This window comes from Cornus florida, unplaced genomic scaffold (assembly GCF_030987335.1).
Source record: "Cornus florida cultivar Cherokee Brave unplaced genomic scaffold, ASM3098733v1 CherokeeBrave_3.0.0_Hap2_Chr05, whole genome shotgun sequence".
Taxonomy (NCBI): Eukaryota; Viridiplantae; Streptophyta; class Magnoliopsida; order Cornales; family Cornaceae; genus Cornus; species Cornus florida.
Window position 1 is genome coordinate 74,792,967 of NW_026775575.1, and position 72,089 is coordinate 74,865,055.

The 72,089-nt window shown below is 35.5% G+C and overlaps 4 protein-coding genes across 9 annotated transcripts; 2 read left to right on the top strand and 2 right to left on the bottom strand.

The window, feature by feature from the left end:
• Window positions 1-3,401: 3,401 nt before the first annotated feature.
• LOC132306883 (ETO1-like protein 1) lies at window positions 3,402-19,137 on the bottom strand. Its single transcript, XM_059804464.1, has 5 exons — window positions 18,151-19,137; window positions 16,323-18,035; window positions 15,078-15,369; window positions 4,972-5,281; window positions 3,402-3,814 (listed from the first exon to the last, which is right to left on the bottom strand). The coding sequence occupies exons 1-5, from the start codon at window positions 18,273-18,275 to the stop codon at window positions 3,594-3,596; spliced, it is 2,661 nt and encodes an 886-aa protein (XP_059660447.1). The 5' UTR covers window positions 18,276-19,137; the 3' UTR covers window positions 3,402-3,593.
• A 6,043-nt stretch (window positions 19,138-25,180) lies between these two features.
• LOC132306884 (protein TIFY 4B-like) lies at window positions 25,181-38,604 on the bottom strand. Of its 6 annotated transcripts, none has more exons than XM_059804466.1 (9): window positions 38,260-38,604; window positions 38,000-38,139; window positions 37,695-37,843; window positions 28,891-28,981; window positions 28,639-28,801; window positions 28,176-28,241; window positions 26,823-26,883; window positions 26,500-26,718; window positions 25,181-25,688 (listed from the first exon to the last, which is right to left on the bottom strand). In XM_059804466.1, the coding sequence occupies exons 1-8, from the start codon at window positions 38,375-38,377 to the stop codon at window positions 26,544-26,546; spliced, it is 963 nt and encodes a 320-aa protein (XP_059660449.1). In that variant the 5' UTR covers window positions 38,378-38,604; the 3' UTR covers window positions 25,181-25,688; window positions 26,500-26,543. The 6 variants fall into 6 exon arrangements, with proteins under 6 accessions (XP_059660449.1, XP_059660448.1, XP_059660451.1 ...); XM_059804465.1 differs by having other exon boundaries at window positions 26,823-26,886; XM_059804468.1 differs by lacking the exon at window positions 26,500-26,718.
• Window positions 38,605-49,185: 10,581 nt separating this feature from the next.
• LOC132309487 (UDP-glucose flavonoid 3-O-glucosyltransferase 7-like) lies at window positions 49,186-49,750 on the top strand. The gene is made up of 2 exons (XM_059807792.1): window positions 49,186-49,471; window positions 49,605-49,750. The coding sequence occupies exons 1-2, from the start codon at window positions 49,186-49,188 to the stop codon at window positions 49,748-49,750; spliced, it is 432 nt and encodes a 143-aa protein (XP_059663775.1).
• A 3,501-nt stretch (window positions 49,751-53,251) lies between these two features.
• LOC132310228 (solanidine UDP-glucose glucosyltransferase 1-like) lies at window positions 53,252-55,655 on the top strand. The gene is made up of 2 exons (XM_059808427.1): window positions 53,252-53,850; window positions 54,531-55,655. The coding sequence occupies exons 1-2, from the start codon at window positions 53,252-53,254 to the stop codon at window positions 55,378-55,380; spliced, it is 1,449 nt and encodes a 482-aa protein (XP_059664410.1). The 3' UTR covers window positions 55,381-55,655.
• Window positions 55,656-72,089: the final 16,434 nt, after the last annotated feature.

A 72,089-nucleotide genomic window follows, 5' to 3' on the forward strand; every position in this document is an offset into this window, starting at 1 on the left:
TATTAATAAAATATTAAACAGTAAACAAAATAAAATATAGTGAATCGAGTTAAAAAATATTTACTAACAGGTGTCTCTAATCCATTTGAGAACTAATTAAAAAATATTAACTACCCCGACAATCAGATAAAATATATTTTAATTAGCAAATAACTAGGGAGGTGTCAACGTGGTCTGACGTGTCATGTTTCTTATCCAACGAAGCGACGCGTGGAATCTTAGATCTGCGCATCAAGCACCAGTTTAATTACTGATCAGATAAAGATCACAGAGAAAATAAAATAAAATATAATAAAATATAATTTAATTAGCAAATAACTAGGGAGGTGTCAACGTGGTGTTACGTGTCATGTTTCTTATCCAACGAAGCGACGCGTGGAAACTTAGATCTGCGAATCTTGCACCAGTTTAATTACTGATCAGATAAAGATCACAGAGAAAATATATATATATATATATATATATATATTTTAACATTATCTATATTTGTGCATCTTCAGTCATATTTATAATATAATAAAATGAAAGGCAAAAATATTATCCAAGGCCAATTCCAATTCAGTTCCAAAAAAACAATCGCTTTGCGGTAGGGGTGGCGCCAATGGGTTAGTTCAGGTCAAATCTAAGGTTTTAATATTTTAATTCGTGTCAAGTTCAAAATTTCAAATATTCATTATATTTTAACTCGTGTTATAGCATGAGTTTCACGAATTTTTTGAATTTCTTAAATCATTTTAAATTTTAAAAATTTATAAAAAATAAAAAATTAAATACTAAAGTATAAAGCGATATAAACTTGACACAAATAAAACTTCTCATATTATGCCCCAAAGACTATCAAATTATGTGCAATATGATGCTATAGAAATGATTTATAATTTCTAATAAAAGATGTATTAATCATTTCAAGTTTCAAGACAATTAACATGGTTTAAAAAGATCAAAGAGTCTTTGACCTAATGGTATAACTTCCTCATCTTCAAAAAAGAAGGGAGGGACATGGACAAAAAAATGTGTGTTTTTATTTTACCATCCAAAAAAAACACGGTTTAAAAAGTTCCCATAATAAAAACTTGGAAACAACTCAATAGTTGATATTCTTTAATATTTTGTTTCCTAAATTAAAATTCAATTATTATAAGTTTTTCCTTTATAAAAATAAACGTGTCACAGTAACAAAGTTAGGTGAATATCATGAATTTAACTTTATTTTACTTATAGTCTTATATAAAAATGGAGTATAAAATATCGTTGTATTTCGGGTTTCTTGAGTTATTAAGATTTTTGCCCAAAACCAGCCCAAAATAAATTCGGGCCCCAAAGTTTAAACTCAGTCCCATCCTATGGTCTCAAATGATCTTGCCCATTCCCGTATAACTTTGGGCGGGAGTCGGGTTACTCGGGTTAGACCCACCCGACTCCCATCCCTATTTTGCGGTAGTGGGGAACAGTTACAGAGCCATAATATTATTATAGAGGGGCTTTACTGGAAATTCAATAAGATATTATTAAAATTTTAGTGAAATTCTAGAAATTTAATTCAAATAAAAAGAATTTATGGGGGAAGAATACCATTCAATCCCACTAAGCCCATAGTTTAAAAATTTTAGTATAAAAAATGAAAAAATGAAAAAAAAAAAAAAATGAATAGGAATATGTTTAGGTATATGTATATATATATACATTTAGAAACTCTACCACACATATGCTAATTTTCATATCTCTTTGTATATATTCATTTCAATAATATAAAAGATTAATTAAGAAAGTACAGTGTTGTGGAGAGATTGATGATTTTCGAACATTGAAGAGTTTGTAAAAATTAATAGTGTAGAAAATTTTAGAAAATTTGTAAATATGTATATATTTAAGTGAAAAATTATTTAAGTGAAAAATTATGGTACTTAAATATTAACCATCCTACCCTTAAGGAGGAAGATGACTATATATATATATATATACACAAGTAGGGATGAGATTTGTGACAACTAACCTCCCAAAGATAAGAGTTACAAGTTATACCCAAAATAAGAGTAGAAGTTACAAGATTGAGTGAATGGAATAAGCAAAAGTTTAAAAAGAATAAAACACCCTGCCATTATATATCCAGAGAAAAATGAGATAAGAGACCACTCATTAACATGTCTGAATCATGGCTATATATAGTAACTACTGTAGTATATAGTATATTTATTATTTTCACTTTAAAGTATGAAGAGTTTTAACTTAAAGGTTGCGGTGATAGAGGATTATGTTGACTATGACATAATAAATCAATTAGGTTCCATATTTTCCAAAAACAAATTAGGTTCCATTCATAAATTCCTATATTTAACCTAACTATGTTAAACATAATTCATATCTCAAAAAACAATGATCGTTGATCACTTTAATGGTCCAACCATGTAGCATATAAGTGCAGAGTCTTTTACTATGAACCACATTGAAAGCAAAAATCTACCACCATGAAATTGGTTTAGCTGTTCCATGAGGTTAGGATCATTGTGGCCATATAATAAGAGAATGACTGGTGAAATCACTGGTCAAGTCGTGCGGGTCTATTTCTTAGTTCAAGATCCCTCTTACTAACTGGAATCAAAGAATTAGTAGATCCGTTCCGCCCAAAATGGGAATGGGCTAGGGTTATGAACTTATAATCATGGAATCGACTCGATCATCAGATTATAGATTATAAGTTCATTCCATACCGGACCAGACCGGAATATGAATTGGGTAAGTGAAAGATGGAGCTTGCCAAACCTATAATCCCCCACTCTCAATCTCATCAGACCGGAATATGAATTGGGTAAGTGAAAGATGGAGCTTGCCAAACCTATAATCCCCCACTCTCAATCTCATCTGATGTTCCGGTGTGGGAGTAGTAACCTTTCCGCTCGTGGTCTTATTGATCTGATCGATTTCCCGTCGGTCTAGCCACATTCAGAAGTTGCTGAATCCAATGTGTAAAATCAAACATCTGAAGTGAAAGCAACCATTTCGGTTGCAATAATGGTAGAAATGGTCGACTTGTGTTGATAAAGTGGGTGGGATCCAGTGAATAATGGTTGGAGTGGCGGACTTGTGTTAATAAAATAAAGTGAATGGGATTCACTGTTGATCTTATCCGGTTTATCAAATGGATAAAAATTTCTTCCCCTATTCTTTGATTTAAGAAATAAGTCTAAATAATATTCTCTCTTCTTTTACAAATGAAACTGTTATAAATGCAATGCATCGAATGGTTTTCAAAATAAATGAAACTGAGATGAGATGAGTCTCGCGTTGTGTTCACTGTGAATGTCTGAAATACAACTTCATTGTAATGATAGAGAAATATAACTCCAACATTGTTTCACCTCTCCCATCACATTGCAAGCAAAAGAAAACGAAAAGAAAAGATATGGGTAATTTGAAATAGATTAAATTATATAACCAAAAATTTCCAAACATTTTATAAAAATTAACAGAAAAAGAAAAATAAAATAAAATAAAAAGAGATTCAACATTAATGTTACATGCACATTGCTCACCAGTACATACCAGTGATACAACTTCAATATATTTCTTTCCATCTTTAGATTTCTTTCCTGGTTTTACGGCTCTTGGCTGTTTACACGGCTGTGAAGTTCCAGCATCTCTTGATGGTTGGGGTCAACTGAAAGGGCAGCTCGACAGTCTCGCAGAGCACCAAAAACGTCACCAATATGCTCGTGAAATGCAGCCCGCAAGTGTAGAAGGTGAAGGTCTGCTTTGAATGCGATTGCACTGGATAGTTCAGCTATGGCTTCCTTCTCCTTGTGGTTGTCCATCAGCACTGTCCAAACCAAAAGATCCAGTTTCAATAAGCTAATGTATACATAAAGGGATCCATAATAATTAGCTGAAGAAGAACCACTACAAAATATTTGAACACTCTTTAACTACATTAGCTACGTTATCTCTAAAGAACTTTTTCGTAGACATGATAAACAAAATTGATATGGCAGCCAGCTTCATGCACGTACTTAGTTAAAATAAAGGATGGTCTGATGACCTCGAATTTATATTATTCATGACTTGATTGTATCGCTAGCCAGGGATTTTTTTTTTCCCCCCTGAAGAAGTGGGAGGTGAAATTCTCCAATCAGAAGCTCCAGCATTATCTGATCTAGAATGAATACAAGTATATAGACAATATACTCAGCCTACTGTCTGGGACTTGGGAAGATGAAGACTTCAAATATCAATTTTACAATAATATCATAAAAACGCAGGGAGTCAGAAGCACATGAAATCTAACCAGAAATAGATTTCTTTTGTTTTCTTGTGTTTGTCTGTTTGTTAGGAAGATAATTGGGAGGGCGTGGGAATGAAAAAGAGGTCAACAGGGAAAACACTATATTTTAATAGGAATAAGCATATGATGTCACTCCAGAAGCGTTAAACCATTTGAAAATCCCAGGAATAGATGGAGAATTATTCACGCTACTTGTATATAGCTAAAAGTTTGCAAACTACAGATATAACTTATTACATACAACACACATAAGGTCATAGAGGTTTACTCTTTATTGCTGACTAAGAAAGAGAATAAATACTAGTAACTTGTATGCAAGTTTTTTTGTTGTCACTTTGATGAAAAAGTAAATTTTTTCTATTTTTACTACCAATTTCTTCCATTAGATTCATCTTTTCCTATAACTTATCGGCAATCATTAGAAGAATTGCCAAGAAGATGATTGAAGCTTGGGACACCTCATTAAATTCAGAGACAGGTCGCAGCGCTTCAAGCAAAACCATCAATAGGTGGGTTGTGCACTAGTGCAAAGGTGCTACGCAGTTGCATATCTCCAGAGTTCAAAGAACCCTCACTCCAGACCAACAGAAGTCCACTTTGCCGGAGACTAATGTCTCATGCATGCTTGACATCAGCATCATTTAGATAGCATAAAAGTTTACACAAGTAAGGGAAGTGAAGGAAAATTTTCTAACCTGCAGCTCGATATCTGTAAGGGTAAACACGGAGGGGATCCAAACAAGTGACCATCTCTAGATCTGCTTTTGTGCGTTCACGTTCACAGTACTCTGACCTCTTCTCATAGGCAGATGCATTGTTCTGAGCCTTTTGAATCAGTTTTGTCATTTCCTCGTAGGCAGCATTCTTATCATTTCTGAGAAAATGGACCCGGGCAAGGCCCTGATGGGCTCGGGTGTGCCGAATTTTAAGGGCATTGATGTAGCAATCAGCTGCCAAGTCTAGATTCCCACGGTCAACATGAACACTTCCAAGATTGTTCAAAGCCTGGCAAAAGAAAACAAGGATCAGAAGAAAGTTAGACAATGTTGGAAATCTAAGTTCTAATTACAATTATATATACATCATGTGAGAAGCTGATGGAAGTGAATATGTGATCACCATTCAACAATTTAACTATTTGACTGGCTAGCCACACATTGGTGAATTACTCTTAAATAATCACTTCTAGGACTACCAGTCAGTTAACTCTACGCAGTCCTTGTTTGTGTTTTTCCCCTTCAGCCTCACTATTCAATTTTAAATGTTGTCACTCTGCAATTACAGCATTTGGTAAGCTACATGTAGTTTAGATTATCACCTATATCTGAACAGTTGTGGTGGAAAGAATGTTCAGGATTGATGAACAAATAGATCACCAGGATCTTGTTCAATATTGTAGCTGAAATAGCAAATAAACACAGATTTTAGAATATAATTTCCTCGATAAAGAGGAATAATCAAATCACTTGCCATCACATGAGCCCAGGTTCATATCGATAGAAATTGAAATCATGATGACAGGACGCGGGTGACACCTGGACATACATATATCCCAGCATACCAAGTCATAGTTATGTCACAGAAACAGGCTTTCATAAAAAGACCCTTCGTGATTTTAAGCCATTTAAGAAATTGATGGCAATAATATTTCATAACTCAACCACAAAATTCTCTCCGTTCTATATTATTCAGACAGAGTTTCTCTTTTCAGATCAACAAATACAACATAAAAGAATCCCTTACTCTGATGCCACTGCGAGAAGGATACATTTGATATAATACATACAGGCCTTAACATCATAAAGTTAGGCCATAATAGGCATCTTTCGGTGGATAATTGGAGAGAGTCTAGATGCAAGGAGTTTCCCTACTTTACCCATTTTTCACATACTAAGAAGCATGGACACTACTATGGAGGTGCCATGTTCATGTCCGGTGCCGTGTCGGACACCGACACTCCATGGACACTCTTACACACGTGTCCGACACTTTGTTGTCGTGCCCATTATTTAAAAATAAATTTTATTATTTTTGACACTTGACCGGCACATCTCAGACACTTGGTCAACACATTCTAGACACTCAACCAACACATCCTACACTCTTTATCCAATATAAAATAAACGCACGGTAGTCCTGAAAATAACATTACAAACATATATCAAATGTTCAACCTCTAAAGGAAGAAAAATAAAACTATAATAAAGTTCAATGATTGTATCATTCAATAGATATAAATGAAATTTTATACTTATGTTAGCCGTGTCCATGCCATGTCTGTGTCCTACTGTTTTAGAATATTACGTGTTGACGTATCCATGTTGTATCGTGTCCGTGTCTGTATCCATGCTTCTTATATCACATATGAACTCCAAACAGAAAATCTGGTCTTCTTTTCTTTCTTCTTCCCTTTTCTTTTTCGATAGATAGAAAGGTTTTGACTTCTTAAAATTAGTTTGTATCATTTTTACTTATTAAAAAAAGAAAAATAAATATAAGAAGAAGAAACATCTTATACATTTTACAAGCAACATAAAATTGAAAACTGGGGCGCCTTTGACAGTCCACAAGGCGAATCCTACTGTCAGAATTACCTATCTCAATATTTAGTTTCATCAACAAGCACATAGAAGTGCTATGCCACTATCTGCACATGTGGTGACTTCTTAGAGTCAGTACTGGCAGATTGAAACAAAAAAACTCTCTCCATTTGAGGTATAGGGGAAGCAGTAGTTGACATCCTATTAAGACCAATAATAAAGACGTACATATTCAAGCTGATGAAGTGGCCAAAGTTATCATGTAATGAAGTTCAATATATCAGTTAACTACTTCAGTTTTACTTTTGAAATGCTCAACTTATATCAGCTAGTGTATGGTATTATACCGATAACACCCGAGGAAACTTCTTTTCAAAGTGAAAAACTAGGCCAACTAACCAACCAATGTGAATGGAAGGTGAACAATATGCAATGCTGAGACGACACCATGTAGACCCCACACGAATACATCTATTGGTCACTTTATTGTCGCATTGGTTGCCTGATTTACTTGTTTCAGCATGACCGACATTAACAGTAAATGTTGATGAACATGTCCCAAAAATCTCGTAAGGCAGTTAGTTTCTTCTGAACAATGTATGCTACTTTTATATACAAATGCCAACATCTACTTGGAAAGGAAGATCACATACAAGGATAAGATATGCCATATATTTCTTTAGCCATAAATAGGCTAATGAATGAACAGTCGGAACAACTTGGCCTTGGCTCGTCAAAGTCTCAGTTCGTGTTCATTCATAAAATAAACAAACTCCGCTCAAACAGCCTCTGAACTTGTTTTTGAACTAGAACAATGGTAGGCTTGGATCGTTTGGCTTATGAACACGTCTGATAGGGTTACATTCTAGTTTTAAAAAGTTCCATACCAGTTTATTGATCAAGAATGTAATAAAATATAAAATTATCTATGTTTCACGAGATCACGAGTTGAGCGGATAACAAGTCCAATTTGAGCTTAACCTAAGCCAAGAATTGAACAAACCAAGCTCAAAGAATCTTAAGCTTGGCTCAGTTGGTTCATTTTGCAGCTTTAGCCATAATACTATGTGGTAAAATGGTTTGCACTATAACTTCGATGATATCCGCCAAACATTATAGGATAAAATAAACTCAATTTCTAGCCCTTTCTTTTATCTTCCTCGCCCCCACCCTTTTGGGTGAGTTGGGGTTGTATGTAACTATCTAGTTTTGACCTTCATAATGATCATTTATTTAATGCTAAAATGTTTTAGCTCTGGGAAATAGGTTCTGAAATGTTCTCTGAGAACCTATTGGTTCCTTCATCCTTGAGGCCCTGGAAATGTTCAACCCTAAATACATTAGGCGGATTTCTTTATAATTTAATTGATTTCTTACTCTTTACTGCGCTGATGTTTGTGCACTTGATTTTCAACAAAATGTTGGTTGCCTAATGCTGTGACAAAATATTTTGTAGCTTGGATTTTGAACATAAAGGGTTCTCCTCAACTATCATCTCTCTAGCTTTTTGTTAGTAATAAAGTCAATTATCATGGGAATCAAAATCCTTTTTTTATTAATTTTGTTCCAGTAAAGCATAAGTTGAATTCTACCATTTTGTCGGTGTTTAGCTAGAGTTTCTGATAATAAAGGTATTACATGTAACATCTTAATAGATCTTGGGAGAAGGCTGAGGTGGGCTTGTACAGAGAGAGAGAGAGAGTACTGCTGATTGGGAGCAGTCGAGAATCCCCAAGGAGACCACTATGTTTTCTCAACCTGAGAGATGACAGGAGGGATTCTCCCTCTTTATAAGAGTCCAATAGTGTGAAAGGATGTTTGTGTTAGTTGGCTCATGTAGCAAAGCACTTGACAGGTGGAGATACAAGCAAGACACAGGAGAATATGTGTAGGCGAGGCAAAGAAAGAGCCGTATGACAAACATGTGTGGCAGAGAACATGGCGTCTTCCTCTAAAATTGGACAAGTTGCGACCCTGTGACTGGCATCACATTACACCTAAGAAAACCTTGAACCTCAACAGCCAAGCTATCAAACCCTTAATATCATCTTGGGGACTGTGATGCAACCCAGAGGTCACAAGACTCACAACACACCCTGTGCAGACCTTGATGAAGCGACCTCGGGCCCACTTCAAATTCAGGAACATATTGCATCCATTAGGGTGCATGAGCCCTGTAGATTACTTGGGTGGGCAAGATGTTGTAAAGTCAGAAGATGAAAATTCAATATGGAGATAGGTGCAACATAAAATAATTAAAATTAGGAGAGTGCATGGTTATGGAGATAACGTAAGCCAGATGCGAAACTCTGGGTGTTAGAGAAGTTTGCTCTCGTCACAATTGAGCAAGGGATCGCATGCCCTAACCTCCCAAGGGACCAACATGCCACACTTTGATGTGGTTCCCAAGCAAGGATATATATCACAAGTTCCAATTAAGTTGAATCACAGATTCATAGGATATATGCTCATAAAGAGATTAATTGATGGCAATCATTGACATTGTCAGAAAGGTGCCATGTGAAATGGTCATTATAGACACACCACTTGAGTGGCCGCATGCGTGATGTATTCCAGTACCCATAATCCCCTCTTTTTAATCAATAATAACCACTTAACGCATTTTTCTAAGAAGAACTTAGTTTGTTTCCGTATGTTGTTACAATGGAGGGGACACTAAATTTTATAATGGCTGGCTACATGTTGATTACCAGTTGTTGGATTAGCAGATAACTTCCCCTAATTCTGTAGTTGTGAGCAGTGATTTAACTCTTATTTTGATATTCCACTCGATCATGCATTACAGAAAATTGCATACGTTGGGAGTACTCCCCTTTTGAGCGCCTTTTATAAAATCTTACTTACCAAAAAATATATATATCTAAGTTTACCTTCCCTCCCCTATATCACCGTGTTCTGATTTAGCAGCTCCTCTATGCCTCTTGTGATTAGCAGTGCAACTCTGGTTGAGGGATCAACCAAGCTTAACCTAAGGTATAAAACCTTCAACCCAAGCAACCTAATCCGAGTTTCAACCCAAGCCCAACCCGCGCTCATTTTTTTTTTTTTACTCAGGTTAGAAAAATTGGGCCGAGAAATCAGGCTGACCTCGGGTTAGCTTTGAGTTGGGTTACTCCTATGCATAAAAATTCTAAACACTATATATAAATAGATAAAATTATAACCAAACTTTCAAGAAATTAGTTTATTCAGTTAAACACAAACCATAATCAGAATAACGGAAAAATAATTTTTATTTGTTGTACAAGACCCATTCACCTCCCCCCTTATAGGTCTAAATCAGTGGACCTTGTGCAACTTTGTATCAGATCCTCAGGTTCTGGTTCTTTATTGTTTCACGGACACACTTATCAAAATAAGGATCGGGTTAGACATAGGAAGGTCCAAAAATCACAGACTTACATACAAGCTTATATCATAAATATTATATATATATATATATAGCAATTGTAAATTACTACTCCTATTTCCACTAGAACTTGTATCAACTAAATCTAGTTGAATGTGGATCAACTAGAACTTGGAGCCAGTTCCAAACTAGAATATACTAGGTGGGTTACCAGAAGCAGGGCAGACCACAAGTTCTTTTCAAACAGACTCCAACTATTAAGGACTCAATGTGGAAAGTCTTAGGACAGAGTCAAGACTTGGCATCTAAGAAGCACGGACAAGGATACGGGACACGGATACGACACGACACGGACACGGCGACACGGCAAATCCAAAAAAATTAGGACACGGACACGGCGAATAGTATATATATATATCTATATATATATATCAGCATTAATAATTTAAAAAAAAAAACACTGATATGTTTAGGTTGGAATATATATATATATCACTGATATGTTAGTATATATATATATATCAGCATCTTTAGGACACGGACACGGCGAATTGTGGCATCTTTAGGTTAGTATATATATATATCGGCATCTTTAGGGTAGTACAAAACAAAAAATAGAACATATCAGCATTAAAAATTAAAAAAAAAAAAAAAAAAAAAAAAATCCAGAAAAGTGTATCCGAGCCGTATCTGAGCCGTGTCCGAGCTGTCTGAGCCGTGTCCGTGGCGTGTCCGAAAATTTAAAAAAATAAAAAAATTCCAGACACGTTTTTTGGCGTGTCCGACACGTGTCAGGGCGTGTCCGAAGCGTGTCGGACACGGATTCTTCGACCATTTTGGAGTGTCCGTGCTTCCTAGCTTGGCATGCTCAGTGATAAAAACTCACAAAGATCATAATCAAAACTGATAAAATTTGGTCATCAAATTGAGTCACAAACTTAGTTGTTCAAGATTGAAGAATTTGTGATTTGAAAGTGAAGGTGGATATGCAAAGTACTTCATCAAAATGAACTGCTTTTTCAAAGGACTGTATATTAGGGGTGGCAATTTATGCCAAACCGCGCTAACCTGCCCAAACCCGCCCGCTAATCAAAGAATTTTGGGTACCTTTTTTTTTTCACAACCAATCGTGACTTTTGTTGCTCTCTTTCACCACATCCCCATCCCGACAACTTATGTTACCTGGACTCGGGTATGTGTGTCGGACACGGGTATGTATCCACGCATCAAACGTGTTAAATCTCTAAACAAAAAGACACATGGACATTGCTAAATATTCATTTTACTTAATTATTTTATTTTGTTTGCTAGAGTAAAGTAATGTTTTATCTAATATAGTGTTCAATATAGGCATTTAACTCATTTTAAATTAATAATATAATATAATTGAATGATTGGATATGGTTCTAACTACATGTCCACCCAAAAGTGTCAGACACATATCCCATGCCCATGTCCGAACAATATGTGTCTGACATGGGTACTTCACTACTTTTGACGAATCCATGTAACATACTCGACAACCACGACCAGTCAACCACAAACCCCATCCGCACCCCCACAACCACTACCATCCTCACCCCCAAACCACCGCCACCATCTCCACCCCGATAGGCACCATTAAAAGGACCCATTACCCACAACCAAAATCCACAAAAAAGAAAAAAAAAAAGAAAAAAAAAAAAACAACCACCACCCATCCAACACCACCATCGACGCCGGCGATGTACTTTGCCCCGATCTATTTCACCAGAACTGTGTACTATATTGACCTTGTGATAACCTAGATTGGTGTCACTGGAAGCCTAACCTGGAGGATTGTCGCAGGTGATTCTTTAAGTTCATGGCGATGACTTGGCTGATCACGGCAAGGGTTGTCTGATTTATTCATCACAGCCGGAATGTGGTGGTGGTAGCAGAGACAGGAGCAAGTTGACAGAGTGTGTTGGTGGTGGCGATGCCGGTACACATCGGCTTAGTGATGGTGGTGGCGGTGACAAGTTATTTATGGCGGTGGCGGTGGCAGTGGCAGTGGTGGTGGCAGGTCGGTGTTTATAAAGGCAGTTTGAGAGAGATAGAGGACGTCAAGAGATAGAGAGAGAAAGAATAGGTGGGTGCTGGTAGTAGAGACAGGAGCAAGCTGACGGAGTGTGTTGGTGGTGGTGATGCCGGTACACGTCGGCTTAGTGATGGTGGTGTTGGTGGCGATGGTGGTGGCGGTAACGGCAGTTTGAGAGAGAGAGAGGACGTCAAGAGATAGAAAGAGAAAGAATAGGTGGGTGGGGTGATGAAAAGGTTTTGAAATTACAATGATGTCCATGATTTTTAATGAGCTGTCAAATTTTAATGGTTATTTCTGTCCAATAAAAATGGGGACTTCCCCCTGTATTTGTGTGTGTGTATATATATTTTGCAGGTGAATTGTATTTGTTAATTGATTAGGTGGATGATGTTTGTTATTATAGAATTGCATATGTTTGTTGTTGTAGAATTGTAAAGTCTGGTGGATGAACAAGAGAAAAAAGGGAGGGAAATCCTTAAAAAAAAAAAAAAAAAAAAAAAATTTTTTTTTTTTATGTTTTTTCTTTTATTTAATACAGATTTTCAAAGGTTAGTTAGATGAGATAAATGACACAAGGTTGAAGTTTTTATGTTTTAAAATCGGATTAGAATTTTTTGGTTGGATCCAGGTCGACCCAAATTCTGATCATTGGGGCAGGTATGAACACATCTGCTTGCTCAATAACTGAATAATTTGTGGCTAAAGAAAAGTTTGAGTCATCGGGTTGAATACGGGTTGACCAGCCCATTTAATACCCGACCCCATTTATGAACCGCTATAAATGGGTTGTTAGCGGGTTTAGGACCCGCCCATTTATAAGCCATCCAATTGCCACCCCTACTGTATGTGCACACTGGGTAAAGTAACTTAGAGAATTATGGCCTAGGTGACTGGTGACTTTATTATTTGGACCAAAGTATGACATCATTAACCCACTTAATAAATTGAGTAGGTACTGTTCTGGATCCAAATTTTACGAGAACCAATTTGATGTGATCAATAGCTACTCGATTGATTGAATTGAGAATCCAACTAATCAATACAGATTGATCAAACTAGCATTGTGAACCAAATGATTGATGATAAGAAGCCTATTGACTGATTGAGCTTTAATTTTCCCAACCAGTCAAGCATGGCAAGATTCTGGTAGGTACAAGATTTCATAACCAGACCAGTGTCTTATTTATTTTTATTTTTTTCCAAATTACACAAGCCTTTCCAAAAACTACAAAAAAAAAATGTAGTCTAGATTCTCGAAATAAAATGAAAATAAGGAGCAAAATGGCTTACAGAGGGAAGTAATATATGAGATTAATGAACATTTTGATTTTTAAATAGCCTGGGTTAAATTGTTACACCATTGTTGAACAAAGCCCTTTACATTTTCTTTTTCTTTCTTATGATCTTCTTTGTGATTTCGCCTCTTGACTTTTTCCTTAGATTCTTGAAGTTGTGTAATCAAGCCATTCAAAGCTTACAAGCATATATCAAAAGATTGTTCAACACCGCTCCGTTCACGGTAATGAGTGCATGGTTCGTGAGAAACCGACTATTAGCTAGCAATCACTGTCACTAGATGGCAGGTCATGCAGAGATATTGGGTTTGACATGGATAGAAACAACTAGACTTGCAGCAGTGAGCGTGATCAGGAATAAAATTGCATGTCCGAAGTAAGGCTTTAAGTCTAGGATGACACCATAAGTGGCAATAAAGTTGTACATCCTCTACTTCTTCAGTGTGAGACTGCAAATGTTTATGTGGGATCCCCTGATTTTTCCCCATTGGGTTTCCACCTAAAATCTTGTGTCCTTTATGCTCTGCCTGGCTGCTTTTAATGGTTGGTTGATTAATTGTTCACTAGGAGCTCAATCCATAAAGATGAAAGATTCCATTTTGTGGTCTCACTTTGTGTTGACCAGAAGCGATTTAGCCAAATTACAAAGTTTTTATTAAACGAGACCTTTTCCTTCGCGCCAAAGCGTGAGGCTCTTTGAGGACAGGAATTGAGGTTTTTGATGGACCACCCCCCTGCAACTATGAAATGGAGTATCAAACTATAACGCTTCTTCCTTTTAAACTCAAGGACTTCCCAAAGGAAGGCTAAGAGCAAGAATCTCCCATCCACTTGTGAAAAAGCAAGGCGTCAGCAGGCGTACTTGAACAAGAATATAGGGTTCCATAAGTAGAGGGCTTTTTGGCTTCACTAAACTAAAGGGGCGAAGGATTCCCACACGAAAAAGTCCAACATAGGAAGCTGCGAGATCAATTTCATTCCATGTTGCAGAACGAAAGTCAATCGCTCAACTTGTACAAACTCTGATTTTGAGCATAACATGGAGGAATTCCCTGACTAGAGGAGTTATTTGGTCAATCAATAGGATTAATTGAATTGTAATTTGAATTGGCCAGTAATTAAGCATAAATTGAGTTGGCCTATTCACCCTCCTGGGGTTAGCCTAGTACACGAGGCTCCCGCCACCGCAAGGTCTGAGGAGGGTTAGACGTTCGCAACCTTACCTCTGCATGCAGAGAGGCTGCTACCCGATTTGAACCCGTGACCTTTAGGTCACAATGGAGCAACCTTACCGTTCCGCCGAGGCCCGCCCCTCACCTATTTACTCTCCTCTGAGTGATATATGATTCCATAAATCCTATTGTCATTTACAACTTATTTTTTATCACTGACAATATGCAGTAACCTTCTATTGGATAGCACAAGAATACCAGTTTAATCTTAACACAAAACACCTTATGTTTTTCAGCATATTATGTTAGTTGTCTTTGAATGATGTAACCTTGGCAACTTTAGGGTGATTGAAAAACCATACCTGCCCTTTGCGAAGCAGATCAGAGGGGCACCTTAAGGCATCTTCAAGAAGTGATACAACGGTAGATGAACAAGATGAATCTTGAATAGAATCAGCCAATGCATATGCTTTAAGGAAAAAGGCCTCAAAAGATCTCTTAAGGTTAATAGACTCCTCTGCCTTCTGCAGGCCTTCCTCACAATGACCCGTATCATATAAAATCCATCCTTCATAAACCAAACGTTCATATTCACTTGATGCATGCTGGCGAGCCAACTGTAAACTACGCATGGCTGCTTCAGGACAATTCAATCTGATCAAAGCATAAACACGAGATTAAACTTATAAAAAAAAAAAGCATAAACATTAGATTAGATTTTGACTAATTATATAATTGGATTACTAATGTCTTTCTATTGTTGATGTTAATACATATATTTTTGGTTAAGGATAAACACGGCTTACATTCCAAAAGCAGAGGATGCAAGTGGTAACATACGAAGCCTAAGAAGCTGACGAGGATAATTTTAAAAACCATATAAGTTCTGGAAACCTTCTGCAACGTCTCTATATTTATTCTAAACATATGTTATTGATTAAAAAGAAAAATTAGGGGAAGGCAAGCATAGCAATGAATTCGGGTTACATGAATTACTTATCTCTAAAAGGTATATCTAGGAGTAAATATAAATTTTGAAAATTTGCATTAACTAGGAGTCTTGAAGCAACAATAAATGGATCATTTAACAATTTATGCTGCTCAAAATATAAACAATTAACAAGTCCATGAACACTGATAAAACATAAATAATAACTATGGAGAATGCAAATTTTTTTCAATCGGCTGGCAAGAATAAGGCATAGTGCATATGTTGTACCATCTTTTGAGTAGAAAAAGATTCCAAACTCAAAATCATTATTGAACTTACATGCATGGTTGTGACATCCAGTCATCAATAGTGAGAAGAGCCCCTTATATTATAGGAAAAAGAAATGTTGCTATTTTGGATTCAGACAAAATAACTTAGTAACTTGCCAATAATTACTTCAGAACTTCTCAAATGGCTGGGACATTCTTAATAACATTCGGGATATTCATACATGATGACTTATACCCTTTTATGCTGAGAAACATGAATAATTCACATGGTTTTAAATAGCAAGCCAAGGAAATGACTACATCCTGAAAATTTTAAAGATTCTGAAACCTTAGAAAAGATTTAAGCAATTCATATGTGCAAAAGAAGAAAGCAAACTGAGACTTACCTAAGAAGAAGCAAAGACTGCCTGAAATATAGAACTCCTTTCTCTGCATCAGATTCAAGCATCTGGTAAATTACAGAGAGAGATCCAATATCATCAACTGAAGACCATCGATCATACAATTGCAGCCAACAATCTGCTGTTTTCCAATTTGTGATGTGTTCACGCACGAGAGTACGAAGTTGGGATGCTGCAACCCGTCCCTCAAACATTCTGTAATCCGGAGAAAGTGTAAGAATTGCCTGAACATCACAAATGGCTGCTTCATAGTTCTCAATTGCTAGATAGAAACAAAACCGGAGTTCCAAGCATTCTAATGCAAGTTTGAACCCAAGAATCCGATTTATTTCAGAAAGGGAAGCTTGAACATTTTGTTTCCTCATCAAGGATGCAGCCCGATACATGTAGGGGTAAGGAAGTGTTGGGTCCAATTCAGTTGCTTTCTCAAGGTCATCCCACCTCTTATCAGCATCACAGTATAGTGACCTTTCCTGATACATCCATCCGAGTGGAGTAAAGGCGGAAATTACAGAGGTAAGTTTTTCATAAGACTGAAGTTTATCGCCCTTAATGTAAGCCAGTCTGGCCAAACCAACAACAGAGTAAACATGGCCTGCATTTAAAGCAGCATCAAAGAGCTGTTCGGCTGCATCATATTCTTTCCTCAAAAGCCTAACACATCCCAATTGATGGTATGCCACTAATCTCTGCTGGTTAGTTTCAGCAGACTCTACTAACCTTTCCAAGAAACAAGCTGTTTTGTCTGATCTATGATCCAGGTTCAAGGCTACTTCACTTAACAAACAGTAGAGTGAAAATGAGGCCGGTCCTATCATGATTGATCTTTGTTGCTTACTAGCAATGCTTAATAGCTCAACTACCCGATTGTCATTTAGACTGTCTGGAAGTTCATGTAGAAACACTTGCAAACATGATGTAGCAAGGACAGGGGAATTCTCTTCAAGAGCATATTCCAACAGTTCCACTGCATCATGTCTGGATGAAACCAAAGAAGCGAGGCTCCTGTCACAAGCATCCTTGAGACTTTCGCAGCAAAATTTGTTAGCAAATACCAATATTTCTAACAAAAGGTGTTGGGGGACTTCACTTAAATTGCCCGTTAGGCTGAATTCATTGATAGCTCTCATACCCGTTGGTGAAATATTATTTTCAGACAAATCTATGTCCTCAAGTAGTGATTCTGTGAAACAACCATTTAGCATAGCATGAAATGGTGCTGACAAGCCTGCAATCTTCTGCCTGTCACATGCTATTTTCTCATCTCCAATTCGGAAAGACACGGTTCTTGAAATTTGATTCCCATTCATCGCAACAGCTCCGGTGGAACTCACATTAAAAACTGTGGGAAATTCAGAGGCAATGTCTATCTGTCCAAACTCCATCGCCCATTTACCACAAGAGGTAAGCAAGTCAGAGATGAGCTCTTCACCTTGCTTCTCATACTTTAACCAGGCCCCGAAGACAAGTTTCTCATGAACGGTGCTTGCCTTCATCCAAGCAGAGCGAAGGCTTCTTCGCATCAGCTTGACTTCTCCAAGACCCTTAAAGACCTGAAACTGCAATAAATAGAGATTCGACCTCTCGCGCGGAGAGCATGACTCAAGTTCTTCATGAATTTGGGCTAAAACTTCTACATAATTGACAGGTTTATAGAATGGAAGAATTTGTGGTTCAGGCACCTTGATGAGAGATTCTCTACAATATTAAAATAAATAAATAAAATGAATGCATATGTAAAATTTGATTTTCATGAAATTGGAAAAAAAAAAAAGTGTAGCTCTGCGAAAGAAATTTGAAAAGTAGAGCTTACATTGAAGAAGGAGGTTGTGATGAGAATTTGGAAAGCTTCCCTCTTTCAACTTGGAGCCATGACTGTGGATTGAAAGCATTGAGCTGTGTTTCTTTACATGTCTCGGAAGGAAAGAAAGTCCTCATGGGGCATAAGAGATTAAACAAGTCCCAGATCTCCAAACTAGCCAGATGGTTATCTCTCCAGCACTCAAAACAACAACACAATCGGCAACATAAACAACCCCTTTTGTTAACAAACACTACCCTTAGCCTACAAGACTCTTCCAACCCACCAAACAATGGAACTTCTACTATATATTCAAAATATATACAAACAAGCCAATACACCCAATCCCCAAATGGGTTTTTCTCTCTGAGTCAATAAAAGCCCAAATTTTTCACAAAGAAATGAAAAATAAAAATAAAAATAAATGTACAAGTTTCTGTAATCACAATCACCGAATCTGTGTTGCAAAAATGCTGGAACAGAACTTTGTATGCTCCAGTTTTTGCCCAACAATTAACAGATACCAGAAGCTATCGAGTACAAAAGCCAACAATATATAGGGCCAAAGACCCACCAAAAATAACGTAAGATCTCTACCAGAAATACAACCGAAACCACTTGAAGGCCACCGAATCTCCTAATAACAAACACATAGAGAAAACCCAAAAACAAGGAGAGAGAGAGACCCACTGACCTTGTTTGAAATTTAGTCAAAACAAACCCACTAATTTTCCGGCTTGAATTCAAAAACCCAAATCAGAAAATTGGGAATAGAGCTGCAGAGGAGCGTGAGATCAAAGTGAGGGAATCCGACGGAAAAATTCGGTCTTTCACTTTCCTTCTTTTGTTTGGTAAAAGGAAAAGTTTTTTCCTTTTCCCTTTCCTTTCCTTTTTTTTTTTGCCCTTTTTTTTTTATCTCTTCCCACTTTCGCTTCCCGTTGGAGGAGAGTGGAGACCAGAAAGATTTGCTGCTACTATTTGTTGAGAGCACCAAAACTACAGCTTAGAAAATTAGTAATATTCAACTGATTGATGATTTGGATTTGATTGTGAGAGAAAGCGACGGCGTTTTTGGTAGGGAATACTTTACGGCGTCGTTTTTGGATTGTTGCCTTGTCCCATCAAGAATGTCTCGTTGAATTTAATATTGAATTGCTATTATTGTGGGAAGAAATGCGGAATTGGGAGAAGTTTTGTGTGTAAATACTAGGATCAGAATTATATTATAGGTGGCAAATTCGCACTCGCGGGTTATTGTGTCGATCTGAAGAGTATTTTACTAAATAACTCCACTCGAACACTAATTTGACCTGTTCATTTTACGAGTTATATGTGTAACCCGTTTAATGACCTAATTAATAAAATTAAATATTATATTATTTAAATTATTAATAATGCTTAATTAAACAATAAATACTACTAGTAGAAATATACCGTATAAGTTTCAATCCAACCAAATTACTAATAATTTCTAATATTGTAAAATATAACTTTAGATAGTTATTTTGGAATATAAATATAAATTTGTTTATTTGGTATAACACAGGTTATACGGATTAAATCCCTCAATTCAAGCACAACACGATTAACTAAACGGGTTAATCGGATTAATAGTGTCGATCCGTTTATGACCTGAACCCGTTTAAAGTTAATACAAATCTGCTTAACTTATGTTATATTCAAGTCGTATTAACGGATCGTATCAAACTTTGCCACCTTAAAATTATGAACCCAATTAGATTAATATACTCTTTACACCTCCTAAATAATTAAATTGGATTGGACTCACTTGAGCTATAGCGAACAATAAGTAGAAGAAAGATTGTGAAAACTGAGTCAACCATTTTGATTTTTGGAGTTGAATTTTTAAAATAACATGGTTAAGTGCGGAAAAAAAACTATTATCCCAAAGCTAACAAATGCGTATGCAACTTTTCATGTACACAAAACACTCTTAACACATTGAGTTGATACAAATGATATATAATTTGCGTATCTTTTGTTTGATTACACCAACATCTTCATTATTTTTGTACTGGGTTTCAAACAACTGCAAACCAAAAACTCTGCAAGTTAATAAGAACTTCGTCCTTTTTTCTATTGGTTTCCAAAAACTGTAGATGAACAACTTCATTATTTTTAAGAAAAATTTATATAACGGGTACGCCCATTGACGCTTGTACACTCACTTAAGCCTTCTTCCTTTTACTATAATGACTGCCTTATAAAAAATAAAAACAAGGTGGGGTGTTATGAATTAACTTGAAAATTTCATCATTTTTTCAACTTGTATACATTTTTATTCATGAACCTCATTATGGGTCAATTAAACATTAAAAATAAGGAATCAACATGTTGGGTATAGAAGGACCCATGAAATGCAATTTTATTTTATTATTCTAATATTTTATATAATAAAGACAATTTCGGTAAGTAGAAATATTTTCTAGTAACTTTCATGCTATCCAAATTATAAAATAATATTTTCCTATCATGTTTTTGGAAAAAAATTTATGGTAATCAAATACATACTAGAAAATTAATTTTCTTTTCATTCACTTATATATATTTTTTTTTCATCTTCTCTCTTTTCTTATTATTTCTGTCTAACCAAAAGGTGAGTTTAATATAAGTGATTGTGATGGGAGAGAAACTAACATTGATCAACATAGACTTCATATCAGAACAAATGTTATTAAAATCTATTTTATTTATAATTATGATCAATCTAAAATGTTTCAGGAAACAAAAGAGGATGAGATAGTATATTTTAAAATTTTATTTAATGTACATTTTTGTTCTTTCATTCTATAGTGTATATATTACTTATAGGAAATATGTATGGTGAGAAAAACACTAGTTGAAGATGAGATTTATAGAGAGAAATTCTTAAAAGTTGGTTAAATATTGTGATGATATGTGTGGGCGGGTGCGAGACAATATGAAAGCTACCACACCGGCAAGCTACGAGTGTCATGATATCACATCGCCTGGAAAAGTTGAAGGTGAAGTGTTATATGTAGGTTTAACACCCTTATATAACACAACGCGTTTTAAAGTCTTAATGGTTGTGAACCCATCAAAACTACGTACTTAAGCCTACTTATGCGGGAGTAGTACCAAGATAGGTAACTTCCTAGGGAACCAAAAGCCAAGGGTTGTTACAAATGGTATCAGAGACAGAACCCCAATCGAAAGTGTGGCCAACTGGAACGTTGGGCCCCATGGAGGGGTGATTATGACGATCTCTATGGGCGGGTGCAAGACATTGGGCGAGCTACCACATTGGCAAGTTACGGGTGTGAAGATCTCACATTGCTTGGGGGGAAGACAAAATGCGTTTTAAATTCGTGATGACCATGAAGCTATCAGAATTATGCAGCTAAGTGTGCTTATGCAAGAGTAGTACTAGGATGGGTGATTTCCTGAAAAATCTGGTCTGGGGGAACCAAAAGCAGACAATATTGCACATAACATCCCTTTACTATCAGATATCTATAATACACACCCCTAAGCATTTTCAAAAGGCTAAAAGGACGAAACAAACATTAAAAAGTTATTTTATGTCAGGTGAAAATGATACCAATGGGCTAGTGGCCTAGCAGTATCAGTTTCTTACTTCTCAAAGGGAGGTCAGTGGTTCAAGTCTCATAAGAGATAAGTATGTGTGAGTACTAATTAGGGATAAAAAAAAATAAATAAATAAATAAATAAAAGGTGAAAATGATAAGTGGATTATACTTTAGGGGTGTTTTTTGTATTTAACTCTTAACGAATTCACTCGAGTTCAAGCCAAGTATAGGTATAAGAGTTTGAACTTGGATCAATTTTTACTTATTGAGCTTAAGTTTAACTCATTTTATTTGCCTTGAGTTAAAATCTAAGTTATATCGAATAAGAGCAAATACAAGAGCGGAAGCACAAAAGTGGAAAATTTCAAAATTTGATCAAAACAGGAGTGCCTCCTATGCTACTAAATATATGTATGTACGTGTAAAATGTTTTCGATTTTTGTACATATTAATGACCATTATAGACTATGTGGAATAATAAAAATGTAATTTCAATTATAGAAAATGTGTTTGAATTATATTAGTCTCATTCGTAATATTATTAATTTTTATAACACAAAATTTATAGTGTATTTTTTTATTTCTAAAAAATGCAACATGAGAAATTTATATATTTATTATAAATTTTTATAGAAATATTGTTTAGGCGAGAAATCTGAGAAATGATTTGCTCTTAAAGTACCAATTCAATCAAAGAGCGCTAGTACAACACCACTTTAAAAGAATTGTATGTCTTGGGTTCAAAATAATTCTTACTTTTAAGTTAATTCAAGTTTGAAAACAAGATTAATAATAAAATAATAATAAATTGTGAATTTAAGCTAGTTCTCATGTTCACGAGTCTAAAAAGTATATTTAGGAATGTTTGGTAATTCAAAGGGAAGATGAGGAGTTCATACATAAATACATTGATATTTTGATTTTATTTGATTTTATTTTTGGGTGCAAGTATAAATCGAGGTAATGGATACATGTGGATAGAATATCTCGTTTAATTACATTTAGAGGTTGCACTAATCAATCATCATTCTATTTAGATCAATTACACAAAAACAGAAATGTACGAAGCCGAATATATGAATGAACACACTCAAGTGGTTCCCATTACTCTTTAAAAAAGAAAAGAGGCACATTGCTCCACTTTCACACATTCACACCACCAAATACCGATGTTTTCGCCTTAAGTTTCTTGGGAAAACATCATGACCAAATTTGCTAAAGTTTTTTTTGTCATCAAAGAAATTATTATAATGGCACTTTCATTTGTCAAATCTGGACCTTCTCATGCTTCATGCATATGATACATCCCCTCCAACGCCTATTCTTTGTTCCGTACGAAGGAAAGAACCCGTGTGATGAAAAAAAAAAAAAAAAAAAAAAAAAAACCTTCATTTGTTCGGTATAAATTAAATAATAATAATAATAATAATAATAAGAAAAAGAGGGATATTTTATCTTTTGTTAAAAAATAGACAGAAGAGAAAGGAAAGAAAAGTGAACTGCGGAGTACTATAGAAGTTATAAATAAAATAATATCTTAAATTATATAAAATTTAAATTACAGTACTATCATTCATTACTTACAATTTTATAAATATTATTGAATATAATGATAAAAATAATTTAAAACTCTATCTTTTCTTATCTAAATTGTGAGGTTATTTTCTTATCTTTCATCCAACCCAACAAAAAGAAAGAAAAACTTCCCTATGGATGTCTCATTCATCCATTCTTACCTCCCTTCCATTCAACTTTTTTCTTTTCTACAAAATGGAGCATTAATACTCCTCTTATTGTTAATAGATTGGAAGTACTAAATGGGTGTATTAGAATTAGAATTAAAATTAAATATTTTTAAATTAAATTTTCTGTAATTTCAAATTCTAAGACAATTCAACACTCCAAAACATATTCTTACTATGATCCGATTCATAATGATATCTTAATAATATTTGAATTTAGTAACGCATTTTTTTCCTTATATTTTATGTTGGCACATTTAACTATTAACAAACAATTTTTACTTGGACATGATTTAGTGAAACAAGTGTTTTTCCAAGCTTAATAACTAAGATCAAGGGCATTCTACCTTCTAGAGTGAGTGAAAGGTGGAAAATTCAAGCCTTGTTAACAACAAAATGAATGTCCAATTTTAATTATTAAGATCTTAAAAATGTTTAAGAGCTACTAGTCAAGGCATCATATAATAAAATGTGAGCTAAATGTGTCATATAAATGACAAAAATTAGAATATATAAATGGAATGATAAGAATTCAATTGGGGTGAGGAAATGGGCACATCATTGAGAGATTATTCTGTGCCACATGTAGGGTTTAACATAGACAAATCTGGAGGATGGTTTGTGGTTTGCCTTTAACCAAAGAGGATGACAGCCAAGGCCAGCAACCACATGCCCCCATTTAAATAAACCATTATTAGCTATTTTGACCAATTTGTCACCCAATCCCTTCATCAACGTCTAACTCCGTCACTCCCTTTTGCCCCCGTGGACACCATTTAATAAGTTGGTTTTAAATGTAATTATGCTTCAGGGTGATGATTTACCTACCTGCAAGGGGGCTGGGTTCAAAGGACATTGTCAATTAACCTTTGCTAGCAGTAAAAAGTCATGCAGATTGAATTGGTAGTCCATGGAAATAAATGAGAAAGAACAGTGAAAATGATGGCTTCAATTAATTCCAAGGCAGTGGAGCAATTGGCTAAAGTAATACCACAACTTGAATGGTAGTCTATTCTTATCATTTATTCAAAATAAAAAAGGAGAGTAGCCAAATCCCTTAGATGCTCAATCAATAGTCTTAATAAGTTGGCGAAAACACACCACTTTAAAATAGCGTATTATATACCATTTATTTCTTCTTCTTTTTCTTGTATTGCCACACATCTTTCTCACTTCTCATTTCAACCACCCACTATTTAACGAATGCCCAGCATTGGTGGCCTTAAAGGTGTGTTATTTAAACACTATTTGCACAAGCCCAAGCCATGAATATAAAAGAATAGATTTGCCAATAGTGGTTTAATTACCCATGGACGCAAATAAAAATGACTTCAATGCCAAACAGTGACAGAAAAATATTCTGTCAGACAATTCACTTTAACCATTAGGCCTAAGTGGTATCACTGCTCAATGATAAAAAGTCCAAGTCGGACACATAAGACTTTTTTTATTTTTTATGTGAGATGAGAATGATGTCATTATTACATTAGCCATTATAATGATGTCATCCCCTCACATTTATTTATTTATTTTTTGATGAGAGGAGTGAGGAAGATGATGGGGTGAGTCGAACCTAAACTCCCACTCGACTCAGGGAGTATCACTACCAATTGGGCAACCCCACTCACATGGATGTAATCAAAATGTGGCCGACTTCGGTGTATCACAACTCAAGCTAGAATCTTCAAAAAATCTATGATAGTCCACTTCACTCAATCTTCTATCAAATTTATGAGGATCCTTATCGGTAAGAAACCAGTATCCACCTCAAAGGCCCACAAGTAATTGCTTCTTATCAGAAAGATTTCAGAATGATTTTAGAAGTAACTATGGCGACCATGGCATGGAGTAGAGACAAATACTGGACCTAAAAGTCTCTTTCATTCAAATTATACACGGCAGCAGCCAAAAAGACAGACTTTATATGCCGATAAGAAGATTTTCCCGGGAAGCTCACATTTTTATGCAACCTAAGTCATTTTCAGCAAACCATCGAGGATGGATATAGGCTCCATAAGTCCTTCCATAGCATGACGAGAAACCAAAATGCCATGCTTACCTTTCTTCCCCAAACTCAGTCCTGTGCATCCGAAATGAAATGGACCACAAATTCCTCATCAACATTTAAGTTGATACATAAATTACATGCCAAGGAAAATATTGTAAGCAAGAACTCCTGCATCATCATGGCAAGCAGACTTCAAAGTTGTTTTAACTCGAGCATTCTTTCAACCATCTGTAAAAAAACAAAAAAACGGAAGATTACAAAAATTATAAAGAATAATAAAGAGGGAGCCTAGCAGATGATCTGTGATCAAAATAGGACTTTGAGGCAGAGTCAACAGGAGACTGCTGCATCAATTGGTTAGGTCAGGTGTAGGAATAATTACAACTCTGCAAACCATACAGACTTGGGATTAATACTATTGAATTTCAGAGTTTTGTAAGACCACATATTGCAGAAGTATGTAGAGTGCTGAAAATGTCCCCTACAGAAAAATACACTATTGCTATGCTTGGGAGCTCCGAATCGGTGGCTTGTATTCGGAATTGGAGATAATTTAGTAAAACTTTGAACTAAAACTTTTCCAATTCCAAGGCGCCGATTCAATGCTCCCAAACGCAACATATGAAAATTAAAGCAACTGCAATACGGCAACAGTGGCTCTATGAAAGGGACTGGTCAATATGGTTCCTAGTTGGGAATATATGCAATTGCATCTAGTTTGTACAGGACAAGGTTTCAATAGCCAGACTGAAAACAGAGCTGCATATTGCCCTCCCTGTGACTGGTGTTGTACTCACTACTCTCAAATCTCTTCCATTCTAAGATTCTCAAATCTAGTTGTCAACAATTGTATATTAAATATCTCGAGGAGTGTTGTACTTCCATCTACCTTTCGAATTCCCCATGCTTCCCTAACTAAAGTGCAATTAGTGATTCTACAAACCCAGTGAGATCAATAGCTGTAAATAAAGCACTTTAAGCTGTAGAATTATAGTTTGCCTCGGTAAAACAGGAAGGCCACGAAGATAGATTTCTTCACCTTTGTCATTAAGACCAGCTGAAAGATTGGCACTCTTCTCTATTTTATTCTCCACCAAGATGCACCCGGGTGGGTGTACTGGGGGGTCTGATGTGGGGTGGGGAGCATGTATCACTCCTACTTATGTGCTGATTCAAGTTCTGACTCGCCATCTGATGGTTTAAGTAAGTATCCAAGCCAGCAGATGAAGACATTCCAGCCTTTCTTTTGCTCTTAAACCTTCACCTAACAGGATTGTAAGGAACGAAAAAGGAAGAAGCAAAAGAGATCCTTTTGTAGGTCTATCTGCTCATCTTAAAGAATAGTTTAGCTCAATAAGATACCTGTCTTTCCTTTTCTCAAGATATCTTTGCACTGATGCTTTTCTGCTTGCTGTACCTTCAGCTGCTGGAATTAAAAACAAGAAAATAAAAAAGATACGGTGATGATCATCAAAGTGAAGAGGACAATGCTCTCATTTTCATTATCCACAAAATCTTAGTGCATTTCTGTTTATCATATGTCACTAATCTAGCCTGATGACTGAGTGATAAAACTTCTAAAATCCATAATGATAAAGAGTTAAAAATCTACTCTTCCTTTTTTATAACAACGATATTATATTTTATCAGAAAGTTCAACAGGCCGAATTCAAATGTGAAGAGATCAAAATATTTATGTTATCTGCTTTATACTAATCCCCCTCTCTATGTTTTCCTTTCATTATCTTATTGAATAAAATATCAAGCATAGATCCAAAATATATTAACCCAGAAAAGAAAGCAAATCAAGTCAATTCCCACAACTTATGGCTTGCTACTAGCTTCTTTGATGACAGTACCTACAACATTAAAAACAAAACTTTTTCGAAATGCATGAATGACAAGAACCATTAGTCATTAGCTTTCGTGGTGTCTCCTGCCACCCGCCAAAATAGGGAGGTACATGGCTCAAGCATCTAGTTGACATGGGGACATGTTTATCACTGGTTATAAGCTTTTAAAAAAAAAATGATAACAAAAAGAAAAGATGTACCAAGACATGAAGATGAATATGAGATGCCATCCATGCTACAGGAGGCACCAATTGATGAGATGAAGGAAGAATGTTATACAAGAATTTTGGGGCACTGTAAATGCTGCAGTAAGGAGAATTGATTTGATTCACTTTGAAGGCAGCAAGAGAGAAAGGCCAGAAAAAATGTGGTTAGGCATTCGTGCAAAGAGGCATGATGACCCATGAAACTAGAGATAAGGACTAATTAGGACAAGGACTTATTGAGTCGAGTTGTGGTCAACTATCTCTAGACATTGCAATGGTCAGCCAGGGGTGACGTGTCGTTATGTCAAAATAGGCATCAACACAATGGGGTGGGCTTCAGCCTTCATGCAAGAAAATACAGTCTTAAACAATATTTTATCACCTCGCTTATTAAGAACAACCACGATCTTTAACGCCTAAAGAATGGACTGAAAAAACTAACAAGCTACACACCGAAAATAAACCAGGAGATCAATATTATCCATTAAACAGTGACAGTGCCTAAGTCTGTGCTATCACATTATTTTTTGTTCTTTTATTAAGCCGATATGAACTTAAACTCAAACATTCAGTATCGATCTAACTAGTCCCAAAAAGCAATTTACCATTATTTTAAATTCTAAAAAAAACAATTGCAAACTAGTACAAGCATTTACCAGGGTCATCTTCACGATAAATATTGCTTTCTTCCCTGTGCAGCTGGTGGTTATCAGTCATGTTCCCTATAAAGTTAAACCAAACTGACATGTTAATATAGAATAACAACACATTAACCACAATATAATTCTTTTTTGGATTCTACTAATACTTTCATGGTAACACCATAATAAATCATATCGGCCATTAATTGATAAACACTATAGGTACTTCTTGAACTTCCAAATTGAATAGTTAGTGGTTTCATTGTTGTGTTTAATTAATAATGTGCGAATCATGCAACCAAACAAACAACATACTGCTTATGTCACACAGGATCTTTCATCATCCAGGTAAACAAAAATGTATTAGAGAAGTGGCTCATGTAAAACTGACTCAGTTGTTTGGATAAATTGCATGCTAAGGATGCAGTGATCTGTAAAGAAAACAAAGCAAAAGTATATCTGATGCTTCCCAAATTACCTGTTTGCAGAGCTGGCAAGATCGGCACAGGAAAATCTGAGCCAACTTTGACATTTGCAGCCTGTAAATGGAATGATACTGCTTGTTTTTCTGCAGTTCCATCAAATTGAACTTCTGAAGACAAATGGAGTGGGCTTGCAGCAAGCTGCATTATTGCTCGTGCCTAAGAATACATCATTTGGTCACATTAGATTCCAGAATACTATTAGAATAATCTCGGGCCACTTACATAAAAGAGGAAGGGATCAACACCTTATGAGTTGGCACATCATCATAGACATTCACCTTGCCACAATAAAAGATTGTCATTTGACCAGCTGGGCTGATTGTTGCACCTGTGGTTCTGGGACCATTAGGGAATAACTTCAGTCTTTGAGACCAATTAGAACAAAGAAGATCATTTTTTCCTCAAAAGAAATGTGAGTCATCATCCCAGATCCATACCATGCACATTTGCACTAATGGAAGTTAACTTGGACTGTCCATGTTTGAGGCCATCTTTACACTGACAAAAACTAATTTTAGATAAATGGAGCAATTTTCATATAAGTAAAGAAAGACATGATTACACAAAGAAACCTGTACCAGAATGTACATGAGAACCTATAGTTGAACTAAAAATTGTAGATGCCAGGAGTTGGTGTCTGATTATAAATCAGACCAGCAAAACCTTAGAAAGGACCATAGCAAAATCCTAAAATATAATCTTTGACAAAACCTGTAAATTTTCTCCTATCAGGTTGATCAAACCTGTCATCAAGAAGATGGCCGAAGGCCTTTCAAGAAACAACAATTATCATGAGATCAGAACTGATATACAACATTACAACCATTGACCATACAACTAGCTTGTAGTGACCTATGTTGATAAGTTTGAGGGATTTGAAAACCAAAATCATTGATTACCTTGAGAGGATCTTCAAAAAGCTTTATTTAAATGTGAGAAACATGTCCTCATTAGCCTAGTTTTTTACAGTGTCTTTCCTAGTAACATATAACTACCCACCACAGATTCCAAAGTAAATCCTACGTAAAGGAATATGTAACATACTTTTGATCTCCTCTGCACCTGAAGCCCATGGGATGTAGCGGTGGACGAATGGATACATTGATAGAGAAAACAATATCAGCTACTATAATACATCATCATCATCATCATCATCCTTGCCCTAATTCTATATGAATGGGGTCGGTTACATGAATTCTCTTTTTCCATTCTTTACTATCACAAGCCATCCCATGGGATGTAGCGGTGGACACATGGATACATTGATAGAGAAAACAATATCAGCTACTATAATACATCATCATCATCATCCTTGCACTAATTCTATATGAATGGGGTCGGTTACATGAATTCTCTTTTCCATTCTTTTCTCTCACAAGCCATCTCTCATAATAAGATTTAGCTTTTTAAAATCATTTCTAATAATTCTATCCCATCTTAATTTCAGTCACCCTCTGTCTCTGTCTCCTGCATTCTGTGCAAATTAGTCTTCCTCTTCTCACTAGTGCCTCCTTAAGTCTTCTTTGTATATGTTCATACCACCTAAATGGCCAAATCTACGTTCTCTTATTTTATCAGTAATAGGTGTCACTCCTAATTTCTCCCTCACATTTTGATTACTAACCCTATCTCTTCTGGTCACTCCTATCATCAATCTTAATATCCTCATTTCCGCTACATCAATTTGTTGTTTTTTTTCCCTAAGCCTAACACTCTGCACCATATAAAATAGTTGGCCTAATAACTGTCTATAATATTTTTCTTTTTAATTTATTAGTTATTCTTTTATCTTATAAAACACTAGAATGTCTCCATTTTGTCCAACCTATTCCAATTCGACTAATCCCATCACCGTCTACCTCACTATACTTCTGTATTAGTGATCCTAAGTATCAATAATGGTTAATCTGAATAATCCTTTGGCTTTGAAGTGTGATCATTATATTATTAATATCTGTTTCTTTACTAAATTTACATTTCATATATTTAGTTTTAGACCTACTAATTTTTAAACCTTTTGACTCTAATGCAATTATTCTCGTTTCTAATTGTATTGCTATATTTTCTTTAGAAAAATCCAATAGCATTATGTCATCGACTAACAACATGCACCATGGAATGTCTCCTTGTAAGCCTTTTGTGTTTTAATAGGAATTCATTTTCTTTGTAAATTCCACCAATTATAGCTCTTGGCATCTTATCATAAGCTTTTTGTAAATCTATGAAAACAATATAAAAATCTTTTTGCTTCCTCTTACACTCTTCAATTAATTGTCCTATTAAGTAAAAAGTTAATATTGTGGAACTCCCTAGCATAAATCCAAAATGGTTATTCCTTGATAACCATTTTCATGGTTTCATTGTATGACTCATTAATTTAATTTCTCGATAACTGTTATAATTTTGTATATCCCTTTGTTTTTGTAAATTGGTACTATCATGATTTTCCTCCACTCTTTTGGCATCATTCCTTTTTCTAGAATTTTGTTGAATAAATTAGTAAGTTGTTCAATTCCTACATTTTCTAATGTTGCTCTATAAGTACGTTATCTAGGCCAACTGTTTAATTCATCCCCGTCTTTTTAAGTGTAGCCTCCACTTCCTTATTATTTATTTTATTTACCATCCCACACTGATTTCATTACTTTCCACGTCTCTAGAGTATTCCTCAATTAGAAGTTGCTGAAAGTAATTTTCCATCTAACTAATATGTCATTATCCTTAACTGATATAGAATAATTATTATTTAATGGTCATATCCTTAATACATCTAAGTTGATCCAAGTCGCTAGTTTTACTTATCTCTACTCTTTTCAATATATAAATAACTTTTTCCCCCTCCTTTGTATAATTTTGCATATAAATTATTAAGTGTTCTTTGATTAGCTTTACTTATTATCTTCTTAGTTTCATTTGTTAATCTCTTACATTTCTCTAGATCATCTTGTTGCTTACTTTTTTACTATTCTTTGAAACTCTTTCTCTTTTGTTGTATTTCATGACCCCACCACCATTATTTTTAATGAATTTGTTTCCCTTTGATTCCCCCAAAATTTCCTTTGACATACTCCTAAATATAATTTTTCATTTCTAACCACAATCTATTTATATTACGATTCCAATTCCATTGCTTTTCTACTAATATTCGTTATCTAATACCTCTTTGCTACCATTAAATTCTTTCCATTTTATATTTTGAGGGCCTATTCTTAATTTTTTGTATATTTAAATCTTTTAAGGGTAAATTACACTTGACTTCCCCTGAGGTTTGGCCTAATAACACATGGCATTAAACTTATGCATTTTGTCGTGCCATGCTCCCCCGTGGTTTGCTCCGTTACAACACATACCCCCTTCCATCCAAAATTTGGCCAGTGATGTAAGAAAATTTGGTTGCAGTGACCGAAATGCCCATCAACTAAGAGGAAAAGACGCTATTACCCTTAGATTGCCATCAAATTACAAAAATGTCCTCACTTTCATGGACGAAAATACCCTTCTTTCTCTTCCCCTATCTCTCTCTTTTGATAAGTATTCTCTTCCCCTCTCTCTCTCCACCTACCCCTGATGCTTTTTTTAGCTTTCCATATATATCCCAGATCTCTTTATTTCTCTCCATACCCATATATGTGTGTGTGTGTGTGTGTGTGACTCCATATTCTATATACATTTCAATCAAAGCTATAGATTAAGGTACCCACTTAAATTGGGTAAACATAAGGAAACCACCATTACATACACAATCTTTAATTCTCTTTTTCATTCTATTCTATTCCTTCCATTTTTGTTGTTATTGTCCACTAACGCTTCCAGTAACGTGATAACCTTATTCATATCTATTTAGTAGCGGCCAACACTTTTTTCCTAACATAATGCAGCCTCCAAATTTATAAATTTGGTTTGTATAAACTAATCATAAAGTAACTAATTAATAAAAGGTCGTCTATTCAAGCTATTTTTCCGAAGTTAAATATGTTTTTTCACGAAAATCGTTTTCTAACTTTGTTTTCACAAAAAAATTGATTTAGGTGTCCCGAAGGAACTCAACATTGAGTAATGAGTCTAGAAGTAAAAAGTTTGAGGTGTATCATCCTTCCATTTTAAATCATATTTAAATAGGCCCTAATACAAACATAAGCTCAGTTCAATCAATAAACACTTCTAGAAGTAAAAAGTTTGAGTTGTACCGTCCTTCCATTTTAAATCACATTTTATGCAACTACTGATGCCTTCACATATATGATAACTATATAAAGATGGAAATCTATTTTGATGTTTCCTTTTGAACCATTCTCAATAAACTCTATAGAAATGCATGCCACGGAATTTTTTTTTTCCCTGGAATAGCGACAAATTCATTAATTTTTCTTATTAAAGTTTACACTGTCATCCACTACCCCGAAAACCTACCATCTATACAAAGTTTACACTGTCACCGTCTTCCCCCTCCTCCACATCTTCCTCGCTGGTGGCGCCCTCCATCGCCATCGCAACTACCGCTGCACCACAATGCCACCTGCTGCCGAGTCCATAATAGATCCAACTACATCGACAAATTGTCTGGAACGGCAAAGGACTGTGTCATTTGTTAGGATTCCTTCCAAGAGGGCAAGTGGTGCAAGAGTCTGCCATCATGTAACCACATGTTTCACGAGAAATTTGTGGACCAATTGCCCAATTTGCCAAACCCGCGTTTGGTTGAATTCAGGGGCATCCACTTCAGTAATCAGTAACGATGATTGTAACATGTTATGGGCTGTTGGAGTAGGATAGAGAAATTAGGATTCTTGACGGCAATCCATTGGCGGTTCTGCAAGACCCTTGTAGACGAGATTTTGGGCTTTTTCGCCGCTTCGAAGACAATGTAATCGGAGCTGAAGTTGTTGGTAACGGATTTGAGGTCGGAGAAAGAGAACTCCGAGAAGGAGGGACTCTGGTGGCAGTAAGCGGGTCGTGTCATGGTGGGTTTGGGTTGTCATGGATTGGGGCGGGACGGCAGAGACGGTGACAGATTGTATGTATAAAGAGAGGATGGTGTGGAGGGATATTATGCTTTATGACAGGATTGGGGATTGGGGAAGAAGATGGAGAGAAACAGAGGGTGAGTTAGATTTATTATTATTAAAAAGTATTAAAAAATGAGGGGTAATAGGGTAATTTGGCCTTGTGTAAAAGTGACCTTCATTCTCTCCCAGATAAAAAGGCATGATTGTTGACCTAAAGGTTTTGACCTAAGGCCAATCTAGTAATTTTGATGATTACAAACCATTAATAGTGATTAGGCACTAATGTCTACATTGAGTGTTGTGTTAGATTTGTTCAAATTTCCAAGATAGACTCAATGAAGCAAGATGATCAAAGTCATATTCCAAGCTTTCCAATGCACATGAAGCAATGGACAAGGAAATGACTTGAAGTTGCAAAAGTTAATGCAAGAAGCATTCAATGTTGACTTGGACCTCAAAGAACATGAATTCAACTCAAATGTCAAGAATGCAACTCCATGATCAAGGAAGAAACCTCAAAGCTCAAAGAACAATGCCAAAACTTGAAGAATGGGGTAGATAAGTTGGTGAGTGCTTAGGATTCCATTTTACAGTATTTTTGAATCTATTTTGAAGCTCACTTCTATAGGATCATGCATATTACTCATATTTCATATTTTGATCCTTAAGCAACCTAGAAATAGGTCATATTTCTCATTGAGATATATATATATATATTGTTAGACTACCAATTGCTCCAAACTCTTAAGCTGTTAGAGAACCAATTGCTCCAAAAGCTTAAACTGTTAGAGAACAGGTCAACAATGTATATCAAGCTCCAACACCCTCCATCATGTGCAACCCCATCTTGCATGTGGCGAGGCAAACAAAGCAAACCAAGATATATCATAAGAAGTGCATATTTGCACACCAAACAGGGGAACGAATAGAGACTTGAACCAAGGCCTCCCAAAACAAAGGCGTTCTAACATATATATAATGACGTAACGAAACTCCAAGGCCAAAGACACCTTCAAAAGTGTATAAATTCAAGTTCAGAACTCAGCCAGCCGACTGGTAGAGTCAATTGAGGCTGCTGAGTTTTCCAAAGATCTTAGAATCGAGATAATAGCTTATTCAGCCGACTGAAAATAGATATTAGCCGCTTGGTTTATGGCATCAACTGACTGGTTTGTGTTGGAATTTGAATCCAACGGCTACTACAACATTTAATGCTCTATCACCCACCTCCAACAGCAATTTTCTGGCAGAAAACTCTATAAATAGAGTTGTACATTTGTGGAGGGATATACAAGTGAATATACAAGAAATGAGACACATTTATGAGCAAGCATTTGAGCATTCAATACAATTTTCATCTCTCATTCATTCACTTCATAGACTTACTTTATTCATTAATACTCTAACCTTGTGAGCTTTGATTTGCATATCAATATTTTGAGAGATATATAGCTTGTACACAATTCTTCCTAGAAATCATTTGTAAGGGTTAGTGTGACCCAAAAGGAAGCCTAAGAGAAAGAGTTTCTCTTAACAAATGAAGGAGAAGAAAGTTTGCTCTCCACCCAAAAGGAGAAGTCATAGTGGATTTGGGAAAGTCTCGAGAGGGATCTTAAGGAGGAGTAAGAATTCCAAATCTCGCTGAATCGGCGTGTCATTGTGTATGCATTTCTCTTCCCTTATCTTATTTAAATTGTGCTTATATTGATTATCTTGATATATTGAGTTTGCACAATTTATATAGATATTGCTTAGACTTGCATAATTCTATTAATCCGAAACCCCCCCCCCCCCCCCCCCCCCCAAAAAAAAAAAAAAAAAAAAGATTTGGAGAATTAAGGATTTTAAGTTCATTAGGTTACTAGCTTTATTGAAGAATCTGAGACAATAGATCTAACTAGTATACGAAAATGAAACCGTAAAATTAAGATGAACCCAAACATCCACAAGCCTTTTGGAAAAGAAGTAAAAAGAATCAAATTGTTTAATTCCAAGGAACACAATATTCAAATTGAGAGAAGATTATTCAAGCAAGTGACCAACCAAAATATTTTATAAGTGCAAGGATATCCATCAAATAGTGCCAAAAGGAGACATCAATCATTTAAGTGATACGTACATAAGAGCGAACCCATACACCAACTACAAAGAAACAAAAAGAGCCAAATTCTTCACGAGCTAAATAAATTAAAAAAAGAAACCTAAGAGGAATTCAAACTCTTTGTCAATTGATAATCCCAAAGACTGCTCTTCAACTTAAGAATTGGATCCCCTACTCCATCACATGGAATCTATTAACTCACCCCCGAAAAACACCTCATTGGGCAAAGTGGATGTTTCATGTGTTTTGTCCTTTCTGATTCCATCCTCTTCAATTGTGAAACAACTAGGCCAATGATCTAGGAAGCATCCAAATCATCCCAAACAAAGACAACAATTAAGACCATACCTTCTCTACCACTTTATATCATTTATCATCTCTACTACCACTTCTATACATGCAGCACTAATTAGAAAGCACATTTTCTCTCTTAACTAAATTATCAATTGTCAAAAACTACACTCCAGCCATTGCTTTCAAGAAAGAACTTTCAAAAATCCAAGTCACTTGGTGGATATCTTTTGACTGCTTTGAATCTCTCATGTCAATGTCTACAAAGTTTTAAGCCAAGATGGACTGCTTTCCAAGAGGAAAACCAATACTGCATAACCTTCCTTGGCCCCTGCTCCGTAACACAATTAACACGCTTCTGTTTCAAGGGGGAACTAATTCAATGGTATGCAAAATACACTTGACACACACTAACATAACAGTCATGCTATTACAGTGTGAATGAGTTCTAAAGGTAAGAAGTGCAAACTATAAGCATCGTTGCCACTGACTAAGATGGCAAAACAATGCTACACTATTGCAGCTTTCTAATAGACAAAGTACAGCACCTCGTATCCCACTAGTATGACAAACTCGGCATAAGTTGATGTGGTGCACAGAACCTTTGAAATCTATAATAATACAAGATATGTAGGACCATTTCAGTCTCTGAACCTACTTATCAATAGCATCTCAAAGCCCATGTATTAGTATATCATACTTCAAGCACTGATGCATGATGCACACTGACAGAATGTAAAATGGTCATGAACAGAAGGTATGTTAAAAGCGCACATCACCGCCTCCAACATATGCTAAACATCATCTGATTTTTATTTTATTATTTATTATTTATTATTTTATTACCTTTTCTAAATTTTTTAAATGTAGATACGTTACATCAGTTTTTGAATCTATGTTTCAATAACACCTCACTCATGTTCAGAGCATGCCAGGCAGACGTTGACTCGTGTGCAAACACCAAGAACCATGGATCCAGAATGAAAGGTTTGTACGGTTTAAACACCATTTTTTTCTATGAAGATAGCAAGAAATGTTATGCCATTACAGTTTTTGAACACCTCGCCGCTCAGCCCTCATGTCTAATACACCTAGATATGTGTTGATGTGTGGCGCATGAAAACACTTGGTTTTCTAAATATAGGTTGTGCAAAGCATAAATGACATAAAGGAAGAAAAGTAGCACCTATCTGTGACATTATATCAGCAACTTTACAGCCGAAATGTATAATGCACATGCTGCTTAAAATCCTTGCATCAGACCATCACATTTTCAATAGACTAAAGAATAAGGGCATGTTTGCCTCGATTCTTTGAAACAATTTCAAGAAATGAGTCTTCAGAAAATTAAAAAAAATGAGTATTCTTCTAAATTGAGTCCTTTTCAGAATAAATAAATAAACAATCCGTAAAACCCAAACCGAGTCTAATCCGCATACAGTAATAAAACCCAATGGTTTAATATAATACCTCAAAAATAAAAAGGTCTAATTCATAGTGGTAAAAATAATTTCAATTGAAATCATCATCACCATTTGGCATGTATCAGCAAGAAACACATAAATTAATCAGAATAAAGGCCACAAGACCACTGTTAAATGTTAATGACGAGACACACTGACAATATAAATATAATAAAATAAACAACTACCTGTTAGGAATTGAGTCATTGTTGGCGGCAATTAGACGGCCCGATGAATCGCCAGAAAGGTCGGGTTTTTCAGGGTCTTTTCGCCTATATGGAACCCATTCTTCGGCAGATTCAGAGATCGGCGTATCGGCACTCGGTTCTTTACGAAACTACATACATTTATTTGATCAATGACAAATAAAGTGTACCAATTAAAATAATATTAAGAAAAGATTATCCTGTACTAGCAGTAACCTTTATAATAATATAAAAATTAGAAAGAGAAACAGTAGATAGAGAGAGAATGAGTGCTAATTGAAACACACAGGTTGTGGATTTTCAGGGCGGGGAATGTAGAGCTTCTTGCGAGTTCCGGCATCAGAATCCGGCGTCGCTTCGAGTAGCGTCTTCAGAGATATGACTTGTTGGATCGCCTGCGATTTGTTCCACGACGGCCGTCTCATCCCTGCACGGGCGTCACGAAAAAAACCTAACTGACCGGTGAATTTCAATATACAAATAATTCAGAAAGATATATGTGTGTGTGTGTGCGCGGAGAGAGAAACAGGGAGAGGAGGGAAAGAACCTTTTTCTTTGAGGTATCGGCGGCAATCTTCGCGAGTGAGTTGAGAAATGTCTTCTTCAGTGAGTTGGTGGAGAGGTTTGTCGAGAAGAGACCGGGAAACGGTCTCTTCCGGCGACATGGTGTCAGATTCCGGCCGGAATCGATCGGTGAGCTCCGTGATGGAGAGATCAGTGACTTCGATCGGTTCGTTTTTGGAAAATATGTTTGAATTTTGGGGGAATTACTCTTCAGTTGTGCGTTTGTGTGTGTGTGAGAGAGTGTGTGACGGAGAGTGTATCTGCGTGTCCATGTACTGTATGAGTGTGTGCCTGAGTTCGGAAATTTGGCCGCGGCGTCGGCGCTATGTTTCGGGGTTTATAATCTATTCGCGGATGTAACCCCAGGACGCCACGTAATTGGCTGCCCGTTCATTACGATTTTGTCCCCGTACCTTTCCAAAATTACGGTCGTCTCTGCTTTCTGTCAACTGCCCATTGGCCATCTGATACGTGTAGGCTGTTTCCTCATTTATCCAAATATTCAATCGATTGAATAGTGATTCATACCGACCTATTTATACATACTTTATTTCTGATCAAAATTTGATATGGGACAAGTCCCACCTATAACATTCTCCCCCACCCAAATCATGTAAAGCCTTCTTTATGATCGAGCCACCTTGCCTATCCAGGGTCAGACTCGGAACACCTTTCTAACCGTGGGCTTAGCGTGATACCGAATTAAAAATTAAGTCCAACTTTGATACCAATTATAATGGGTGAACGCTTATCCATTTACCCAAAAACTTAAACAATTGAATAACACTGCATACCCACTTATTTATGTACACTTAAAACCCTATCCAAATCCTACTGGACTTGTAACACCATCATAGTTTGTGTAGTTTCATTAGTATTTAGGCAATAATGTTTATATATTGAAAAAGAAGGGAATGGGTAAATATTAATTTGTTTTGAGAGAAAAAATAAAACAGAAAATGATAGGATAATATTAATTATTTATATCAAATAAAAGAAAGAAAAAGATAATAATTATATTAAAAAAGGGAAAAAAGATAACTATTTTAATTAATTTATCATTATATTAATTTTTTTTTATAGATTTTATCTTTCATAAAAATAAAGATAAATTTAATATTAATAAAATTTCGTAAAAAATAAATTTTTTTTTTATTTTTTTTTTCATTTTTGAAAGGTCAACTCATCTCTAAATCTTTGTGTTTACTTCTAAAATTTTATAACAAACACAATAAGCCATATTCCTTATTATTATTATTATTATTTCAGACTAAACTTGGCCTTATGTCACGGGCCTAGAGATTTGGCGCAGCGGCACGGCCCGTGCGGCACCAAGGCGTTGCTTCAGCTCGCGCAAGCGCCCTGGTCAGCCACCACGACCTGCCCTCCCAAGGATACATGCTGACTGGTTTCGGCCTGCCATGGCCTCGTCAGGGGAACGGCTCCAGCTCCCGACCAGTTTGTGCAGGGATGGCCAACTCCCTTCTTCATAGTCAAGTCCACGACCAGCGACAAGCACCTCGAACTGAACCGAGTCGACCTGCCTGAACTCTGAAGAGGTACCATCCTGTGCTCCTGCACGCCCCTTCCCTGGAACCATTCCCAGTCAAACTCTGCTCTTTGCCAACCAGCATGCGTGTCTTCCATCCTCCAAGCGTCTTAGGAATCACTTCGTGACATTCTCCCCCACCCAAATCCTGCGACGTCCTCGTCGCAGTGCGGCGCTTCACTACTGCGTCCACTCCCTTCCAAAGTCTGCCTCCATGCGGTATGCTCGCCTTCCCACCATCGCTTCCTTGTGCAGCTCCCTGCACTGCACTCGCCCAATGATAGGCCTCGGACCAAGGGGACGTCCACTCCTCAAGGACGTGACTCTTCTCCGTCATGCCGCCTCCGCGACATCCCGAGCAAGCAATGGCCTTCTGCCGACTTGATGCTCGCCCTTCACCATGGTTTGCATCACCCAAGGACTAAGCACGAACTTTGGTGCGCGCGGCCCTCCGGCCCTTCAATGCGCAACTTCAACGGACGCCTCTTCCTGGGGAGATGGAGGCTCTCCCCCCCAACTGCATTGATTCCTCCACATCGACGCAACTTCAATGCACCGTCTTCATTCTCTGACACCTCCCGGACTGACAAGGGGGCACCCCACCGTGCTTTACCCCAAGTCCTGCTCTGATACCATTTGTCACGGGCCTAGAGATTTGGCGCAGCGGCACGGCCCGTGCGGCACCAAGGCGTTGCTTCAGCTCACGCAAGCGCCCTGGTCAGCCACCACGACCTGCCCTCCCAAGGATACATGCTGACTGGTTTCGGCCTGCCATGGCCTCGTCAGGGGAACGGCTCCAGCTCCCGACCAGTTTGTGCAGGGATGGCCAACTCCCTTCTTCATAGTCAAGTCCACGACCAGCGACAAGCACCTCGAACTGAACCGAGTCGACCTGCCTGAACTCTGAAGAGGTACCATCCTGTGCTCCTGCACGCCCCTTCCCTGGAACCATTCCCAGTCAAACTCTGCTCTTTGCCAACCAGCATGCGTGTCTTCCATCCTCCAAGCGTCTTAGGAATCACTTCGTGACACTTAGCTCCGTAAATGTGTTGGATAAAATGAGTGAGATGAATGAAATAGGCTCCATGTCAATTCGATCAGCAAGTTAGTTTATGTAATTTCAAAAGTGAACAATTTGTCTCCTTGCATTTTACCTTCGACCATTTTTTATCCGATGTCATTGTGTATTTACCAAAATGCCCCTACGACTAACTTTTTTTTTAATAAAAAATAAAAAAATATAAAAGACAAAAATATTTTAAATGTGCTCTATAATAAACTAAGGCATTACATGATCCTAAATTGATTTAAGTATTGTAACTCATTATGTAGACCTTTGTTTGGTTTATGTGAACTCGGACCGAATGGGTTTCATACCCTGTTTTTTTTACGAACACGTGTCTATTAACTTTTTTCTCATCGGTATATATATATTTTTTAGTAACGCTTCCTTATTTGTATTAATGACTTGGTTTAGTAGAGAGCGAAAAGACAGGAAATCATTCAAAACACAAAACTAACTAACAATTTATTGAATTTTCAAGCAAATGAAATCGTTATTTTAAGGTAATGAATGAGGCTGACTTTGAGGCCAAAAATGGATTTACAATCTTACATTTTAAATCCTTAAGTGTTATTTTAAGGTAATTGAGACTTTGAGGCCAAAAATAAATTTACAATCCCATATTTTAAATCATACGTAAGAGGGGTTTTAACTATCCATCTTTCATAATTATATTACATCCCCAATCATATAGTATTACATTACAGACAATTTGATGTAAAGCCTTTTATAAGAGTTATTTGTTGGAAAATAAAAATTACAAAATCAAATATGCAATTAACAAGATCTTGTTTATATGTCATGAAAAAATAACTACAACCACCCATACCTTGAAGCAAATCATCCGCGTCAATTAAGCATTCACAATACAAATATGATTAATGATGCAATCAATTATAAAAGAAAGGTCAATATTTCGCCGCATGGCAACCTGTCACTGCCCCAGTGGCTCTCTTTCCTCAAACATCTCCACTTTCATTGGGGCCACTTATCTTTCAGCGCCATACACATACAGGATTACAGTATTTATTATTATTATTTTTTTAACTTCAAACTTTTTTTAAAAAAAATTATTAGTATTATTATTATTATTATTTTATGTACAATACAAAACAATAATGATGCAGACCTTCTACACCTTCAATCATTCGATTGGCTTAGAGCTTGGTGACAAAAAGAAAAAAGAAAAAAAAAGGCTTAGGGCTTGTTTGTTACTCGTTTTATTTTTAGTGTTTTTGTTTTTGTCGGGTATTGTAGCAATGAGCAGAGGAAAAATCTTGTTTGGTATAAACTGTGTTGCTTTGCACAGTATCGAAATGTTTCATGAATAGTGACAAAAAATCGAAACACCAATTTGATATTTTTGTATATTTTCGCACTGTAACATTTGATAATATAGCGATGAACAATAATATATAAATATATATATATATATATTCATGAAAAACTCTTAAATGACATTTAAAAACTAACCATCGTATTTTCAAACTTACAACACTTTTATATCAAATACGTTTTTATTTTTTTATTTCAAAAAATCTTATAACAAATAGACTTTATCAAACATGTTTTTCTGATTACTATTCAAATCACTCTATAATAAAACTTCTTATTTAGTTTTGAGTTAAAACAAAATGCATACCAAATAAATCCTTAATAACATAAAGTATTAGTTACGTTGTGATTGGGAATATCGAATCCACATTTTAAAATGAATTTTTCCCGAAATTTTAGACTGCAAATTCAGTATTCACAAAAGGATAGGATGCCTCATGGAAGGAGAAAGCATGAGGGGTGGTTTGTTGAAAACATGGGTGGGGTTGGCTGCATGTTTGGAGTACAGTCATATCTAATTAGTGACCTTGAGAATGATTTTAAGTGCCAAATTGAGCAGTGTGTTCATACTTGATCTCTACAATAGCCCTCTTCAGTGTCTCAAAATAGGCTTGGTCATATCAGATTCTATGTGAATTTGATGTAAAAAGCACCAGTTGACATGGTACCAACAAAATTTTAGCATAAGAAGTCAAAAAAGAGTGCACATTTCGTGACTTCTTGTCAACATATTGATATTTTCAAATAGAAGTTCATAACATCTTGCCTGATTTGGTGCAAGGTATTGGAGGGGAACGTTTTCTAATACCCGATGGTACCTACCATGCATTATCTTACTCGTTTGGTAATCACAATTGTTTTATGTTTCTACTTTGACTCGAAGTAAAAATAATGTTTCCACTTTAAAGTGTGTTTAACACAATTTCAAAATTTATTACAAGATTTTTGAAAGGAAAAATGTGAAAGCATGTTTGGTAAAAAGTGTTGCGAATTTGAAAAATTGAATGGCTAGTTAAAAATATTAATTTAGAAAGATTTTTTTTTTTTTTGAACAGTGCTTTGCTACAGTGTGGAAGCAAACAAAAATATCATTTTGATACTTCCGATTTTGGCCTCAATTTTGGAAGCGCTTCGGTACTATTCAAATAACAACAAATGTTACCAAACATGCTTCGTACTTTTACTTTGTTATAGTATACTAGCAAAAACAAAAAATACGAAGCAAAAGCATTAACCAAACATGCATGAATTTCGTACTTCCGATACCTAATATCTAAGGGTGACAAAGTTCAATACGGTCCGTCAACACGACTCGAACATGACACGAGATAAATGAATTTGGATTGACCTTAAACGAGTTCAAGTAAAAACGGGTTGATACGATTAACCCGTTTAGGTAATCGTGTCGTGTTTGGGTTGAAGGTTGAAGTGGTTCAATCCGTATAACCCGTTTATATTTGTTTAAACAAATTTATATTTTAATTCTAAAATAACTATCTAAACTTATGTCTTATATTTTACTCTTTTGTAGACTAGACAATATTTAATAATTTATAGTATTTATTATTTGATTGAGTATTATTAATAATTAAATAATATAATTTTTATTTTAGTAAATAGGTCATTAAACGGGTTACACGTGTAACCCGTTTAATAAACAGATCGGGTTAGTAGTGAGAGTTTATGATACTGTAACCCGTTTAATAAACAGATCGAGTTAGTATTGAGAGTTTATGACACGAATATTAAACAGGTCGTATTTGGGTTGAACTATTTAGTAAATACCCTTAAATTGACATGATACGATTATGACCTGCAAACATAAATTACTATCCTTCCTAGTACTTGCACGGACCCTTCCCCCCCAACCCAAAAAAAAAAAAAAAATTAATCCTTACTACATAAGGTTCTTTAGAGCTAATTAACATTCATACTAGGGCTGAGACCTGGGTGGGCCTAACCCGAGCAACCCGAATTCCACAAGCATGGTCAAGGTACTTAGGACCATGGGACGGGATTGAATTTAAATTTTAGAGTCTAAATTTATTTTCGGCGGAATTTGGACAAATATTTTACTAACCTGAGCAACACGAAATACAAGAAAACAATATAATTTTTATATTTTTAATGTTATATATTGCTTTTGTAAAATAAAGGTAATACTAGCTAGATGATTTAATGTTTAGAGTAGGTGCTCACCAAACTTATACGCACTTGCTTTCAGAAAAATAATAAAGATTAGGGTAAAGTGCAATAAATTCTCTTTAACTATATCCCTTTTAGCAAAATACCCCCTTAGACTACTACAGTAGCATAAAACCCTGAACTTAGCCCTTTGGTTGCAATTTGCCCAATCGACTACTACAGTAGCATAAAACCCTCCTGAACTTAGCCCTTTGGTTGCAATTTGCCCAATCCGACGACGGGTCACGCGACAATCCAAATTTTATTAAATGACTGTATAGCCCTTATGAAAAGTAAAAGACCATAGTGCCCTTCTATTACTATTCAACCCAATACCCATCCAAACACGCCCTAAGGTCTCTATCTTCATCTTCCTAAATTTGTCGCTTGAACCCAATTCTCTCTATATCTCATTATACCTATACCTATATATATATATATATTTATCGTTCAACTTTGCGAAAGAATGTGCGCTTTGAGATACAATGGTAGAGATCAGAGGAATCGCATACGATCGTAGAGATTAGAGGAATTGCAGAGATCAGTGACGACGTGGAGGTAATTCTTGTCCTTGTTGATTTGGAGAATGTTAGGGCTTGCACTCAAGAGCTGCAAAATCTTCAGTTCCTTTTCGAGGCAATGCGATCGATCTAATCATAGAGTTCGCATTTTTTTCATTGATTTGCAGACGAAGGGGTCGTCGGAGACCGGAGAGAATTAGCTGTAGACAACGCCAACACTTACACATCCACAACAAGAATCACAGTTGAAGTGAACAATTGAAAATTGAATTATAAAATCTGAAGTTTGAGTAATGGAAGTTTGAAATTGGGTTCATTTACCGAGAAAAAAAATAAGTCTGAAACTGGGTTTGGAACTTTGGATGGTGATGAATTGGATCTGTCAAGGTAAATAAGGAATTATGGATGCCTAAATTCTTGCATTGAAACATTCCCTTTTACTCATTCCAAAATCCTGATATAGAAGAAAGAAAAAAATTTGTTCACCATGCTGAGCGTCTCTCTCCTCTCTCCCTCCCACTGCATATACCTTTTTATGAATTCTTTTTTCTCCAATTTTTTTTTTATCTTCATGTCAAGAAATTGGCGAGTGTTGTGGGAGGTGATAATTGTCATGTATTGTCGAATATCATTGGTTTGTTGCGATAAGGTTGTATAGACGTCAAAATTTTAGTGGCTCTTCTGATTACATGGTCCCACGTTATTTAGCCAATTTTATAACAATACCTCATTATTAAAGAGCAACTTGTTATGCAAAGGGTAAAAAGGTCTTTATTAATTTCAGGTGTTGAAAGTGTACCGAAAATACTTTCTCTGTCCTAAAACTTAAGGAGATTATTTGTAGTTGAGGGGGGTTAGTTGCATTTAGGGAATAGTTGAGGGGGTTAGTTGCACTTTATTCTAAAGATTATAAGTTGGGTTATTTTCGTATTCTAATAAAAATGAATTTTATTAGATTAGTGTGAGTAGTTATATATTTTAACAAAATAAAATAAAATTATAAAAATTAATATTTATTTATTAATAGGATTTTACGATTTGAGATGACTTGGGAAACTCAAAAAACTCACAAAATCTGTACGTTATGGCATGACTTGAGATGTGATGGATTCCTCCAACGCGGATTTAAGTATTAGAACCTTGAGTTTGGTATGGGCTACCCATTAGCCCACTCAATCTGCCCAAGTCCCACCCCTAATTCATACTAAGAAACAGAGTAAAAAAACTTCTCATTTATGTACCGTGTCATTCCTATCTAGACCAAATCATAATGTCATTTTATATTTCTTGAATGGACTGTCGAGGGTGGAATAATTCAATCTAGAAACAGCATCGTCGTGGTGCATAAAAAATGACATTCTACGCAAAACTACTCGATCTAGGTACCACAGAAGTTGTATTACTGTCAAATGTTTCGATTCATAATTTTAACCTTGAATTAGTAGCTCTCTGGTACACGTTTTGCATATATAGGATGGTTTATTGTATATTCACAGGCTCTGTTTACAACTGAAGTACAACAAATCCAAGAATTTATACTTCTCAAGTCATGGTCTATTATTGTCTTTCATGACATGGAAGTACAAATTGAGATGGTTTTATTTCAGAGAACACAAATGACAAACATTCATCCTTGTAGTAGTGAATCTATGATTTCACAAAGAATTTAGATAAGATTTTTCTACGTTAATTTCTTAATTTCTTTCTTCTCTTCAAATTCGCCAGTAAGATTATTCCATCCCGACCATATTTTATAATCATATCCTCAGTTCTACAAGTCATGGCCTTGTGCCTAATGTCGCTTAATGATTCATAATTTATGGTCCACAATGTGTCCATTACTCCCCGCGTGGTGCAGGTGAGCCTTTGTATCTAGTATGTTAATCTAGGTATCCGGAACTTTGGGTCGACTAATCCCCAAAGACCCCGTATGTTCAGCAAATTGTTTCGAACTCTATGACAGATTTCATTTTTTAGATAACAAGTAGACATTTTTTTGGGCAGAAAACAACAATATTCCTTCACCATCAATCATCTACCTCTCACGACTCAACTGATTGATATCTGCAAAATGCAAGATGGAAGAATTTTTCAACTTTACCTTTTAAAAAAATAATAATAAATTAAGATGGAGGAATTTGAGTGCCCTTCATTGTCAACATGTGACAAAATGGACCAAAATCATACAAGTGATAATCGTGCTAATGTGGCGACAAGATTGAACCGGATTGTGATATTCATACCATCCAATGATTGATAGTTACCACACCACACATGTATGATTGTTGTTAGCATTCCTGCACATCAATGAAAAACTAGGCCTATTTGAGCAGCCTATATTGGAATCATCAACCAGAAAGATGATTAAGCAACTCAAACAGAGTTCTCCCCACATGTACAATCATATTTTTCTCATAGTTCTAAGCAAAATAGTTATGAAAATCAAGTGGATTCCATCTATGATCTAACAAGTTGAACATAGAGTGGGGATCATGCTATATTTCTAGTCATAGGGGAGCAAGTATTTTTTATTTTTATATATCATTCTGCATTGCATATTAACATATATAATAAACAACTTATGATCTTTATACATTTCATTGGGAATTTTATATTCGCCTACATGAAATTAGAATTCGAGAAATTTGAGAAAATTTTGGTTAAATTTTCTTATTTGTTTTTCTAAAATTCCACAAATTATTATTCAAAGGCTCTAATTCCATACAACCGAACACACCTAAGATTTTTTTGTCAAGAATTCTATAAGATGAGTATCAACATAATTATGACATATATAATTCACATCCCAAACACCAATTATTATTATTTTTTTTTGGAAAGTTAAGCAAATTATATTAATCAAAAGATGGATACAGGCCTTTAGCTTGGGCTTAAGAGAAAGGCCCAAGGCCAAACAAAATACAATGCAAAAGAGAAAGCCCAAAAAAACTAAAAAAAGGCCCATATTCAAAAGGTAACGCCCCTAGCAAACTGATTGTGTATCCCCACAAATAGATCATCATTTTCATCGACACAGTTCATTGGATGAAAAATTAGGGTATTGTGTGGGTATCCCATATACCACAAATGTTTGAGGATGGAAGCTTAGGTTCAGTCCGGAGGTCGAGATGGGGGCTTTTATTATTGTCGCAATCCCAGTAAACCAAGTTGCTTGCAGATTCAATTTTCGACCTCAAAGCCCTAGAATCAATGAAGCATCCCTCTGATCCAGTTAGAGATTTTGCCCTACAATTGAGTAACTTTACCACCAAGATCATAAAAATTGGTCTCAATAAGTTTATATGATAGCTCAACATACCAATAATATAATATATGATTCATAACCACGGAGTCCAAGAATTAAAAAAATATATTGTAAACAAATTTTAAATTTTAAATTTTAAATTGGGGACATTTTTAAAATTTTAATTAAAATTATAAGTAATAATATAATTTAGAAAAAATTAAGTGAGTGACATCTGTCCCCATTTGCCTGAATCCGCATGCTTTTATAACTCTGAGGGTAATTAATAATATTAAAAAATAATAAATTGAATTTTGAATTGTAACCATTAATTTGGAACAACAAAAATAGAATAGTAGACATTTGTTGTGAGAAATATGCTCCCACTAATGTTTTTTTTTTTAAATATGACTTGATCGACTATCTCTTTAGTTTTATAGTTCAAATTTGTTTTTTTTAATTATATATAACTTTTAAAATTTACCTCATTAAAAAAGTTATATTTTATTTTGAATATATTTAATTTTTTTTTATAAATTCTAAAATTATTCTGCAATTCTAAAATTACATGGAAATAATCAACCCTTTTATTTTATTTTTCACTCAACCGTTTTTATTTGACTCAATATAATTATCAATTAATAATTTATTTGAAGAAGCTAAATATAATTTTATGTGAAATCTGTTCAAGTTTCTAATCAAAATATTTATTTTTTAGCAACAAAATTTCTGACCGAGTCACTTACAGGTATGGAGAATTGATTAATACAATCAGAGAATCAGAGATTAAAAGCTACGGTACAATCGTTAACAGTTTCTATGAGCTCGAACACACTTCCGTTGAACATTTGAGGAACGTCATTGGAAGGAAGTATTGGAGCTTAGGCCCTGTTTCTCACTTCTCCAACAGATTACTCTCAAAATCATCATTTATTACTAGTAGTTGGGTCATGAGTTGGCTCAACACTACTACTAGAAAACCCAACTCAGTTATGTATATATGTTTTGGTAGCATGGTCCGATTCTCCGAGAGTCAACTCAGTGAGATTGGGTCAGCTCTGGAAGCTTCTGGACACCCTTTTATTTGGGTTGTGAGGAAGGGAGAAGATGAAGAAGAAGAACAGAAGTGCTTGTCCCAGGGTTGTTTTGGGAATGGAATTATAGTGAGGGAGTGGGCCCCACAGATCCAGATTTTGGAGCATCCGGCTGTTGGAGGGTTTGTGACTCACTATGGTTGGAACTCGGTGCTGGTGTCGCCGCCGGCGTGCCGTTGTTCGCCGAACAGTTCTATAACGAGAAGTTAATTACACAGGTGTTGAAGATCGTGGTCCGAGTCGGGTCGGAGGTGTGCAATTCCGGGTTTAGGTTACGGGTCCAGTAGTGGGGAGAGATAAGATAGAGAGTGGTGTATGTCGGTTGATGGACGTTTCAGAAGAATCGGAGCAGACCAGAGGGCTAGCAAAGCAGCTTGGTTTGATGGCTAAGAAGACCGCGGATGGTGGTGGGTCATCTTACTCTGATTTATTGGCTTTGATTCAGGAAATCAAGGCCTGCGCTTTTCATCAGAAAATGAGTTAGTAATGGTATATCAAACCCTAACAGAATTCACGTTTTTGAATTAGAATTAAAAAGAAAAAGAAAATATTTAAAGTTTAAATTATTATTTAAATAACAAAATTAAGACCTAATTATTATTCTTTCCTTATTATTATTATTATTTTTATGTTGGGTTTGTTTTGTTTCTTATCTACAATCTGGACCTATTGTTGTTATCCTTGTTAACTCAGCTCCATAATAGTGAAGTTCTCCAAACAATTTTGCTTAATATTTCAAAATAAAAATAGTTCACGGCATCTAATAAAATACTTCAAAAAGGTCCACAGACGATATGCATTTCAATTGCAAAAATTCATATTCAAATTCTCGTTTATTGTACTCAAATTAATTAAATTCTCGTTTATTGTACTCAAATTAATTAAATTGGCGTGTTAATATTTGTTAATAATAACTTAATATATTATTCCTTTCGTCCCATATTAATAGTTCATTATCTTATTTTTTGTTGTTTCATTTTAGTTTTTTAAAATAAGTGAACCCCATTAAAAATAACTTTTTTCATACTACTTTTACCAATGTAATAAGTGGACCCCATTAAAAATAACTTTTTCATATTACTTTTACAAATTTTTAGAGAATGATAAATTTGGAAATGCTTCATTTACCAATGTAATAAACTATGACAAAAATTGTTGCCTTAAAAACTGTGCAATATGGATTTGGACAATTATAAAGGGATAGAGGTAGTTATAAACAAGATATATATATATAATATAATATATGGCCATTGGTATTCAGGTATATATATAATATCCTCTAGAGATTAAGACGAAACAAGACGCAATATTCATGTCTATATATAATACTCTCTAGAGATTAAGAGGAAATAATAGGGGTTAAAATTATCCTTCTCTTTCCTTTTTCTCATAACTAATATTATTATTTCTTTTTTTTCCCACCGTACCAAACATAGCCTTAAACTTCGTTTGAATTGAATGATTTGGAAAGAAAAAAACAAAGAAAAGAAAAAATTCTGAAAATCATATTTGGGTAGCTTTTAATGAAGATTAAAAAAAGGATGGGATCCCTCCAAATCCCTCACGTGCTATCCTCCAAAATGAGAAGATTTGGAGGGAAAAGATAGTGAGAAAGTAGTATTTTCATAATACCAAAATTATCTTTTTATAACATTTGATTCCTATCTCGTAACATTTTATAAAAGGGTTATGATAGTAATTTAATTTTTAACCTTTCTTTTATTTTTTCTCCTTTATCTTTTCCAAACAAGAATACTATCATTTCTTTTCTCTTCCCCAATAATTTATCCAAATATGAATAAAATATATTGATATGCTTTCTTTTCTCTTATAACTAATGTTATCAATTTTTTTTTTTTCTTTTCTCTCATGTTTACCCAAACGAAAACACATTTAAGTTTAAAAAAATTGCTCTTACATCTCTTAAAGTGTGTATATTTGTATCAATTTTTTCTTTCATTGGAGTTGATAGTTAGTGAAGGTTGATGCCAGCCAAAAATGAAATTGGTCATATCGCATGCAACCACTTACGAGTTATGAATCAACCTTTATTTTATTTTATTTGATGTAGAACTACATTCGAAGTTTAAAATTAAATCTTCTTCAATTTCTTGCAACCGAAGATAGTATAAAGAATTTGATTATGTGAAAGATCTCTTTTATATAGTTTTCTCATTTATGTGCCGTTTTGCATATATAACTTGGTTTACCGTAATATTCACAGGCTCTGTTTACAACTGAAGTACAACAAATGAAATAATTTATGCTTCTGATCAAGTCATGGTATTAGCATAAGGTCTAGTACCGTACTGTCTTTCACATTGAAATACAAATTGAGATAGTTTAGCTCATGACAAACAAATATGCATCCTTGTAGTAGTGAATCTATGATTTTACAGCAGGAGGAATTCAGAAAGAATTTATAGGATTTTTCTTCGTTAATTTCTTAATTTCTTTCTTTTTCTTCAAATTCGTCAATTCAAAGGCAACATATATAAAATTTCACAGTACATTTATTTTTCTCATGTCCATCCCACATGGTGCAAGTGAGCCTTTGTATCTGGTATGCTCAGCAGAATCAGCAGATTGCTTCAAAACTCCATAGCAGATTTCATATTTTAGATAACAATTAATCAACCAACTTTTTTTAGCAGAAAACACCAATCAATATTAATTCCTTCACCATCAATCATTTACTTCTCATGCATGGCTCTCTCACCACTCGAACTGATTAGTATCTGCAAATGCAAGATGGAGGAATTTGAGTACCCTTCACTGTCAACACGTGACAAAACGAACCAAAACCACACCACGGTGCCAATCTTGCTCATGTGGCGACAAGATGGATGGAATCGTGATACTCACACCATTCAATGATTCATAGTCACCGTGCTGCACATCAATGAAAATTAGGCCTATTTGAGTAGCCTACGTTAGAGTCGTTAACAGAAAGATGATTAAGCAACTTAAGCAGAATTCTCCCAACATGTACTATCACATTTTTCTCATAATTCTAAGCATAATATTTATGAAAATCAGGTGGATTCTATCTAACAAGTTTTTTATTTTTATTTTTATATTTTATGATCTAACAAGTTGAATAGAGAGTGGGGAACATGTATTTTTTTATTTTTATATCTTTCTGCATTGCATATTAACGTATATAATAAACAACTTATTACAGGATTGATTCTCAAAACCGCAATGCAACGATCATTATACATGTCATTAGGAATTCTACAAGATAAATATCAACAAAATTATTACATATAAAATTCACATCCCAACACTTTTTTTTATTTCTTTGGAAAGTTGAGCAGAGTGTATTAATCAAATGATGGATACAGGCTTTTAGCTGAAGCTGAAGAGAAGGCCCAATGGCAAACAAAATACAAGGCAAGGGATAAAGCCCAAAAAAACTTAAAAAAAGCCCATATGCAAAGCCCTAGCAAACTGACTGTGTGTAACCCAAATAGATCCATCAAATTTTTTTTTTTTTTTGGAAGGTTGGATCCATCATTTTCATCTACACAGTTTCTTGATGAAAAATTAGGATACCGCTTGGGTGGGGTATCCATGACATGAAATGAAATAAAATAAAATAATATATGATTGACCAATAATATAATATATTTGACCCACAATATATATCTTTTTGGGACGATTGATAGATGTATCATTTCTTTACTAATTTCATGAATTAATGTTGCTACCTTATGAAGAAACACTGAATGCAATGCAACGAACTTCATGACTACAAGACAATCACAATAAAAACAAATTAAATTACAAGTTCCAAAATTGAAGTCATTTTCATTAAAAAATATTATTTACCATAATAATGACAGCTATAACCCAACACCACCGTCTCAAACTGCCTCTTAAAGCCGGCACCACCTAGTGTTCATCTTCCAATCCAAAAATATATCTGATCACCAAAGCTTCTCCTTTAGAGTTTTAGGTCTAAGTAGCATTGTCGATCGATATGAATTCCAAAGATTGTAAGCCACTAAGAGTGTCGTTTCTTCCATACTTCACTCCAAGCCACACCATCCCGTTGGTGGACATAGCCAGGCTATTCGCCACCCGCGGCGTTGATGTCAGCATCATCACCACCCCAGCAAACGCCCTCCTCTTCCAATCCTCCGTGGACCGCGACAACGCCACCTCCGGCAATAAAATCACAGTCCACACACTCAAGTTCCCGTCCGCGGAAGTTGATTTGCCGGAAGGCATCGAAAACTTCCACGCAGCAGCCGAACCATGGATGACTTCGAAACTCTATCGGGGCATCGCAATGCTACAGAAACCCACGGAGGCGTTGATTCGAGGTATCAGCGCTCACTGCATCGTCTCCGACATGTTCTTCCCTTGGACTGTGGAGCTTGCAAATGAGCTCCACATTCCCAGACTCTTCTTCAATCCCTCCAACTTCTTCTTCCACTGTGTGTCGCACTCCATGAAGCTCTATGCTCCTCACGACAAGGTACAGTCCGATTCGGAGAGTTTTGTGATTCCTGGCCTTCCCCACAACATTGAGATCTCAAGGTCTCAATTACCAGATCATGTCAAGTCCAATACCAGGTATGCACCCACGGATATATATATATATATATATATATATATATATATATATATTATGTACCTACGAATTTTGTATTATTTTGAAAGTGTCCCTCCTAAAACTATGATAAAAGCCTTAATTAATATTTCCTCCGTGGCTCTATCCAAACAAACAAAAAAAAAAAAAAAAAAAAAAAATTAAAAATATAATTTTCAAATATATCATGGTGAATTCTCATGCTTTTATAACTTTAAGATAAGGAGAGTAAATTAATAATATTAAAAAAAAAATAAATTGGCTTTTGAATAGTGGACATTTGTTGCGAGAAATATGCTCCCACTAATATTTTTTTTAATATGACTTGATCGACTAGTTTTATCTTTGCTCATATTTGTTTATTTTTTAATTATATATAACTTTTAAAATTTACCGTATTAAAGAAATTATATTTTATTTTGAATATATATAAATTTTTATAAATTCTAAAATTATTCAGCAATTCTAAAATTACATGGACATAATCAAATGTTTTTATTTTATTTTTCACTCAACCGTTTTTATTTGACTCAATATAATTATCAATTAATAATTCATTTGAAGAAGCTAAATATTTTAATTTATCTGAAAACTGTTGAAGTTTCTAAACAAAATATAATTATTTATTTTTTAGCAATAAAATTTTTGACCCGGTCACTTACAGGTATGGAGAGTTGATTAATACAATCATGGAATCAGAGATTAAAAGCTACGGTACAATCGTTAACAGTTTCTATGAGCTCGAACACCCTTACGTTGAACATTTGAGGAACGTCATTGGAAGGAAGTGTTGGAGCTTAGGCCCTGTTTCTCACTTCTCCAACAGATTACTCTCAAAATCGTCATCTACTACTAGTAGTTGGGTCATGAGTTGGCTCAACGCTACTACTAGAAAACCCAACTCAGTTTTATATATATGTTTTGGTAGCATGGTCCGATTCTCCGATAGTCAACTCAGTGAGATTGGGTCAGCTCTAGAAGCTTCTGGACACCCTTTTATTTGGGTTGTGAGGAAGAGGGAAGATGAAGAAGAAGAACATAAGTGGTTGTCCCAGGGTTGTTTTGAGAATGGAATAATAGTGAGGGAGTGGGCCCCACAGATCCAGATTTTGGAGCATCCGGCGGTCGGAGGGTTTGTGACTCACTGTGGTTGGAACTCGGTGCTGGAAGGTGTCGCTGCCGGCGTGCCGTTCGTGTCGTGGCCGTTGTTCGCGGAACAGTTCTATAACGAGAAGCTAATTACGCAGGTGTTGAAGATTGGGGTCGGAGTCGGGTCGGAGGTGTGGAATTCCGGATTTAGGATTACGGGTCCAGTCGTGGGGAGAGATAAGATAGAGAGAGGTGTACGTCGGTTGATGGACGTTTCAGAAGAATCGGAGCAGACCAGAGAGCGAGCAAAGCAGCTTGGTTTGATGGCTAAGAAGGCCGTGGAAGATGGTGGGTCATCTTACTCTGATATATCGGCTCTGATTCAGGAAATCAAGGCCTGCGCTTTTTATCAGAAAATGAGTTAGCAATGGGTAAATCAAACCCTAACAGAATTGGCCTTTTGAATTAGAATTTTAAAAAAATTAGTTTAAAGTTTAAATTATTATATAAATTAAAGATTAAGACCTAATTATTATTCTTCCATTTTTTTTTTTTTTTTTTTAAATTTTTTTATGTTGGGTTTGTTTTGATTCTTATCTACAATATGGACTTATTGTTTTTATCTTGCTAACTCAGCTCCATAATAGTGAAGTTGTCCAAACAATTTTGCTTAATATTTCGTAAAAAAAAAGAAGGTTGTCCAAACACGGCATCTAATAAAATGCTTCAAAAAGGAACACAGACAATATACGTTTCAATTGCAAAAATTCATATTCAAATTCTCGTGTATTGTACTCGGATTAATTAAATTGGCATGTTGCTATTTGTTAATAATAAATTAATATAATAAACAAGATATATATATATATATATATATATATATATATATATATATAATGTGTGGCCATTGGAATATTCATGTCTCAAGCGAAAGTGCTACTGTGGGTGATGAGCTGGGCATGGGGCGTGGGCCATGGTAAAAGCTGCTTAATTAATTCGTATCCTGGTAAGATTAAAATTACCACGAGTTTTTATTTATTTATTATTTATTTATTTTTATTTAAACTCCCTACCTTGAAAGGTAAAGAGAAAAGGTGTCTTTTCAAAAACAAGGAAAAGAATAAAAGGGGAGTACATACTAATAGGCCACATCTTTAATGTGAGGGTTCCAATTTCGGACAATGGTCTCAAAATATAAATATATATATATATATATATATATTCTAATTCTATTATTATTTTTTAAATCCATAGTTAAATAATAGATAATGAAATCTTCAATCAATTAAAGTAAAAATAAAAAATTGTAGAGCTCCCATTATACGAAGTAATTAAAACACCCACTAGCTGTCTGGCTCCCTTTTTCTTGTTTATACTATTTGAAGTTGACGAGAAGGGGACGCAGAAGCATTACAATTATAATTATATAAATAAAGTAAAATTAAATTAAATAAGATTTTTTTTTTAAAAAAAGGTGGCCTTTGAAATTGAGAGGTGTGCTAAATATTGTGTGCGGATGTTGACAGTAGTACCCGCTATAAGATACAACTCAATAGTTTGTAGATGATATTTATGTCCGAATGTAGACGACGTAATTCAATCACTTCTTGTCTATAAACACATCAAATGATTCTAGAAAAAATATGAAGATAAAAGGAGGAGAGAATAGAGAGGCTCTTGTAAAAATTTAAAAAATAAGTATTTCTTCTCTAACGCACACATACCCCCCAAAAACAAATTTTATTTTATTATTATTATTTTTTTCCTGGCAATAAGAAATAGCCATACGATATTTACAAAACATAACCAAATAAAATAACACGATGCAAAGTTATAGGACAAAACCAAACAAAGCTACCATAATATAAAATATGGGCCCAAAGACCTTGCAACTATAAAAGCATTCCACGTCCCAGCCCAAACGAAGACCCATAGTCAATTGGTCATTTATAAATGTAGGCCACAAATATGGAATTAAAGCTGGACCAGACTTAACATCAGCCCCAGTTAATATACTCACCATTTCAATGAAATACCTGACATTATATTTATCCATAAACTATGGGCCCAACATTTTGGAAACACCAGTCTTTGCGTTTTTCCCACGCATCATCAAAGGAAGCTTTGACTTGGGAGCCAAAAGCGGACCCTACATTGCACAATGTGAGAAACGAGGAGGACCTGTTGGAAAATGAGGGTATTTATAGGAAGCAAAGTGCCTTTTCGGGTATGGGTGCAACTATGGGTCATGTTGGTTCAGCACCAGTTGCAACCCTTTAGAAACAGATGCAACCTTTTGGAAATAGATGCAACCCTTTGAAAAAAAAAAAAAAAAAAAAAACTAACTTTTAGTTTAAATTCAAAAATCAACCACCCATTTAAATAAGCCCAAAAATAAAGGCCTAATCCAAAATTTCATTTAGTAAAAAGAATAATCGGACCTTACAATTAGGCCCAAGCCCAAATCCCTAATTTAGTTTATTTAAATTTCAATTGGTTTCAACATTTTTTCCATGTGGGACAAACACTTCCCACATTTTGCATACTCATTTAGGTTTATCAAAACACCACACTTTGGAGCTAATTTCTCATTCACCCGGAAAAGAATTTGAGAAAGTAAATATACCACGTTTATTTCCTTGCGGAGAGAAACGCACTCGTCTAGAGATCTACAAAAAATTCTTAGCGGAATCTATTCCAAATCTCATCCAAAGTTTATGTTTTTAATGCCCCCGTTTTCAACAATCCCCTACAGGAATGAAAATTTGCTTAAAATGCAAATGAAGAAGATACAGACATTAGAGATAGTACTATTGGAAAGTAACTACATCGGGATATGTAGCTTTTGGCCTTGAACCTTCCTTAGTGTATTACTATCGGATTTATTGGCTAACCAGTGAGCATGATGTTTTAAACTGTTTAGCCGTTGATGTAAATCAAGATAATAGCACACACACAGTTCCTTCCCACAAAAAGTCGGTTCTCACAGTTGTGTTCATATGGCCCTGAACAACTCTTGGTATTTCATGAGTGCTCTAGAAAACCTAGCCTTAGAAATTCTCAAAGAAGCGGCCCCATTTCACATTTATATAAGTGACTTCTTATTAAGAGTATCCTACTATACCCCACTTAAATTTTCAAGGTTATAAGAGTCATTAAAAGTATAGCTTATCCTATTCATCGCTGTAGGTAACACTGTCTCATCTTAGTAATGGGTAGAAGATTAAATCTTTTCCGTGCTTCTGGTGAGCCATTCAGAATTTCTGTTGTCCCTTTGAACTTAGATCTTGAGATCTCCAGTCAACTAGGTTGGGTTTCCATTAAGAAGACTCGTTAGCTTTCGACTTTAATCCCATTCCCTTCGATGAACTATACATTTGCTCTCTTGTTAAACCTTTTGTAAACGGATCCGCTAAATTATCTTTTGACCTGATATAATCTATTGAGATTATCCCACTTGAGAGTAATTGTCTAACGGTAGACGTATATGTCGAGACTTACCATTATCGATATTACTTTGTGCCCTTCTAATTGCTGATTGACTATCGCAATGTATACATATAGAGGGCACATGTTTAGGCCAATTTGGAATATCTTCTAAGATATTACGAAGCCACTCAGTTTCTTCACCAGCTTTATCCAAAGAAATAAATTCAGATTCCATAGTGGATCTGGCAATACAAGTTTGTTTTGAAGATTTCCAAGATATGGCACCTCCTCCATTAATAAAGATATAGCCACTTGTGGATTTAGAATCCTTTGTATCTGATATCCAATTAGCATCATTGTATTCTTCAAGTACTGTTGGATATCTAGAATAATGTAAACCATAACTTATGGTATATCTTAAATACCTTAGAACCCTATTTATTGCAGTCTAATGGTTCTATCTTGGATTATTTTTATATCTACTCAATTTATTAACTGAGTATGCTATGTCTGGTCGTGTGCAATTCATCAAATACATTAAGCTTCCTATAATGCGAGAATACTTAAGTTGTGATATGTCAGGACCAATATTTTTCGATAAATGAAGATTTACATCAATAGGGTCTTTACAAGACTACTATCTTCCTTATTAAACTTTTCAAATATTTTCTCAATATAGTGAGATTGAGATAATACTAGACTATCTAATGTTCTAGAAATCTTGATTCCTAGTGTGACATCAGTTATGCCTAAATATTTCATATCGAATTTTTTGGTCAACATCTTTTTAGTAGTTTTGATTATAACATCATTACTACCCATTATTAACATATCATCCACATATAGGCACACAATAAAATATCCATTTTGAGTGTTTTTCACATAAATACATTTATCACACTCATTGATTTTAAAACCATTTAACAGCATGTAATACTCCTAATTTTCAAAAGGATATAATTGAAATTTAATTTTTTTTTTTTATTGTGTTTTCGGTATTTATGTTGTTATTTGTTTATATGGTTTCATGTTATATGTTTAATTGAATTAATTGTGTGAAATTTCTTATAACTTATTTGTTAGTTTAAATGATTAATTGTTTAATTTTAATTTCATTTTTATTTTAAAGGAGTTGGGCTTGGACAGTAGTAATGGACCAACCGTTTGGAGTCTCATGGACTACTTGGAAAGGAGGTTTAAATGGGTACAGATATTAACCATGAATAGTGGTACGTATATATATGGGTATATATGTATTTAAGTTTTTATTAATTTTTAAATATAATTAATAGTGACATTAATAGTGATTTTCAGTATATGATATATATTATATAATTATATATATATATATATATATATATATATATATATATATATATATATATATCACGGTGGATTAGGGTGCCGACATATATTAGATGTAGTTATTTTATATTATATTTTATTTTTTCTTTCGGTCTGACTTAGGGTGTAAGTAGGATTAGAATTAGGTTTTGTATAAACCTATATATATTTATGTTTTGTCTGCCAAGGGTTTAGAAAACTCTATTCACGTATCTGTTAGAGAGGCAAGGAGAGTGAGATAAACAGAGAGAGCCTGGGGCTAGGGTTTTGGCCAAAGTCCAAGACTAGACCAAGGAGGAAGAAGGGTAGGCTGTGTGTAGGCTAGAACAGGATAACAGAGAGCTTCGATGGCAACTAGAGTCGCCGGAAGATCTAGGAAGACGATGTGAAGATTTTAATCCGAAATCTCAAAGACAAGTTTTATTATAACTCTTTTCCCTAAACTTGTGTTCTGTGCATGCCTAGGTAGTCTCCAAGAGTTTAACGGACATTAAAATTGATCTTTTAATCATGCTTCAATTGATTGGAATTGAATTTCATTGAATCGAATTAAAACGGTGGTTACAGTTAATATATGCTTTTGGTTTGATTATTGATTTTCCTTGAACGCAAACTTGTTTTGATTCATGTAAGTGAAGCATAAATACAACTTATAATTAACTGGGACTGCTTGGGACTTAGAACAGAGGGTTAGGAACCTTAACAAGGGCAGTTGAAAAGTCAGAAAGTAACCGAAGAAGAAGAAGACAGATACTGGGAAGAGTGGAGGCGGCTCCCCCTTCAATGGAGGCGGCTCCATTGAAGTTGAGCCGGCTCCATACTAGGTAGAGGCGGCTCTACATTTTACTGGAGCCGGCTCTTTGCTGATTTTTATTTTTTTTCCGTTTTCGGTGAGTTTTTCTCTACTGTTGTTGGATTGTTGATGTTCCAAGTGTAATTAGGTCTATAGTGGGAGATTTAAATGATGTCTAGAGTTATATTAAACTTTAAAGGACATGATAATGCATAATAAATCACCTGGAATTAGTATCTTGAACAATATGAATTTCTTGATTAAATTGTATACTGTGTTGGATGTGGATGGTTCAATTTGCTACTTGTGTTTTAGCAATTTAGTTATGTATGATATAGTTTTATCATGTATCTGGGATAAAATAAGCATGTTAATGTGCAAGATTCTACTATGCTTATTATGAATTAATTGATATCTACATAGATTGTCAGTATCATGAATTAATTGATATCTACATAGATTGTCAGTATTATCAATTATTGATTTATGTGAAGGAGTATAAAGTAAGTATGTTCAATTACATATTTGGATTTTGTTTATTATGGATTAGTTGATATTTACACTCATTATCTGTATTATCAACTACTGGATGTATGGATTGTATGCACCAGTATGGGACGGTGGCATACTAGGGACAAACTAATTCAAAATACTCAGTCCTACCTACTATGGAATAAGGGAATGGATTATAAAAATTAAATCCTACTTATATTTATGCTAAGTCAAAGAAGCTGCACAAGCTGAATGACTAACTGGATTATTTTCTAGTTATGCTAAGTCAAAGAAGCTGCACAAGTTGAATGACTAACTGGATTATTTGCTATTAATGCTAAATCAAAGAAGCTGCACAAGCTGAATGACTAACTGGTTCTCTTTTGAATGGATAGGATAGGATTTTTAAATATATGATTATGGTACCACGATATGAGCTTGAGTCTCATAGTCGTTGGTTAGGACGCGTATATACAATGGATGCGTAACTGGCTATGATAGGTTGAGGTGTACCCTGTTAGGCTTAGGTACTCATGCCCACTCAGGTGTGTTTTGCATTTTGCCTTCTATTCAGGTTGAGACCTCCTATAGTCCAGTGAATGTCCCTTAGTGTGGATATATATATATATATATATAGACTAGATAGATATTGTTGAGATATCTAGGATGTATCAGCGTATCGGGTTTCTGTTTAGATTGTAGTTAGGATAAAACTTGTTCGTGGGCCTGATCCACTATTATTTTTCAGGTAACAGACGGTTCCAGGTCTTTGAGCTTGTTCGTGCTGAGTAGAGACAATCACTCATTCTTCCGACGACGTAGGAGTTTTCTTCATGGTTTAACATTTGATTTTTCTTCAGTTGTTCGTTTTTCAGTGTTGGTTTTTATTACGGGTCCACCAGATGGATTCTCGAGTTGTATTAAAAATGGAGAAATTGGATGTATCAGAATAGTTCTTATATATTAAATTTATTCTGAGGTTTTAATTATTGGATAATCCTTTTAGTTTTCTTTTAGCAATTTTATTTTTATTTTTATATTTATTTATTTTCCTTCTTAATTGTATTCTATGTTCGTTTATTACTAATTGTTTTGATATCCTCTGGTAATCGGGCGTGGGCTGGCCAACCCGCATCCGGAGATCCGGGGGTATCACACAACATCACTTTGTCAAAATTTTCATGCCATTGTTTAGGTGTTTGTTTTAATCCATATAAGGATTTTAAAAGCTTGCACACCTTCTTTTCTTTTCCTGGAACTATAAAACCTTCAGGTTGTTCTATATAGATTTCTTCATCTAATTCACCATTCAAGATGGCAGTCTTAACATCCATTTGATGTATTTCTAAATTTTGTAATGCTGCAATAGCTAGTAACAATCTAATGGATGTTATTCTTGTGACTGGTGAATATGTATCAAAATAATCCAAGCATTTCTTTTGCCTGTATCCCTTAGCAACAAATCGGGCTTTATATTTATCAATTGAACCATAAGGCTTCATCTTTCTCTTGAAAATCCACTTATACCCTAAAGGTTTAGTACCAGGAGGAAGATCCACCAGCTCCCAAGCATGATTTTGTATGATGGATTTAATTGCACTATTTATGGATTCTTTCCATAAAAGGAGCTTTAGGAGAAGACATAACTTCCTTATACCTTTGTGGCTCATTCTCCAATATATATGTCAGAAAATTAGTACCAAATGACTTAAATGTTCGAGCTTTTTTGTTACGTTTAGGTTCTTCCTTATTTTCATCATCTATAGACTCTTGGTTTATATTTTCTTGTATATTGCTATTAGCAATATCATAATTTCTTTTAAGATGATTTTTACAAGGAAATATATCTTCTAAAAAATAAGCATTCCTTGACTCAATAATTGTATTGACATGGATGTCAGGAATGTCTGATTTATGCCTAAGGAAACGATATGCACTACTATTCTATGCATAGCCTATGAAAATACCATCAAAGGTTTTTGGTCATATCTTAACTTTCTTAGGAGTAGGAACCACAACCTTAATTAGCTAAACACTCCCACACTTTTAAGAATTTATAGGAAGGTTTTTGACCTTCCATAATTCATAAGGTGTCCTATTTGTTTTCTTTTTGAGGTATTTTGTTGAGAACATAATCAGCAGAGAATAAAGCTTTCCCCCACAAATTCTGGGTTAAACCAAAACTTATCAACATAACATTCATCATTTCTTTTAAGGTAAGGTTTTTGCGTTCAGCAACACCATTCTGTTGAGGTGAATAAAGAGCGGTAGTTTGGTGAATAATACCATATTCTGAGCAAATGTTAGCGAATGGTGCTTCGTATTCACCACCTCTATCACTTCTAAACACCTTTATCTTTTTGCCAAGTTGATTCTCAACCTCATTCTTGTAATGTTTAAACATTTCCAAGGCTTCATCTTTACTTTTTAACAAGTATACATAACAGTATCTTGTGCAATCATCAATAAAAGTAATGAAATACTTTTTCCCACCTCTAGTTGGCACAGATTTAAAGTCACAGATATCACTGTGAATTAATGCTAGAGGTTCAGTACTTCGCTCTATATAATGAAATGAGGTTCTAGTCAATTTTGCTTCTACACATGTTTGACATTTTTTTATTTAAATCAATACTAAATTTAGGTATAGACTCCATGTTAATTAATCTATGAATCGTATCATAATTAACATATCCGAACCTACCATGCCACACATCAGAAGATTCAATCATATAAGCAGAAGAAACATTAGCTTTATTATTATTATTAGTAGATTTGGGTACAACAGTCATTACATTGAACTTAAATAGTCCATTACTTAGATACCCTTTGCCCACATACACCCTATTCTTAGTCAGCACAAACTTGTCAGATACAAAGACCAGCTTGAACCTATTCTTGCTTAGAAGTGACCTAAAGACCAAGTTCTTCCTGCTGTCTGGTACACGCAACACATTATTAAGAGTGAGCTCTTTCCCTGAGGTCATTAGTAGCTTGATCTTTCTTTATCCTTCAACCTTTGCAGTAAAAAAGTTTCCCATGTAGAGTTATTCTTCATTATCTATAGCTTTATAGGTAGTGAACATCTTCTTTTCAGAGCAAACATGACGAGTAGTTCTTGTGTCCACCCGCCATTCTCTATTATTACTCACCAGGTTGATTTTTGAAACTAAAGCTGAAAGATTTAGCTCTGACACATTAGCTATCAACTTATCCTCATCAGTAATATGCACCTCAGTGGTCTTTTTCTTAGGGTTATGTTGTGCTTTGCAGTTATGACAGTTTTTAGCTCGGTGTCTTAGCTTGCCGCATATGAAGCACTTCCTAATGAACCTCTTGTAGTTTCCTTGGTTGGGACTTTCGCTAGAGTACTTCCTCTTCTTATTCTTCTGTCCAGCTTCAATTACATTTGCCATTGACACCATTGAAGAATTTCCGGCTTTCTTTTCAGATGTGCGGTTATCTTCTTCAATTCTTATCCTGACAATCAGGTTTTCAATCCCCATTTCCTTGTGCTTATGCTTCAAGTAGTTTTTGAAATCTTTCCAAGTAGGTGGCAGCTTTTCAATGATTGAAGCTACTTAAAAGGATTCACTCAATGTCATCTTCTCAGCATGTATCTCATGTAGGATCAGCTGGAGTTCCTGCATTTGGCTCATGATTGTTTTGGAGTCTATCATTTTGAAGTCCAGAAATCATCCGACCGCGAACTTCTTCAAGCCAGCATCCTCTGTTTTATACTTTTTGTCTAGTGACTCCCAGAGTTCTTTAATAGTATTTATTGGACTGTACACATTATATAAAGTGTTGTCCAATCTATTGTTGAGCAAATATGTATCATATACTATAGTATAATTTATTTAAATATTATTTGTAAATATAATATTTATTATAATAATCTATATATATTTATTTAGTTTAATATCAAGAAAATAAAACTATAAAATAAAAGAACCTGTTAAAGTCGAGGCTAGAATTTAATTCTATAGCCTTAAGACAGATATGCCCCGCTACGGTGCTAACGGACTCTTCGGCGTCTATCTCCCAGGATACAACGACTTTTCTTCCTTTGGTAGTAGCACTTCAAACCAATAGAATAGGCGAACCGGCTCGGTGAAGTACTCTCAGACTCGGATTCGGACTCGAAGTGAGTGACTAAGGTTCGAACCCAATTAGTTAGGGTTGAACCCAAACAGAATCCCTAAGATTTGAACCCAATTGGTTAGGGTCGAACCCAAACAGATTTTAAAAGAAAAAGAGGGAGAAGTAAATTCAGAAGAGATAAGATTTTGTTCTGAATTTGGTATATTGAAATGAATCTAAGGAGGGCTATTTATAGGCTTAATGGTGCCTATTCGAATTCCGAATGGATGCAACCATTGTGGACGAATGAGACATTAGAAAGCCAATCCTGATTTAGGTTCAAAAGGTGCAACCCTTGGTTCAAACAAAACCTGTTTTATGGTTTTTTAATTTGAATTTAAACCCAAAACAGATTAATCCGATCCAGCCCAGCAAGCATACTTCGGCCAATAATTCAGCCTAGCCCAGCGTGCTCCACCCGCAAGACAAATAAAATAAATTTCAACCACACAGGCCCAGTCCAACTTTGTGTAAAAAGGTTAGACCCATTTTACAATTAAGCCCCGCCCCGCCCAAGCCCGGACCGGACCGGGTCGGGTCGGGTGGGCGGCGCGCGCGTGTGTGGTAGTTGGTTCGGATCCAGGCTAGCCTAGGTCCTCCCCCTTTTAAAAACTTGGGTGCCCTTGGGCCCAAACCCAAATCCCATACTAGACATATATATACTCAAGGTTGCTTTGCTACTTTTTCGATGTGGGACAAACATTTCCCACTTTATTCACATCTATTTAAGCTTTATAAATCACTTACTTTGGAGCCAATTTCTTATTCACCCGGAAACGGATTTGAGAAAATAAATATACCACGTTCATCTCCTCGCAGAGAGGAACGCGCTCGTCAATAGATTCGCAAAAAATTCTTAGCGGAATCTTTTAAAAATCCTTCCAAAGTTTGTGTTTTCTAATGCCGTTTCCAACAATCCCCCACATGAATGAAAATTTGTGCAGATTACAAAAGGAGAAGATACAGACACTATAGAGAGTACTATTGGAAAGTTACTGCTTCGGGATAGGTAGCTTTTGGCCTTGAACCTTCCCTAGTGTATTACTATCGGATTTACTGGCTAACCAGTGAACATGATGTCTTGAACTGTTCAGCCGTTTATGTAAACCAAGACAATAGTAAACACACAGTTCCTTCCCGCACAGAGTCGGTTCTCATGGTTGTGTTCATATGACCCTGAACAACGCCTGGTATTTCATGAGAGCTTTAGAAAACTTAGCCTTAGAAGTTTTCATAGAAGCGGCCCCACTTCACACTCATATAGGTAACTTCTTATTAAGAGTATCCTACCATACCTCACTTGAATTTTTAAGGTATAAGAGTCATTAAAAGCATAGCATATCCTACTCATCGCTGTAGGTAACACTGTCTCATCATAGAAATGGGTAGAAGATTAAATCTTCCCAGTGCTTCTGGTGAGCCATTCAGAATTTCTATTGTCCCTTTGAACCTAGATCATGGGATCTCCAGTCAACTAGGTTGGGTTTCCATTAAAATGACTCGTTAGCTTTCGGCTTTAATCCCATTCCCCTCGATGAACTATACACTTGCTCTCTTGTCAAACCTTTTGTAAATGGATCCGCTAAATTATCTTTTGACCTGATATAATCTATTGAGATTATCCCACTTGAGAGCAATTATCTAACGGTATTATGTCGTCGACGTATATGTCGAGACTTACCGTTGTACATATTACTTTGTGCCCTTCCAATTGCTGATTGACTATCACAATGTATACATATAGCGGGCACCAGTTTAGGCCAATTTGGAATATCTTCTAAGAAATTATGAAGCCACTCAGCTTCTTCACCAGCTTTATCCAAAGCAATAAATTCAGATTCCATAGTGGATCTGGCAATACAAGTTTGTTTTGAAGATTTCCAAGATATGGCACCTCCTCCAATAATAAAGACATAGCCACTTGTGGATTTAGAATCATTTGTATCTGATATCCAATTAGCATCACTGTATCCTTCAAGTACTGCTGGATATCTAGAATAATGTAATCCATAACTTATAGTATATTTTAAATACCTTAGAACCCTGATTATTGCAGTCCAATGGTTCTTTCCTGGATTACTAGTATATCTACTCAATTTATTAACTGAGTATGCTATGTCTGGTCGTGTGCAATTCGTCAAATACATTAAGCTTCCTATAATGCGAGAATACTCAAGTTGTGATATGCTAGGACCAGTATTTTTCGATAAATGAAGATTTACATCAACAGGAGTCTTTACAAGACTACTATCCTCTTTATTAAACTTTTCTAATATTTTCTCAATATAGTGAGATTGAGATAATACTAGACCATCTGATGTTCTAGAAATCTTAATTCCTAGTATGACATCAGCTATGCCTAAATCTTTCATATCAAAATTTTGGGTCAACATCTTTTTAGTAGTTTTGATTATAACATCATTACTACCCATTATTAGCATATCATCCACATATAGGCACACAATGACATATCCATTTTGAGTGTTTTTCACATACACACATTTATCACACTCATTAATTTTAAAACCATTTGACAACATCACTTTGTCAAAATTTTCATGCCATTGTTTATGTGCTTGTTTTAATCCATATAAGGATTTTACAAGTTTGCACACCTTCTTTTCTTTTCCTGGAACTATAAACCCTTTAGGTTGTTCCATATAGATTTCTTCCTCTAATTCACCATTTAAGAAGGCAGTCTTAACATCCATTTGATGTATTTCTAAGTTTTGCAGTGCTGCAATAGCTAGTAACAATCTAATGGATGTTATTCTTGTGACTGGTGAATATGTATCAAAATAATCCAAGCCTTCTTTTTGCCTGTATCCCTTAACAACAAGTTGGGCTTTATATTTTTCAATTGAACCATCAGGCTTCATCTTCCTCTTGAAAATCCACTTATACCCTAAAGGTTTAGTACCAGGAGGAAGATCCACCAGCTCCCAAGTATGATTTTGCATGATGGATTCAATTTCACTATTTATGGGTTTTTTTCCATAAATTAGCTTCAGGAGAAGACATAGCTTCCTTGTAGCTTTGTGGCTCATTCTCCAATATATATGTCAGAAAGTCAGGACCGAATGACTTAGATGTTCTACCTCTTTTTCTACGTCTAGGTTCTTCCTCATTTTCATCATCTATAGACTCTTGGTCTATATTCTCTTGTATATTGCTATTAGCAGTATCATAATTTCTTTTCAGAGGATTTTTGTATGGAAATATATCCTCAAAGAAATAAGCATTCCTTAACTCAATAATTGTATTGACATGGATATCAGGAATGTCTGATTTATGCACAAGAAAACGATATGCACTACTATTCTGTGCATAGCCTATGAAAATACCATCAAAGGTTTTTGGTCCTATCTTAACTTTCTTAGGAGTAGGAACCGTAACCTTAGCTAAACACCCCCACACTTTTAAGAATTTATAGGAAGGTTTTTGACCTTTCCATAATTCATAAGGTGTCACATTTGATTTCTTTTGAGGTACCTTGTTGAGAACATAATTAGCAGAGAGCAAAGCTCCCCTCCACAAATTCTGGGTTAAATCAGAACTTATCAACATAGCATTCATCATTTCTTTTAAGGTACGGTTTTTGCGTTCAGCAACACCGTTCTGTTGAGGTGAATAAGGAGCGGTAGTTTGGTGAATAATACCATGTTCTGAGCAAATGTCAGCGAATGGTACTTTGTATTCACCACCTCTATCACTTCTAAACATCTTTATCTTTTTTCCAAGTTGATTCTCAGCCTCATTCTTGTAATGTTTAAACATTTCCAAGGCTTCATCTTTACTTCTTAACAAGTATACATAACAATATCTTGTGTAGTCATCAATAAAAGTAACGAAATACTTTTTGTGCTAGTTTTTAACGTCTCTAGCAAGACGTTGGGCTCTTTTAGCTCGGATCAAACATCTTGTAGTGCATCCCCTCCTCAATGGGGTGATAAGTGCTTTGAATTCCACCCAACAAATGGTTCTTTAAGGAACTTGTTGGATTAAGCTTAAAAGATGTTTTCGGTCCTTGGTCAATGTAATCTTTGGGCTTCCACGCCCTTTCAAAACAGGATTTTGAAACAACTTTCTTTGGTTTCAAGGTTGAAGATGGACTTTTTGAAACCGTGGTGTCACACAAAAGCTCAATTCCTTCACTTTTAAGGTCATGACATTTATCTACAACATTAATCTCTTCATACTTGTCAAATGAATTGGGGGTTGGATTAAAAATATTCAACTTTACCTTCATATGGCCAAATGAGATTTTCATTATCCCCGTCTTACAATTGATGTTGACATTCGCAATTGCCAAGCAAGGACAACCAAGGATAACGGGAATTTGGCTCTTAGGATTTGGGACCGGTTTCGTGTCAATGACAACGAAATCAACGGGAAAGAAGAATTTATCAATTTTAATCAATACATCCTCAATGATAACCCTAGGCTTTTTGATTGATCGGTCGGCAAGTTGTAAAACTACCGATGTTGGTTTTAAGTCTCCTAAGCCTAATTTGACATATACCAAGAATGGAAGAAGATTAACACTAGCTCCTAGGTCAAAAAGAGCCCGATTAATGATATGATCACCAATAATGCATGAAGTAGTAGGTGAACCGGGGTCCTTAAACTTGAGGAGAGTGTTATACTGCAAAATTGAGCTTACTTGCTCGGTTAAGACCACTTTTCTAGGTGCTTGGCTTTTGTTCTTCCGCTTTTGGGTGTACAAGTCTTTCAAGAATTTAGCATAAGCCGGAATTTGCTTGATTGCATCCAAAAGTGGAAGATTGACTTTCACTTGCCTAAACACGTCCATAATTTCATTGATTTTGGCCTTTTGCTTGTCATTTGAAATGGATCCTTTTAAGGCATCCGGAAATGGAGCTTTTGGTTCAAAAACCTTTTCAGAATTTTTCTTTGAAGTCCCTTCAACACAAGAAGTTTTCAAATCATTTTGCACATTTTTCTTTTCAAAATCACTTGTCTATTCACTTTTCAACACATTCTAATATATATGGTCATGCGCATGCAATGAAGAAGGAATATGATATGAAACATGACGGTTGTCAACTTGTGGTTGCACCGGTTCACTCTCTTCATTGGACATACCCACTTGGTTGTCCACAATCTTTCCACTTCTCAAGGTAGTTACCACATTGACATGCTCTATTGTATGACCTACCGATGAGGAATGAGCCTCCACAACACATTGTTGCTTTTGTGGGGCATTCAAAGGCATTTTTCCCTTATCTCTTGCATTCAAAGTACTAGCTATTTGCTCTACTTGGGTTTCTAGCTTAACAATGGATTGAGAGTGAGAATGAAATAATTGTGTGTTTGCCTCCAAAGTGCCCAAAGCAGTTAAAACTTTCTCTTCAAAAGCGGGACTTCTAACATTTCCTTGGGAATATGATGGTTGATTAGGAAAATGAGAATTTGAAAATTGGTTTCCTTGTGATTGATATGATGATCTAAAACCTTGGGAACCTTTGCCTTGTAGTGGAGGTAGAATGTATTTCCTTGAAAATCGCCTTGGGAAGGGTTTGAGCCCTCCCCTTGGTTTTTCCAGAAGAAATTCGGGTGATTCCGCCAACTAGGATTGTAATGATTTCCATAAGGGTTGTTCCCTTGATTAGCAAAAACAGCATTTGCTTGTTCATGATGCTCATTTTGCACATGTCCATGGGGACAATTGGAAGTAGAATGTAAAACACTTGAACAAGTCATACATGTCTCATTAGATGCATGATGAGAATGGTTAGGGAAGGAAGATACTTGATTCGCCGAGTTTTGGTTGATCAAAAATTGATCAAACCTTTAAGATAATGATTTCATCCCGGCGGTAATTTCATTGGAGTGATCGACTTGATGTAAGCCAACACTCTTCCTACCACTAGAATTTTTACCATTCTTCGAAGATAAAGTACGATGTAAAGAATTTTCACTCATGCTCTCATAAAGACGCCACACGTCATCGTCATGCCTATCAATGTAAGAGCCACCCATGGAAACATCAACAATGCCTTTGTAATTGTCCGATAAGCTCTCAAAGAAATATTGAACTAATTGCCATTTGGGCATGTCATGATGTGAACACTTCCTAAGTAATTCATTAAAGCGTTCCCATGCCTTATGAAATGTTTCTCCATCCCTATGTGAAAGTTCTCAAATTGAGGTTCTCATGGCATTGGTCTTAGAAACCGGATAGTATTTCTTCAAGAACTCTTGTTGCATTTCCGCCCAAGAAGTTATTGAAAAAGGCCTAAGATTGTTAAACCAATATTTTGCCTTGTCTTTAAGGGTGAATGGAAAAAGTTTAAGCCTTAAGACCTCTTCCGGCATGTCCGTATATTTTACGGTGGAACATATTTCAGGAAACTCATCCAAATGCTTGTAAGGTTCTTCACTAGGAAGTCCATGATAATTAGGAAGCATTTGAATGGTTTGTGGCTTAATTTCATAGTGATGTGCTCTAAATGGTGGCAATCGAATGTATGTAGGTGCATTATATTCATTAGGCACATAGTGATCTCTTAAAGCAAGGGGAGGATTAGCAATTGGAGGTGCAACATAGGCACCTTGGTTGCCTTGAATAATGGGAGGTGGTGGAGCATAGATTGGCCTTGGCATTCCCAATGGAACTTGGCCTTATTGTTGTGGTGGATGAACATATAGTCTTGGCATGCCTAATGGTACTTGCATGTTATCATAATGCACATTGGGGTGGAGGATACCTTATTAGTCTATGTGACCAAGGTCCTCCACATGGTCCTTATTGTGTCCTTCCACTGATAAAATGGATTGACTAGAACTACCTCTTCCCCTTGGGTTTCGAACAATGGATTCAAGATGAAAATTTAAAGGGACAAGAGTGGGTCTCAATGATCTACGACCATACATGCACAATCCAACACAACAAGCAATAACAACAAACAC

Coding starts and splice junctions, on each gene's coding strand:
- LOC132306883 (XM_059804464.1), bottom strand. CDS start 18,275: ATGAGGACTTTCTTTCCTTCCGAGACATGTAAAGAAACACAGCTCAAT. Junction 15,370..16,322: donor CAGTCTTTGCTTCTTCTTAG/GTAAGTCTCAGT, acceptor TGCTTTGATCAG/ATTGAATTGTCCTGAAGCAG. Junction 5,282..15,077: donor ATCTGCTTCGCAAAGGGCAG/GTATGGTTTTTC, acceptor TTCTTTTGCCAG/GCTTTGAACAATCTTGGAAG.
- LOC132306884 (XM_059804465.1), bottom strand. CDS start 38,377: ATGTCGCCGGAAGAGACCGTTTCCCGGTCTCTTCTCGACAAACCTCTC. Junction 28,982..37,694: donor AATGACTCAATTCCTAACAG/GTAGTTGTTTAT, acceptor TAATGGTCCCAG/AACCACAGGTGCAACAATCA. Junction 28,242..28,638: donor CTTGCCAGCTCTGCAAACAG/GTAATTTGGGAA, acceptor TTAACTTTATAG/GGAACATGACTGATAACCAC.
- LOC132310228 (XM_059808427.1), top strand. CDS start 53,252: ATGAATTCCAAAGATTGTAAGCCACTAAGAGTGTCGTTTCTTCCATAC. Junction 53,851..54,530: donor CATGTCAAGTCCAATACCAG/GTATGCACCCAC, acceptor GGTCACTTACAG/GTATGGAGAGTTGATTAATA.
- LOC132309487 (XM_059807792.1), top strand. CDS start 49,186: ATGGTCCGATTCTCCGAGAGTCAACTCAGTGAGATTGGGTCAGCTCTG. Junction 49,472..49,604: donor GAACAGTTCTATAACGAGAA/GTTAATTACACA, acceptor TGGACGTTTCAG/AAGAATCGGAGCAGACCAGA.